Here is a 72,089-nt window from a genome sequence, read left to right as displayed (position 1 = left end):
AAGGCCGGATGAGGACCCACAAGGTTTTATTGATGAGATGCTGAGGACGCTAACACTTATGCATGCTTCTGAGACTGAATCTGTAGAGTTGGCCTCATATAGACTTCGCGACGTGGCGGTACTATGGTATAAAAATTGGATGATATCGAGAGGAGAGAACGCACCACCTCCTGTTTGGCAAGAATTCGTGGACGCCTTCAATCGTCATTACTTGCCACCCGAAGTCCGCCGAGCTAGAGCGGATAGGTTCTTGAATTTGAAACAAGGAAGCATGAGTGCTCGAGAGTACAGTATGCAATTCAACTCATTGGCCAGATATGCTCCGACTATGGTGGCTGATATGGGAGACCGAGTTTATAGATTTGTGAGTGGTTTGGGGCCACATCTGTATAGAGATTGTTTGACGGCCTCTTTGCAAGACGGGATGGATATTTCCCAGATACAAGCTCATGCCCAGAATCTTGAGGAACGACAACAGCAGCAGAGAAGTGAGCGTGATAGTAACAAGAGACAAGGTAAGAGGGCTAGATCTATGGGAGAGAGCAGTGAGTACCGAGGGGGACAGAGACAGATGCATTCTAGGCACTCAGGTCAGTCAGCGACTAGTGCACCTCCCAGATTCTCAGACAGAAGGTTCGACCGTTATTTTCGGTCAGGGCAGGGCCAGAGTTCGAGGGCCCCAGATTCTCAGTATCGGGGAGATTTTAGTCAGAGGAGACCTCCAGTACCGCGGTGCAGTCAGTGCGGTAGACTACATTCCGGACAGTGTCGTCAGGGTACGGATGCTTATTATACCTATGGGCAAGTTGGTCACATATTGAGAGATTGCCCCTCAGCGAGAGATAGAGCTGGGACTCAGCCTACAGGTTCAGCAGCGGGTTCTTCTTCAGTGCGCCCGACAGCACAGACTCCTCAGACTACAGCAGGCAGAGGCAGAGGTAGAGGGGGAGCATCCACTTCAGGTGCTGTTCAACCCCATGTGTATGCTTTAGCTGGGCGACAGGATCTTGAGTCTTCCCCAGATGTTGTCACAGGTACCTTGACTATATTTGCCCGTGATGTATATGCTCTGATTGATCCGGGTTCTACCTTCTCATATATTACTCCGTATATCGCTGATTGTGTTGGGGTGAGACCTGAGTCAATTAAACCTTTCGAGGTATTCACTCCGGTTGGTGATCCTGTAATAGCGAGGCAAGTATATAAGAACTGTGTAGTCATTAAATGTGATCGTCAGACAAGGGCTGATTTGATTGAACTTGAGATGATAGATTTTGACGTAATTATGGGTATGGACTGGTTGGCATCATGCTATGCTAATATTTGTTGCCGGACCAAGATAGTTCGATTCCAATTTCCGGGAGAGCCCATACTCGAGTGGAAGGGTAATACAGCTTCCCCAAAGAGTAGGTTTATTTCCTACCTTAAGGCGAGAAAGATGATAGCCAAAGGTTATATTTGTCATCTAGTTCGGGTTCATGACACAGAAGCGGAAGTGCCAACTTTCCAGTCTGTCCCGGTAGTGAATGAATTTCCAGATGTATTTCCCGAAGAGTTACCAGGCCTTCCTCCAGAAAGGGAGATTGATTTCGCCATCGATATGTTACCAGACACCAAGCCCATCTCTATTCCTCCTTATCGAATGGCTCCAGCAGAGTTGAAAGAGCTAAAGGCACAGCTGAAAGACTTGCTCGAGAAGGGTTTCATTAGACCCAGTTTATCGCCGTGGGGAGCGCCGGTCTTGTTCGTGAGAAAGAAAGATGGGTCACTACGAATATGTATTGATTACAGGCAGTTGAACAAGGTAACGGTAAAGAACAGATATCCCCTCCCCAGAATTGACGACTTGCTCGATCAATTGCAAGGTGCTAAGTGGTTTTCCAAGATAGACCTAAGATCGGGTTATCATCAGGTGAGAATTAGGGAAGCAGATATTCCCAAGACTGCCTTCAGGACAAGATATGGTCACTACGAGTTTCGAGTAATGTCGTTTGGGTTGACTAATGCCCCGGCAGTGTTCATGAATTTAATGAATAATGTGTTTAGGCCATGATGGGGACTTGCAGTTATCTAATGTGATTAAAACCATGTAACCTCATATTTTAAAATTCCACCCTTCTCATTTATAAAAGAAAAGAATGTGTGCCTAACTTATGTTTCAATTAGGCATGTAGCAATTCATTCTCTGTTTTTTTTTAAAAACTTAAAGATAGTACTTAATTCATCCACTTGAACGGAGTAATTCATTCTTTGATGCTTTGTTTGAAGGTATAGTTCATCATAGAAAAAAATTCCTTCACTTCACTTAATTCAAAAATCTTTTCATCTTTCTCAAATCTTTCCTAAATTTCTACACAATTCCATGGCTCCTAAGGCAGAAAAGAAGACGGCCGAGAAGAACAAATGGCTGGTGAAAAACAAACGCACTGAATTTAGAGCTTAGAAATTCTTACAAGAAGCTTGTACTGGTCAGAATTTGAAAAGCAAAAACAAAACAAAAAGATTAGTTCTTTTGTGTTGATGGAATTAGGACATGTTTTTTTTTCTTCCAATTTTATCTCATGCTTTTTGCAAGCTGGGGCTGTGTGATTTTCATGTTGTTCCATTTGTTTTTACTTCTTGAGAGGGCTAATAGTGGTATTCATGTTGTATCTCAAGAAATGGGCCCACAAAAAAATTAGCTAAGCATGTTGTTTCTGTTAGATTGGTGTTGCCTGGTGAATTTGCTAAGCATGTTGTTTTTGAGGGGACAAAAACAGTTACACATTACAAGCTCTTCAATTTGTTAGCGATTCTTGGGTTATTGTGAGAATTGGTAATTAGAGTTACTTTTTTTTATATCTTAGAGTATTTTGTTTTGTTGGGATATAATGTAAAGTATAATGTTGTTGCTAATCAATAAAATCTAACAAACAAACAAAAAACAGGTATAGTTCTACAAGAATAGCTCTTTCTTTTTTTCTCTATTATTTACATCAGCTTATTCTTCATATGGTGTTGCTTTGTTATGTTACATATTTAATATCACACTTTGTAATTATTGTATTATAGTCGGTATGAAATTATGTGTTGATATTTAGCAATAGAGCCAAAACAAGTTCATCTTGATCTGCTTTTAGTTATATCAGAATTGACTCTGATTTCGTTGAAAAAGTGAATAGAGTGTTGTCACCGTTACAAGAACTTCTAAAAAGGGAAGTCAACTTCTGATGTTCTAGGTAAGATATACTTACCGCTCATTTTTTTTTATGAATTTTTTATTGACATAGTGAGTTGAATTAAAAACAAAGATAATGTGAGTTCTTTATGCTTTGAACTAATTTATAAAAATAAAATAAATAAATAATACTTAAAGATATTATTCTCCATTGGATGTCGTACAGATGGATTGAGTTGAATATATTCATATAGAAGAGATTAAAGCAAACATGTTCAAGTGGCCTATTACTACTTTTAAGTGTAAGTTGCTTCTTTATTCCTCCTTTGCTCATACATGTTTAATCTGTTTATACATATTTAAAAATAGTGAAGGAAATCTTAGATTTCTCTTTATAAATGGTAAAGTTTCACTATGTTTTATTCTTTGATCTTTAACTTTTTTCTTACTTGCACCTCGATACAGATTTATCTATCATCTGCTCCTACTCAAATAGGAATTAAAGCATGTAGAATCATCCAAAGAATCACTAAAATTCTATAATTCAAGTTACATATTTTCTACGTCTTCGGCTTGACTTTGTCCCCTTTAGTTGCATTTAAAAAATGATAACTAAACTAATATTTTTCGCACATACCATATATGTGTGTTACTATTATTTCTCTCCGTTCTTTTTTTCTTTGAAACAATCCGCGCATCGCGCGGGTACGTATACTAGTTAAATTTAACCCCAAAAGTTCAATTATATAGGAATGGAGGGAGTATACTAACAACCAGGTACACAAAGGGCAAATCTCAAGTATTTTGGTGCGTAAAGTCTTTATTGAGTTATATAAAGGGAAAATGACCTAATAATACTACTTAAAACTCTATATTACAAACTATAAGGGTACTTTTCCTGATTTACAAAACATACCAATAAATTTACAAAGCATAACGGATTTGAGTTTTCAACATACCCACAATTTTGGGCTTAACTTAAGGAAGAGAAAAAATGATTTATGAGCTCCACGATTTTTGGAACATGATTTCGGTTTTCTTCTTCATCAAAATTTCTTTTTTTATTTCAAAAGTTTCTCTCTCTACACCACTGTTTCAAGGTGTGATTTTCATTAAAATTTCCATCCCTCACTTGACTTCAACCACAAATTCATCTTCATCAACCACACAAATGTAATTTTAGGTAATTTTGGTGTATGAATGATTTCATTCCGTTCTCATTTTAGGTAATTTTCAAGAAGTTGAAAACAGAAGAACTAAGTCTTAAAAAAAAAAAAAAAAAAACTTCACTAGTCTTAAAGAGCCTGTTTGGCCAAAAGTGCTTTTATTTTTGTGAAAAAACACTTTTTTTGGATTTATGAGGTGTTTGGCCAATTAGAAAAACTGCTTTTAAGTAGAAGCAAAAGCAGTTTTTCTGCAGTTGGGGAGAAGCAGAAAATTTCTGCTTCTTGAAAAATGCAGAAGTAGAAAATTACTTTTTTCAAGACAAAAATATCTCTACCATTAATACGTATTTACCAGGTATACCCCTCACTAATCCATTTATTTCTAATTCTTTATTCTATTTTACCTAGGATAACGTAGCTTTCGCGTAAGTTTGAACTTCAGTACCAATTTCTTTTACTGTTAACGTACTTCTTCAAAGATAAGGACTATACCAAAAAAAAAAAAAATAGGTAATTGATAAAGATTCTACCCCAAAAAGATAACAAATAATATCTACTTTTGAATAATTTTGAATGGATTATATAATTTACTTGAGTAACCAAGTTTTCTACATTTGGTATATAATTTTAAATGGATTATACAGTGAACTTGAGTACCCAAGTTCTTTTACTGTCAACGTACTTTTTCAAAAGATAAGGACTATACCAAAAAAAAAAAAAAAAAAAAAAAAAAAAGGTAATAGATAAAGATTCTACAAAAAAGGTAACAAATAATATCTGTTTTTGAATATTTTTCTAGATTACTCTCCAAGTCTTGTACTCATCAAAGGAGTTTGAATGTACTCATCAAAGGAGTCTGCATGTTACGACTACAACTCTCCACCTATATAATAGTTCTCTCATTTATCTATTCTACTCCTCATTGAAATATAAAGTTATCTCCATAAATTAACAAGCTCTTTGAATCAAGATAACTTCATCTTCTCAATGTATGATATATTTTTTTTATAATATAGCTCTGTTTCAAGAATATTAATTTTCAATAAATTGGGCGTGCAATGTAACCATAATTGTGTTCATGCGTGATTAAGCTTTGCATGTGTTGCGACTCATTAGTCTATAGTTTTATATTATATCAGTAAGTATGAAAGTTTGAGATGGAGTATAATGCTATAAAGTTGTTTTCTTTTTCCTTAAATAAATGTTGTGATTGTTGGACAGAGAAAGTTTACAGTGAATTAAACTTCATGGTAAAATTAGTAAACTAAAGGGGGCGATGAAAGTAGTCTGGCAGATGGTTCATATTATACCTCATTAATCAGGATATATATTTGAATATGAAAGTATTTGAATATAACAGTTTATTTGTACATATCCTCTATCACTAAGGAGATTCTTCCAACAGGCTGAACATGAAGTTAATACCACACATTGGATAGAATTTGCTTAGTAACAACTCAAGAGTAGATAAACTTGATCTTGAAATACCTCCACCTTGATATTCCTGTCAACAATGATCTGCAGCTTTCAGTGTTGCTGCATTTGAACTTATGAATTGCATGCTTTAATCTGGCTCCCTAGGAATTACTGTTTTAAATCTGAAGCTTGGCAAATGCATCTTATCCATGTTTAAAGTCTCCTAGCTACCGTTGGTAAATCAGTAAATAGCTCAAAGTTAAGAGTACCTGCAAAATCAAAAACATAGTTAGTTAAAAAATCAGCAAGCTGGTTGCCCTCTCTCAGCACATGTCTAACTTGTATCAGTCCCTTTTTCCTCCATTCTCTAATCTTCTGCACCTCCATACTAATACTCCATGGAACTTCCCAGTCCCCTTCTACTATCTTCATTAAACTAAGTGAATCAGTCTCCAATATCAGTGGTAGATGTTGTTGTGTTACACAAAATATAATGCCATCATGCATTGCTTTTGCCTCTGCACACAGACAAGTTGTATCTGCAATCCTGCTAGCAGTAGCATGAATGAACTGTCCTTCATGATTTCTCACAAAAAATGCAGATGCACTAGGACTAGGATTTCCCCTGGAGGCACTATCACTATTACATTTGAACCATGCTGCGGGAGGGCTAATCCATTGAACCAATATGTATTGTATCTGAGGCTTATATTGTTCCAAATGTTGTACCAGCCGAGGCCAAGAGTTTGGCAAATTTATCATCCATGGATATCTAGTTTTTGCCAGTTGAATGAGATTAAGATTAATCTCATATATGACCCTATGCCTAGTCATGTTACCACCATGCAAAAATGTGTTTCTTCTTTTCCAAAGTTGCCACAGTATGATTGCAGGAGCTGCTTGGTATAATGGTTTCAAAACACTTTGTGTCCCACCATTTCTTGATAGTTTGATTAACTTGAATGAAAGGGTCTTGCACACCTGCTGCTGCTGAGATCATCTTCCATATATCTGCAGCATATTGACCTGTCACAAACATATGGTTCATTGTTACTTGGTGGGACTGGGCACAACACCTGCATATAGACACAATAGATATCCCCATCTTTGCAAGTACATCATCAACAGGTAACTTCTGCTTCCACACTCTCCACAAGAAGAAAGCAATCTTGAAAGGCAAACCTTTTGTCCAGAATTGCTTATAACACCAGTTTGAGGCACCTCTTTGTCTTATTACTTCCCATGCACTACTAACAGTGTACTTACCACTACTAGTGAGCATCCACCAGGCCTTATCCATATTTTATGAGGGAGTGTCAATGTGCATCTCCTTTCTTATATGATCAATAATATCTTCTGGCACAGTTTGTTGCAACGTTTGATAATTCCAAGTCCCATTCTCCATCACATCTGCAACCTCCTGAATACTATCATCCATAGGGAAATTAGCTGGCATAAGTTGGGCAAGAGGACCAAGTTTAGTCCAGTTGTCAAACCAAAAGTTAGCAGAACCATTTCTTGGTTCCCACCAGATCTCCCCTTCTATAGCATCTCTTGATTCTAGCATCTTCTTCTATAATTGTGAGCCTCCTTTCCATTGAACCCTAGTTGGAATATATTTCTTAGAGTACTTATTCCACATGAATGTTGACCACAAGGTACCAGAAGTTCTGAATATCCACCATAGCTTAGTGAATAAAGCTTTTGATACATCAAAAAGGGACCGAAATCCCAATCCTCCCTCCTACTTAGGAACACACACTTTCAGCCAAGCTGAACAGTGTCTACTCTTGCCTTCTTCCTTATTACTCCAATAAAATCTTGCAAAGATTTTATGCAGTTCATTTAGTGTGTACTTAGTAGGTGCCATTGCAGATAGAAGGTACATTGGCATACTTTGTAAGACACTGTTGATAAGAACTGCCTTCCCTCCAAATTATAACAACCTTCCTTTCCAGTTCTGCAGCCTATCTTTCACCCTCTTAATTATATCATTATAATAAACTTTCTTTTTTCTAGAGTGGAAGATAGGACAGCCAATATATTTGAAGGGAAACATGCCTCTTGTAAAACAAGTTACCTGCTCAACTTCTTGACATAACTACACTACTGATTTCTGATGCATGTAAAAGAAACATTTCTCTTTATTTATCTATTGACCTGACAACTTTTCATAATCTCTCAAAAAATTCATAGTCAGTTCCAATGATAGTTTATCAGTTGATGCAAAGATGATGGTATCATCTGCATAAGCAAGATGGTTGAGGTTTGCACTCCATTTAGGCATACCAAAGCACTTATACTGATCATGCTCAAATAAAGAGTTAAGTGCTCTAGATAGCACTTCTGCTGAAAGTATAAATAGAGCAGGTGACAATGGATCACCTTGCTTCACACCCCTTGTAGAGTGGAAAAAACCATAAGATTGGCCATTCAACAAAACTGAATACCAGTTATTTGCCAACAACCTCCATATTTGGTCCACAAAAATTTCTCCAAATCCCATTCTTCTCAGCACCCTAGTTAAATATAGCCAGGACACTCTATCATATGCCTTATCCATATCTAACTTAATCACCACATTTGCAGGTTTACCTCTCTGTCTAATATCTGTGACAATTTCTTGAGTGAGAAACACATTCTCAATAATGCTTCTTCCCTTCACAAAACCAGACTGGTTGCTAGAGATCAAACCTGGTAGAATCTTATCCAGTCTTCCATGAACCACTCTTGAAATGACCTTGTTTATGAAGTTACTCAAGCTTATTGGTCTGAGATCCCTAAAAGTGTGAACTTCTGATTTCTTAGGGATCAACACCAAATTAGTATGAGTTACTGATTTTGGGAGAGTATGACCTTCATAGAAATCCTGAACCATTCTGAATACATCCATTCCTACAATGTCCCAACATGAATGAAAGAAAGTTCCTGATAATCCATCAGGACCACAAGCACTCTCTCCTTTAAGTTCAAAAATAGCATTATTTACTTCTTCTAGGGATGGAAGTGCACAAAGCAAATCATTGCTTTCCGAAGAGACCATCTGTGGAATATGCTTCAGCATGCCAAAATCTAGAGCCCCTCCTCTTGAGAGAATTGTTGTTGGAAGAAATTAACTACTTCTGCTGCAAGCTGCTCCTTATCTTCTATCCACTCACCATCAGATATTTGAATTCTATTCACCTGTAACCTTTTTCTCCTTCCATTTACTAAATTGTGAAAAAACCTGGTGTTTTTATCTCCTTCAGAGAACCAAGTGTATCTTGCTTTTTGTCTCCAAAACTCTTCCTCATAATGTAAATACTTCTTCAGTTCAGCCTGAGCAAGTTGCAAGACTATTCTATTTTCTACAGAAGGATCATCTTCAAACAGTTGTTCCTTAATCCTCACTATATCTTCCCTGATGATAAGTTGTTTGAAGATATTCCAAAATCCTGTCTACTCCAAGCAGATAGAGCCCCTTTTACTATCTTGACCTTATGTTTAAAAACCAAAAAAGGATTGCCAATACTCTCCTCAGACCAATTCAGCCTTACTATGTCCAAGAAATTTTTATGCTCAGTCCAAAATTTCAAAAACCTGAATGGTTTTATGAAAGTCTGAACTTCCTCACCCAAAGTGATAAGAAGTGGGGCATGATCATATCCAGTCTCGGATAAATGCTCCACTTCAATGTGACCAAACCATTGTTGAAACTGTGAGTTAAAGAAGATTCTGTCCAATCTTTCAAATATACAATCATCCCCAGCCCTGCCATTCCACCATGTAAAAGGACTGCCTTTAAAACCAGTTTTAAATAAATCACATGAGTTGTTACAAAAGGAAAAATCCTCATAGTCCTGAGGGACTATAGGGACTCAACCTATTTGCTCCTCTTCATTCATCACTACATTAAAATCTCCCCCTACTAGCCAAGGCATGTCATAAGAGCCAGCTAACTGATAAATACTGTCCCAAAAAGGCATTCTTTCGACTTCATCACATTTAGCATAGACCAAAGTTGTAATAAGAGATCTATTTTGCTCCTAAAGAAACAATTTCAAGGTGATCTGCTGTGCAGTATCAGATAAAATTTCCACATCTACATTCTCCTCTACAAAAAACCAAATCTTTCCACTACAGTTTGCACCAGCCTGATGCATCCCTAACCTCCTTTTGAATTTTTGTATCTGTCCAACATGTTGAAAAAGGCTCCATTAAGGCAACAAACATAAACCTATGATGTCTATGTAACATTTGAAGTCTGTGAAAAGCGTGTTGTGTCTGCACTGATCTAATATTCCAAATGAATGTTTTAATCATCATTTAAAACTTTGACTTAATACTGGCAGATCTCTTTGGTACAACCCTGGTAGGTTGTTGTGGCTCTGCACCTAATGGTTTCTTTCCTTCTATCTGTTTCTTGCCTTTCCTTCCACCTTTGACCTTTGATGTTGGACAAATATCTACTTGTTTGCATACCTGCTCAAGTTTCTTCTCAACAAACTCCTCCAGGTCATCCTCATTAATGTGACAATTCTCTTTATCCTCCAAATGACCTTCAACATTTTCAGCATTATGGGAAATAATATCATGTAATCTCTACATAGGGGAATCGGTCTTCAATAATTGTAAAGGCTCAGCAAATGGACTACTGAGAACAATAGCATTTTCAGCAGTTGGTTGAGGTGAATAGAGTCCACCTCCACCTGGATCACCTATGCCAACACTATCTCCATTCACCACATCTCCTCCTATAGCCTTTTCCTCATCCACCCTGTCCCCCATTTATTAGAAGGAGAACTAACTTCTAATAAACCATCATAATCTACTACCACCTCCTCTAGATTACTGTGAACTTTTCCAGTTTCCCTTTTGTTCTCAGCTTCCTCTCTATGTACTATGATCTCTTTCTCTTTGTCGAATCCTTCTTCTATATTAGATGTACCTATAGGTGGTACAACTTCTTGAACTTGGTCTGCTGCATTAAGTTGTTGCACTATATCAAACTTTTCAACCTTGTCCTCCTTCTCCTTGACTTCAGTTGCAACAGAACTATCTTCTACTATATTAGCATTCGACCCCACATTGTTAACTTCCACCTCCTCCACTTGCAGTGTTCATCCTTGTCACGACCCAACCCCGTAGGCCGTGACTAGTGCCCGATCTGGGCACCCGAACCCATCTATCAAATATTATCTCCAATTCTATCAACTCATTCTAGTATATGGCGGAAGCCGACAAGACTTTATTTCAAATTTAGGTAATTTCCAGAAAATTTCGGCAGAGTTTCCTTTGTTTTACGGACTATCCAATATACCCTGCACGCAGAAAATACCAACAAAAGCCACACAGGGCTAACCAAGCAATATATAAACATATGCGGACCGGCCGCCTCGGCGTATAGGATCGCCCAAACAACATATGCGGACCGGCCGCCTCGGCGTATGGGATCGCCCAAACGACATGTACATACATCCATACAGAAAGACCCTAACCCACAAACATGTCCACAGACCTCTAAACAGACCGACATAATCATATGACGGGACAGGGCCCCGCCGTACCCATGAGCGAATATATACAAATGCACTAATAAATATATATACCAAAAGTATAAGCTCCGGAAAGAGAGGAGCACTCCGAATAGCAGAAAGGGTGTCCTAAACAGGTGGATCACCAGGCTGTGCGTCTGTACCTGCGGGCATGAAACGCAGCCCCCGGAGAAGGGGGTCAGTACGAAATATGTACTGAGTATGCAAAGCAGAAGGTACAGAAATAAATCTGAATAATAATCGAATCAGATATATAGAAAATAATACATATCAAAATGTTTATTTCCAAAGTATAAATTATGCATAGGGCACTGGAAAATGTGGTCGCCCGCCTGTCGATGGCGCCACAACACAGCATAACACCAGAAAGTTTCAAATCTCCGAATCCCCGTCACACATCACAACACAGCATAACGCCAAACACAGCATAACGCCAAACATAAGTGGAACCCGGCCCTCGAGCGAGGAGCACGGTGAACCATAAACACAGCATAACACCGGAATGTATCAAAAAGCGCACGACAACAGAACCGGCCCGGGAACCGGCGAACGATATCATAGTAGGCACGAGCGGAGTAGTGAGGAATCATATGCATAAAATCATTATTATAAATCCGAAGGATAAGTAAAATAGTCATATTCGAAATCGGAATAATAATTATCACTTTTTGATTCAAAGTTGTCGAATTTACATAAAGGGCGTCGCGGGACCCACGGACGAGTATAGACCCGAACTGAGCCCGCCTATGAAAAACATACCCATTATACATCAAGAAAACTCCTATAAAAATTATTGGAGCGATCCGAGCCTCTATGCGAAAAATATGGCATTCAGAGATTACAAAATTCCTTAAAGTGAACATTTTCTATGCGAATTTCGGAAAGCGATTACTTCAAATACATCATGGTTCATATTTCATAAAAACATACATAAGAGTGCCAAAGAATATATATATGGATCATAACATGCTCGGATCTCGAATTTGGAATTCCCTTAAAGCTCTAATCTAGCCTATGTGAAACTAAGGCATGCCAAAAGAAGGAAGGTTGCTTTACATACCTCAAACGCTCTCCAATATGATCCAACTCAAGCTAAGTCCAAACTATGATTCGGGCTGCCCACGATCTAAAAATAAGCCATAAAATGCCAAACATTAGCTAAAAGACTCTTTGGGCATTAAATTGTTCTTCACCTTACAATGATCATAATCAACTAACTAGGCATTAATTCATAATTTCAATCACAACACAACAACACCCATTTACACGGCTCAAGCTCCACATACACAACTCACCTCCAACATTTCATATTTCATGATTTTCCTCCATTATAACATACTACAACATGGATATAACCTTCATAACGCAAAAACAAAATCAAATCTTACCTTTTCTTCTTCAACTTTACAATAGCCTAGGGTTTGCAATTGGATACAATGAATGGTTAGATGACCCAAACAACTCTTCCACGCTACTTAGGGACTTCAATATAGTGGGTTAGCACCAAGAAATTAATTTTTGAAGGCAAAGAAATGGGGGTTGGTTTTCTTGCTCCTAGCCGTGAGCTCCCCCTTGGTTCTTCCACTTTTTTTTTTTTTTTGCTAAGTATAGAATGGTGAGGAGATGACTTAAGGTCATCTTTTTAAGTCCCCATAATATCTCTTATGGTTTGTGGCCCACACAATGTGGTGGACCAATTAAAATTGAACACCATTTGTGTGGGCCAACCATGGAAATTGTGGATAATTTTTATCTTCCAATTTTTATCACTTTTGGTCCCAAATTTTCCTAATTGTTCCATACCAATAAATTCATGCACCACATATATCTCAAAATAAAATCGAAGGTCAAGAATCCCGACTTTGTATCCCGAAATAATTTTTTTGTCCTTAACTTATCATAATTAAATCCGGATTATTCCACTGTACAAAAATACGGGTTCTAACATCCTCCCCCCTTTAGAACATTCGTCCTCGAATGTCAGATTAACCTTACCGGTCATACAACAATTTGGGGAAGTTTCCTTACTAACTATCACAACAATACAATCATTGATCAACGATTCATTTATCAAACAACATAGTCAAATAGAGAATTGGATTACCTGTAGGCTCTGAAAATAAATGAGGATACTTCTTCTTCATATGCTCCTCAGCTTCCCAGGTCATTTCCTCTCGGTTATTGTTCCGCCACAACACTTTAACAGAAGCCATATCTTTGTTCCGCAACCTTTTTACCTAGCGATCCAATATGGCTATAGGCTGCTCCTCATAAGATAGCTCCTCTGTGACCTGAATGTCATCTACAGGAAAGACTCTGGAAGGGTCACCAATACACTTACGAAGCATAGAAACATGAAATACCGGGTGTACCGCTCCCAAGTCAGCTGGCAAATCCAATTCGTAGGCCACCTTGCCTATTTTGCGAATAATCAGATAGGGCCCAATATATCTCGGACTGAGCTTTCCTTTCTTGCCAAATCGCATAACACCTTTCATCGGTGACACTTTCAGGAACACCCAATCGCCAATCTGAAACTCTAACGGTCGACGTCGCTTATCGGCATAAGATTTCTGTCGGCTCTGGGCTGCCAACAATCTTTCTCGAATAAGTTTCACCTTATCCACGGCCTGCTGGACCACATCTGGGCCAATCAACTCAGTCTCCCCAACATCAAACCAACCGATCGGTGATCTACACTTCCTGCCATACAAAGCCTCATATGGTGCCATCTGAATACTGGAGTGGTAGCTGTTATTATACGCAAACTCAACAAGCGGTAAATGGTCGTCCCAGCTACCCCTGAAATCAATAACACAGGCACGCAATATATCTTCCAATGTCTGAATAGTGCGCTCGGCCTGTCCGTCGGACTGGGGATGGAAGGCTGTACTCAGGCTCACCTGGGTCCCCAATCCCTCCTGAAACGATCTCCAGAACTTAGCTGTAAACTGGGCACCTCTATCTGAAATAACATACACAGGAACTCCATGAAGTCGTACAATCTCCCTGACATAAAGCCTGACATAATCCTCAGCTGAATAGGTGGTCCGAACCGAAAGAAAATGGGCTGATTTCGTCAGCCGATCAACAATAACCCAAATAGAATCATACCTCCGTGGAGTGCGAGGTAGACCTGTAATAAAGTCCATATTAATAATCTCCCACTTCCACGTCGGTATCTCCATCTCCTGCAATAGCCCACCGGGCTTCTGGTGCTCAATCTTAACCTGCTGGCAATTTGGACACTGAGCAACGAACTCTGCTATATCTCTTTTCATACCGTCCCACCAATATAGGCATCTGATATCATGGTACATCTTCGTCGACCCTGGGTGAACAGAATATCGGGCGTAATGTGCCTCGCCCATAACCTGTCGCCGCAACCCTGCAACGTCAGGTACACACAATCTGCCTCTGTGAAATAACACTCCATTAGGTGACATCTCAAACGGAGTCTTCTCCTGTGCCAGCGCTGCGTCTCTATACTGTGCCAGAATAGGATCCTCATACTGATGCCGCTTAATATCTTATGTAATAGAGGACTCAGCAATACCTCGAACAGAAACCCCAACATCTCCAGAATCAGCCAAGCGAACTCCAAGACTAGCCAACTGATGAATATCGCGAACCATTTCTTTACTCTCTGATGGCACGTCTGCTAGGCTGCCCATAAACTTGCGGCTGAGTGCATCCGCCACAACATTAGCTTTCCCAGGATGGTAGAGAATGTCAACATCATAATCTTTCAGCAACTCTAACCACCTCCGCTGCCGCAAGTTCAGCTCCTTTTGCCTAAAGATGTACTGAAGGCTCTTATGATCTGTATAAATGTCAACGTGAACCCCATATAAATAATGTCTCCACATCTTCAAAGCATGAATGACCGCGGCCAGCTCCAAATCGTGAGTAGGATAATTCTTTTCATGTTTTCTGAGCTGCCGGGAAGCATAAGCTATCACCCTGCCGTGCTGCATCAACACACATCCCAAACCAATACCAGAGGCATCACAATAAATCACATACCCATCTGGACCCTCCGGAACAGTCAGGACTGGAGCCGTAGTTAACTTCTCTTTCAGCAACTGGAAGCTACGCTCGCAAGCATCTGACCACTGAAACTTAGCTCCCTTCTGAGACAGCCTTGTCAAAGGCGCTGAAATGGAAGCAAACTTCTCCACGAATCTCCGATAATAACCAGCCAATCCCAGAAAGCTACGCACCTCTGTCGGCGTCGTAGGTCTAGGCCAATTCTTTACGGCCTCGATCTTCTGGGTATCCACCCGGACGCCATCAGCCCCAATAATATGTCCCAGAAATGCCACTGAAGATAACCAGAATTCACACTTAGAAAATTTAGCATATAATTCCTGGTGCCGAAGTGTGCCAAGTACCGTCCTCAAATGGTCCGCATGCTCTGCCTCTGACCGAGAATAAACCAGAATATCATCGATAAATACGATCACAAACATATCCAAGAACGGTCTGAATACTCGATTCATCAGGTCCATAAATACTGCTGGGGCATTTGTCAGCCCAAAAGACATAACTCTGAACTCATAGTGCCCATATCGGGTCCTGAATGTTGTCTTGGGAATATCAGCCTCTCGTACCCGTACCTGATGGTAACCCGATCGCAGGTCTATCTTCGAGAAGTACCTGGCACCCTGCAGCTGATCAAACAAATCATCAATCCTGGGGAGGGGATATTTATTCTTGATGGTTACCTTATTCAACTGCCGATAATCAATGCACATCCGCAGCGAGCCGTCTTTCTTCCTGACAAATAATACCGGAGCTCCCCAGGGTGACGCACTAGGCCGAATGAAACCCTTCTCCAATAAATCTCTCAGCTGCTCTTTCAATTCTTTCAATTCTGCAGGTGCCATTCTGTACGGAGGAATAGAGATAGGCTGAGTGTCTGGCAACAGATCAATAGCAAACTCTATCTCCCGTTCGGGAGGAAGACCCGGAAGCTCATCTGGGAATACATCTACAAATTCATTAACCACTGGGACTGACTAAAGAGTCGGTGCCTCTGCCTCTAAATCATGAACACGGACCAGATGATAAATATACCCCTTTCTGATCATTTTCTCAGCCTTGAGGTATGAAATAAACTTACCCCTCGGCGATACTGTATTACCTGCCCACTCTATAACTGGCTCCCCTGGGAATTGGAATCGGACTATCTTCTTTTGACAATCAACATTAGCATAGCAAGAAGCTAGCCAATCCATACCCATAATCACGTCAAACTCGATCATATCTAACTCTACCAAATCCGCCTTAGTGCAGCGGCCACAGATAATCACGGAACAATCTCTATAAATCTGACTGGCTATAACAGAATACCCTACTGGTGTAGCTACCTCAAAAGGCTCTATCGGTTCGGATTCTATCCCAATTTTATCAGCAACGAGTGGAGATATAAATGATAATGTAGAACCAGGATCAATCAATGCATACACATCACGAGAGAAAACCAGTAATATACCTGTGACGACATTAGGCGAAGCCTCCTGGTCCTGTCTGCTGGCTAAGGCATAAATGCGGTTCGAAGGACCGCTAGAACCCGAAGCTCCGCCACGACCCCTGCCGCGGCCTGCTGGTGCTGGAGTACCTCGCCCCGCAGGGCGCATCGCCACCGAGGTTGAAGATGAACCACCGGCTGACCCAGTAGACTGAGCTGAACTGCCTGTACCACCTCTAGCCGGACAGTCTCTCATATGATGGCCCTGACGGCCGCACACAAAGCATGCACCCGTAGCTCGGAAACACTCTCCCGGGTGCTGTCTCCCACAATAGGAACACAAAGGTCTGGGTGGCCTCATCTGACTGCTGGAACCTCTGTCCAACTGTGAACCTGAAGCCCTAGAGCTCGGGCCTGCCCCTGAATATCCGGCACCCTCAGATCTCCTGCCGGTAAACTGTGGGGGTGTACCCCGGCCTGACGGAGGAGGATGTCTGCCTGACTGCTGCTGCTGAGGCTGTCCGCCTCGAGAATCTCCAGAATAACCTGCGAATCTGGCCCTCTTGGGCGGCCTCCTGTCCCGATCTCTGCTAGAATAATCAGCTCTATGTCGGTCCTCCATACCCAGGGCATAAGCCTGTAGTCGGGCAATATCCATGTCTGCCTACAATGCCACCGCCATACAGCCATCAATCAAATAGCGGTCTAACCCCATCACGTATCTGTGCATCCGATCGGCCATATCTGCTACTATGGCAGGTGCATACCGGGCCAAAGAATCAAACTCCATATTATACTCACGAACGCTCCGACCCCTCTGCTGCAGATGCAAAAATCGGTCAACCCGCGCCCGCCGTAACTCTGGGGGCAAAAAGTGGTGAGTGAAAGCAGTCACGAACTCGTCCCAAGTAGCTGGGGTAGCACCCTCACCCCTGGATAGCTCCCAGGACTCATACCAGTGAGCAACAACATCCCGTAGTCTATGCGAAGCCAACTCAACAGACTCAGTCTCTGAAGCCCTGACCAAATATAATAAGCGCCGCATCCCCCGAATAAAGTCATGGGGGTCCTCGTCGGGCTTAGACCCGTAAAACTCTAGAGGGCCACATAATAGAAACTCTCGAACCCTCAGGCTGTCACGCCTATCGTCATCATCATCATCTCTCCGCCCGCGTCTGCGAGCCTGTCCCGCTACCAGAGTGGTCAATAACTGCACAGCCTCTCTCAGTGTCCTGTCCTCCACCCCTGGCTGAGGAGCTGGAGGCGCGGGAGCTGAAGCCCCTGGACCTAATGGTGAAGCTGCTCCAGACTCCTCTGACGATGAAGACGTAGCAGAGTCGGCTGCCGGGACGTAATATCACGCATCATCTGAGCAAGGGTCCGAGTACCCTTCTGAGCCCGGCTGGTCTCTCCTACTACGCCCTTTTTCTTCTGGGCGGCCGTCGCCTTTTTCGAAGGCATCACTGAAAGAAAAACAACAACAGATCAAAACAGAATCATCCTAATAGCACAGTTCTATCGCACGATCTAAGATCAGAAGAAAAGACAACATCCTAAATGTCCTGTAGCCTCCTGTTTATAGATGTGGTGCACAACACACCGATAAACAAGACTCTACTAGACACGATCTGTGGACACTCCGAGGACAAACCGCTCTGATACCACTTTTGTCACGACCCAACCCCGTAGGCCGTGACTAGTGCCCGATCTGGGCACCCGAACCCATCTATCAAATATTATCTCCAATTCTATCAACTCATTCTAGTATATGGCGGAAGCCGACAAGACTTTATTTCAAATTTAGGTAATTTCCAGAAAATTTCGGCAGAGTTTCCTTTGTTTTACGGACTATCCAATATACCCTGCACGCAGAAAATACCAACAAAAGCCACACAGGGCTAACCAGCAATATATAAACATATGCGGACCGGCCGCCTCGGCGTATAGGATCGCCCAAACAACATATGCGGACCGGCCGCCTCGGCGTATGGGATCGCCCAAACGACATGTACATACATCCATACAGAAAGACCCTAACCCACAAACATGTCCACAGACCTCTAAACAGACCGACATAATCATATGACGGGACAGGGCCCCGCCGTACCCATGAGCGAATATATACAAATGCACTAATAAATATATATACCAAAAGTATAAGCTCCGGAAAGAGAGGAGCACTCCGAATAGCAGAAAGGGTGTCCTAAACAAGTGGATCACCAGGCTGTGCGTCTGTACCTGCGGGCATGAAACGCAGCCCCCGGAGAAGGGGGTCAGTACGAAATATGTACTGAGTATGCAAAGCAGAAGGTACAGAAATAAATCTGAATAATAATCGAATCAGATATATAGAAAATAATACATATCAAAATGTTTATTTCCAAAGTATAAATTATGCATAGGGCACTGGAAAATGTGGTCGCCCGCCTGTCGATGGCGCCACAACACAGCATAACACCAGAAAGTTTCAAATCTCCGAATCCCCGTCACACATCACAACACAGCATAACGCCAAACACAGCATAACGCCAAACATAAGTGGAACCCGGCCCTCGAGCGAGGAGCACGGTGAACCATAAACACAGCATAACACCGGAATGTATCAAAAAGCGCACGACAACAGAACCGGCCCGGGAACCGGCGAACGATATCATAGTAGGCACGAGCGGAGTAGTGAGGAATCATATGCATAAAATCATTATTATAAATCCGAAGGATAAGTAATTTTGTCATATTCGAAATCGGAATAATAATTATCACTTTTTGATTCAAAGTTGTCGAATTTACATAAAGGGCGTCGCGGGACCCACGGACGAGTATAGACCCGAACTGAGCCCGCCTATGAAAAACATACCCATTATACATCAAGCAAACTCCTATAAAAATTATTGGAGCGATCCGAGCCTCTATGCGAAAAATATGGCATTCAGAGATTACAAAATTCCTTAAAGTGAACATTTTCTATGCGAATTTCGGAAAGCGATTACTTCAAATACATCATGGTTCATATTTCATAAAAACATACATAAGAGTGCCAAAGAATATATATATGGATCATAACATGCTCGGATCTCGAATTTGGAATTCCCTTAAAGCTCTAATCTAGCCTATGTGAAACTAAGGCATGCCAAAAGAAGGAAGGTTGCTTTACATACCTCAAACGCTCTCCAATATGATCCAACTCAAGCTAAGTCCAAACTATGATTCGGGCTGCCCACGATCTAAAAATAAGCCATAAAATGCCAAACATTAGCTAAAAGACTCTTTGGGCATTAAATTGTTCTTCACCTTACAATGATCATAATCAACTAACTAGGCATTAATTCATAATTTCAATCACAACACAACAACACCCATTTACACGGCTCAAGCTCCACATACACAACTCACCTCCAACATTTCATATTTCATGATTTTCCTCCATTATAACATACTACAATATGGATATAACCTTCATAACGCAAAAACAAAATCAAATCTTACCTTTTCTTCTTCAACTTTACAATAGCCTAGGGTTTGCAATTGGATACAATGAATGGTTAGATGACCCAAACAACTCTTCCACGCTACTTAGGGACTTCAATATAGTGGGTTAGCACCAAGAAATTAATTTTTGAAGGCAAAGAAATGGGGGTTGGTTTTCTTGCTCCTAGCCGTGAGCTCCCCCTTGGTTCTTCCACTTTTTTTTTTTTTTTTTTGCTAAGTATAGAATGGTGAGGAGATGACTTAAGGTCATCTTTTTAAGTCCCCATAATATCTCTTATGGTTTGTGGCCCACACAATGTGGTGGACCAATTAAAATTGAACACCATTTGTGTGGGCCAACCATGGAAATTGTGGATAATTTTTATCTTCCAATTTTTATCACTTTTGGTCCCAAATTTTCCTAATTGTTCCATACCAATAAATTCATGCACCACATATATCTCAAAATAAAATCGAAGGTCAAGAATCCCGACTTTGTATCCCGAAATAATTTTTTTGTCCTTAACTTATCATAATTAAATCCGGATTATTCCACTGTACAAAAATACGGGTTCTGACAATCCTCCACAGTTTCTACTCCTTATTCCACAACCCCTTCATTCTGCAAAGCTTCAAAAGCATTTTGAGTTTGAACTTCTACTAAATTCCCATTTATAGGTCTCTTATCTATAAACTTGTCTGGATTCTTTTCTTTTGTAAACACCCTCTTATCTTTGACAGTATTCCAATCTTCAGGGCCTTCGCCATATCTCCCCCTGGTCTTCTAAAATTCCTATAATGCCCCTTATTTAGCTGAGCATCTTGAGGTTCTGCAGTCTTGCCCTTGTCTTCTTTTTCTACATGTACCACTCTCAGTTCTGGATGTAAGATCCTGCAACCTTCTTCATTATAACCCTACAAGTTACACCTTGTGCAGTATTTGGGTAATACATCATACTAAATTTGTACCTTGACAATCTTAGAAACACCAGGTTTCTCATCTATGATCTTCATGTTAACTACTTTTGGGAGATTAGCAGCAAGATCTACTATAACTTTAACTCTAGCACAGTTTGGTTGAGTTTTATTAATAGTGGCCATATCCAGATGCAATGGTTTACCAACTACTGATGCTAGAGAGAATAAGGAGTTCTTCACAAAAAAAGTTGGCAGTAAATTTGGAAAGGATATCCAAGCCATCGCCATTGTAGTTTCCTCATCAATTTTGAATCTAGTATCATATAACAAAGGCCTCATCTAGTACATTCCTCCATCTCTCGACTTAATGTAATGAACCGTCTTTGCCATCATCTGTAGGTAGTCTTCAAACCTTTCAAACCTCATAAGAATATGTCTATTTCTAAACAATCCAATACGACAGTCTCCTTTGATCCCACACTGCAATGGGATCTGAGTTCTCAATTCTTCAAGTTCCGGCCAACCGTGTGAGAACTTACCAATTACGGCATATTGGAGCTTCTCAATTATGTTCATACGTTCAACTTCTACTTCTGTCCATTCCACCACGTGTTCTTGTCACGACCCAACTGGAGGGCCATGACGAGTACCCGGTGCTAACCCACCCGGGCACCTCTCATCATACATTCACATTACATCTAGGTGAGCCACATAGCTAAATCATACTTTCTATCCATCATTCATACTATTTCCATTGGGCAACGATACATTTATATTACCATTAACAGCTATGCCCACAACAATGTACATAAGCCAACGAGGCTAACAAAATGATATCCAAAATATAAGCCGACAAGGCCAAATAGATCTAACCACATACACATGCCTACGAGCCTCTAAGGAGAGTATATCATATCATATAGGCGGGACAGGACCCTGCCATGCCCATAAGTATGTACACAAAAGAATACATACCAAAATTTATAGCTCCGAATGAAATGGAGCTCCGCTACGTAGTCCCTGAATAATAAAGCTATGGATCAATCCTGTATCCCTGGCCACCTGCGGGCATGACGCAGCGTCCACAAACAAAAGGACGTCAGTACGAAGAATGTACTGAGTATGTAAAGTATGATCAACATCATTCTAGAAGCATAACAATCAACATAAGCAATAGCATAATGATGCGAGGTACAAGAACCATCGTCATAAACACTTACTTGCTTTTCATAGGGACCTTCCATTTCTAATGGGTAATTATGTACATACATCCATATCCGTATTTGTATTCGTATTCGTACTCCTTTACATTCCATATCCATATTCATATTCGTATTCATTTACATATTCATATACATATTCATATTCATCGCATACCCGACCATGAAGGATTGGTGTTTCATACCTGGCCCTACCAAGGCTCAGGGTTATCCGTACCCAACTGCAGTGGTGTGTGTGCAATACATATCATACCCGGCCATATAAGCTCGGGGTTACATAATAGTCATACATAACATATATACGTAAGAGCTCATAAGCATCTTTGACATCATTACTATCCTCGTTTTATTATATTTATCCTTAGAGGATCACTCATCATATGAATTTCATAGAATCGTAACACAATGAGAACCATGCGCTTTAGTAGCTTTAGAGATAAAATCATTTGGAGGACATCATAGGCCCATGAAAAAATAGATACATGGCCAAAGAACCGTGCCTTATTGAAATAAGGGTTAGCCTTACATACCTTTTTGTTCAACTATTCTGTCGCTTGAACGTTCTCCTTCAATGCTCACGTTTCTACCTTCATTAGAGTTAGACTAACATTAGAAAATCGATAGCTTTGCATGCTTGACTAAATCTAGAGAAAATTGGACAGCATCTCCTTTATTTATACAACTTCCCCCATATCATATATCAACTCCCAAACATCTATAATAACATTCACAACATCATAACGATAGTCTTCATTCACCTACATTATCCATATTTCTCAATCCACTTCAAATCATCCATAATCATGGTCATGACACACTATTACATTCACTCATATACAATGTCTATCCCATGTTTTTAACGCCATTTATAACATAATCCTAATCACAACATATCAAGAATCATGACTCAATCCAAGCTACTACTCAAAAATATCACTATTCTCACATTCATGACCCATTTTCTATCTCCTTTTACAATCCAAGTCTTTCAACCTCTCAATACCTTAAACAACATGGAAAGACCATAAAACTTACCTTAGATGGTGTAGGAATGGAATTTGGGTGGAAACACTTCACTTGAGCAAAACCCTAATTCCACTTCCACTTGGATTTCTTGTCTTGGATGAACTTTAATGAGTTTCTTACACTTGATTCTATTGGTTTGATGAATTTGATCATTAATATCTCTTGAATTCTTGTAGGAGAGGTGTGGATAAATATTCTAGAGAGTTCTAGAGAGAAGGGGAGTGAAGAGGAAATGAAATGAAATGAACTTGATCCCCTATTAATAATACTCCATCTGTCCCAACCAATTTCTACGGACCAACATACGGTCCGTATAAATTTCACTAACCGTATGTCTGGCCGTAGATTTGGTCCCGTGAGACTGGCCATCTGGGCTGAATATACGGCCTAACATACGACCAGTATATTTTATACGGCCAGTATGTTGGGTCGTATAATGCCCAGTTCTTCCGAACCCGTTCTCGTCGACTCGTTTGATCTCCAATCCTTATGGAACCTTCTTGACACTTGTTTAGAACATCATTAACAATCTAAGGGATGTTATAACCCTTCTCCAAAACACCATTAAGTCATCATTAACTTGTTACTCGAAATTCTCTTCCGATACTTAACGTATACTTTGTCTTCTCTTGGCCAACTTCCTTCTCTTACCTCGAATGTCTTTGAAATCTCAATTAGGGTCATCAAATGTTATTTCTTACTTATTGAAATATCGTATACTTCGTGCCCTCCGTTAGTCTATTCACTGTGCATCAACGGAGAATTTTTCGAGGTGTAACAGTTCTCCTTCAACTATGTCGACTGATTTGATTGGAATAGGCTCAATGACATTTTCCATCATCTGCATGGTGTCATTACCATCTTTATTCACTATTTTTGCAAATTTCTTAGTAATTTTCATCGTTTCTACATGGTTTTCATGGCTGTTAGGGTTAGGGTTTTTAGGGTTTGGAGGAAGATGCTGCCATGTCAGGATTCGTGGATGAAGAAGGGATGGTCAAAGGAGGGAATTATAGTGTAGAGGAGATTGAAGGGTGGCCAGCCACCAAAGGTGGCTGACCAGTGGTCGGCGCCGCCATGAAGGTTTAGAATAAGGTTAGAGTTTGCATGGGAATAGGATGGAAGGATTATGGAAAATTATGGAGAGTTATTTTTCACTTAAACTTAATAAGTTACTATTTTGTTTTGGTGACTATAATTTCTTAATCTTCTTACATGATTGTAGGAGAATCCAAATGTAGAGAAATTTAGAGAGAGGGGTTTACGATATCAAGATCAAATGGAGATATGTTTTAAGGATGTTGTTGCGACCGGTGAACATGCTGGGCACCATCATCTGGAGTGCTACCAGATGGTATACAAGGAAGTAGATGGTTTCAATCTGAGCAACCATTTGAGTTTGTGAAGAGTTTGTGAACACTCTTGATGGTTTGGGAAATAATGTAGGAAAAGACATTAAACAAATTAATCTAGAAGAATCAAATGTAGTAGGAAAAAAAAAGTATCAGCGAGAGTGGCAATAGAAGGAAAAGAAAGGCATCGACATCTGTAGCAGAAAAGGAAAAAAAATCAATACTAGTGTGAAAATTAGCGCATCAACGGAGAGAATTGCTAAAGCCATGGAATTACGCACTCCCCTGAATGTGGCTAGTATTCAGAATGTGATGGTTGTTGTTCGTAATTTTCCTGGTATGTTTGTTGGTAATGATTTATGGTGGAAAGTGAGTGGCATACTGGTGAGACAATCAATGAGAGAAATGCTTTTAGCACAAGGAGATGCAAAGTTGCAACTTCAATGGTTTGAAAAGATGCTGGAGTTTCATTAGGATTAGATTTACGATGCTATTTATTATAATTTGCTTTTAGGAAATTTAATATTTTTTTATTAGTTGAAACTCTTATGTTCTTTCTCTTCATTAAAACTCTTATGTTTTTTCTATTAATTGAAAGTCTTATTTTTATTACAGAACATTGTTCTAGTTATTTTTCTATTTGCTAGCAGAACTTATATTTGTTTTTTAATCAAGTTATTAAATTTTTACTAGATGCTTATGAATTTTTTATTTGTATTTTTTCTTACAGATATGTCATTAACTAAAAATAACAATGATGTATTTGATGAGGAAGTTGTTATGGATGATGTTGATGAGGACGAAGTTTTAGTTGATATAGCAATTTTCAGAATCACTTTAACAACAGATTATTACTTAAAGTATTGTCTAAAGATTCCATGCAGAACTTCTCCTCATACAGGTTTTTATTTCATAAAAAAAGTACTTGAAGGGCATGATAAACGATGTTACGAGATGTTTAGAATGGAAAAACATATTTTTCTTGACTTGTGCAAAACCTTAAGTGAAGAATATGATTTGAAAGCAACAAGAAAAATGACAATAGAGGAGATGGTTGCTATGTTTTTAATGGTAGTAGGTCATGGTGTAGGAAATCGAATGATTCAAGAACGATTCCAACACTCAGGAGAGACTGTTAGTAGACACTTTCATCATGTTTTATTAGCGTGTTTGAAATTAGCTATGGACATTATTAAATCAAAAGATCCAGCCTTTTCCGATATTCATCCTAAGTTAAAAGAAGATACCAGGTATTGACCATATTTTAAAAATTGAATTGGAGCTATAGATGGCACACATGTATCTTGTATTGTCCCTTCTAAAGATCAAATTAAATACATTGGTTGAAAAGGCTTCACTTCCCAAAATGTAATGGTTGTATGTGATTGGGACATCTGCTTCACGTTTGTATGGCCTGGATGGGAAGGTACTGCACATGATGCTAGAATATTTGACCAAGCGCTTAGAAGGCAGAACCTTAATTTCCCTCATCGTCCATCAGGTATGTATATTAATATTATGTCTTGTATTATTTTAATACATAAGCATTATTTTTCTATGATTTATTTAATTCTTTTTTATATATAATTAGTGTAGGTAAATATTATTTAGTTGATTCAGGTTATCCAACAATGACGGGTTATTTAGGGCCATACAAGGGTGAACGTTATCATCTCACCGATTTCAAACGTAACTCTAGTTTCAGAAATCCAAATGAGACTTTCAATTTTTTTCACTCCAGTTTGAGATGTACAATTGAGAGAACATTTGGAGTTTGGAAAAATAGGTTTGCTCTCTTACGCTCCATGCCATCATTTAAGTTTGATACTCAGGTTAATCTTGTTACAACTACTATGGCTATACATAATTTCATACAACGACTGTTATATCCCGTATTTCGTACATTCGGGTATTTCAAGGCAGTCGTGGTGAGTTAAGGGTAAGACTATTTTCCAAAATTATTTTAATACACAAGTTGTTTATTAGTATGGAAATATTGAGAAAGGCTAAGGGTAAAAAGGGAAATTCACAAAGTGGTTCATGGTAATATTATGGAAGGCTAGGGGCAAAATGGAAATTTCACAAGAAACTCAAGAAAGTTCTTGAAGGGACCATTGTGGTCGTCCAAGTGGGGTGGGCTTTGGCCCACATGGATGAATTATGTATTTATATATATGACTTATTAGTCATCTTTTCTAACTCTAGAACCTTGGAAAAAAAAAAGGAAGAAGAAAGAAAGAGAAGGGTATTCGGCCATGGCTCCCAAAATTGAGCCCATGGAAATTGATCAAGAAAAATTGTTTTCTTCTAGTATTCCAACCAAATGGAACGTCCTCTTTAACATGGAGTGGTTGTTGGAGCAATAAAACCATTCATTTGTGCAAATATACACCCCTAGCCGAGTGAAGAGATGTGTGGAGAAAGGTATGTGTTCAATCCTCTTTTACATGTGTCATGGATGATTTATGTATGTTGAAGTATGTAGAAATGGATGAAATTCATGAAATATGTATGTGTATGGTTGTGGCCGAATAGGGGTGGTGTTGTGAAGATATGATGAATTGATTTTATTTAGTATTTTGATTGTTATAGTTGTGGATTCCATGATGAAAATGAAGGTTTGATAACTTGAAATGAAGTTGTGACTATTGTGGGATTATTGAAGAAATTAATATGACACTAGCATGGTTTCTTGTGTTTGTGAAGATAAAGTTGTCAACGTATGGTTGTAGATATAATGCATGGATTTGGAGGTGAGAAATGTGTTGATTTTATTGAGTTTGGAAGATTGTAAGTTGGTTGTTGTGATTGAATTGAATATAAGTAAAATGTTGTCGAATTATGTAAAAGAAGTTACTAACGTTAGAATGTATTTTGAATTGATTGATGAAGTTGTTAATGTGTAGATTGTTGATGTAGTTCATGAATTTGGAAGAAAGCAATGTGTTGTTGTTGTCCTTATTAAGTTTGGAAGATCTCGGATTATTGTTGATAAATTGGCCGAGTTGCATTCTCGGGTTTGTTGTTGATAATTTGGCCGAGTTGAATTCTCAGGGATGGTGTATTTACGGGGGAAATGCTGCCGAAATTTTGGTAGAATATAAATGAACTCATTTGAAATACTAAGACAAGGATATGACGATGAGTCTAATGATTTTGTCGATTCTCTTGAATGTAGACTAGCAAGCTTGGACAATTAAGCGTAGCTAATAGGGCGTGGAACAGGTATGTAAGGCTTACCCTTTCTTTCTTTTGGCATGATCTTTGTGAAACCAACATGACAAAGTATATGTATGATTTCAAAGAAACTCCTATTCTTAGAGCCACTAGGATGGCTAACGTTCTTGATTTCCATAAGCTGTTTCATATGGTTTTGATGCGTATCTACGATGTCCGAAGTTCTGTTTGATATGTTTCCGAATGGCATTCGAAAGATAATTGATATGACTAAAGTTTTGATCTTCAAATGCTAGCACGTTCGATTATTCCATTGAGTCTTTGATATATTTTGATATGTACATATGGTTCCAAAAGCTATATTTGATTTGATCCATAACGATATCCGAAAGGTACTTGATATGATTGTTGCTTTGATTTTCCAAAAATGGCTTCTGAAACGTTCGTAGAAGGTTCTGTACTAAAACGTCCATAACTTTGTCATACTAAACCGGATTGACCTGAAACATGTTTATGTTCCTTCAAATGTCGGTAAGTGTGCGTATCTATCGAGTCTTGATTTATGTGCATATGGTTTCACACTACTCTGCTCGTGCAAGCCTCAGTATGTCCTTCACTGCGACCCGGGCCAGGTTCTGTTATCGTGCGTCTTCCTCTGCATTGTTCACTGCGTTCCTCTCCCTTGCGGGTCGGGTTCTGTTATATGTACATCTGTATATGATGACATGATGATATGGGGATGGCGGCCAGGATGACATGTGATGATTCTGTTCACCGCGTCCCGCAATAGAGGGTCGGGATCTGTTATATGCATATATGATATAAGATTTTGACATGCATTGATGATTCTGTTCACCGCGTCCCTCACTAGAGGGCCGGGATCTGTTATATGTGTATATGATATTTAATGTCAGCATACATGATGACTCCATCCACCGCGTCCCTCACTACAGGGCTGGGATCTGTTATATGTATATGTATATAATGACATATGATGTCGGCACGCATGATCCGTGTTTGGAAAGTAAGTATTTTGGTACTCTGGATGATTTACCCATTTTCTGTACTTCTTCTGACATATGACATCGGTATGCAAGATTTGCGTTCGAAAAATAAGCACCTTGGTATTCTGGTTAATGTATTTACTTTTTGTACCGTTGTTCCGATTATGGTTCTGTTTTCTGTATTCCATGCCTTACATACTCAGTACATATTCCGTACTGACCCCCTCTCTTCGGGGGCTGCGTTTCATGCCACGCAGGTACGCCCAGATGAATAGAAGACTTTCTAGAAGGTGTTCCAGCGGAAGTGGCAAGCTCCATTTGCTCCTGGAGTGTTGCCGAGTCAGAGTATATGTGCTATGATTTCTGATTGATGTTAAAGACTTTGCAGACAGAGTCGTGGGTATGGGATGTCAGTTTTGTAAGCGGCTCCATCAGCCGACGTGTCATTCTGTATTATGTGATAAATTCCATATAATTACAGAATTTGTTTGATTTGAGAACAACGAAAAAGAGTATTTCTGAAAGCTTTACTATGTATTTCATTTTATTTGATTTAAGAGTTCAAAGAGACTATGTGTGTAATAAGAGTCAGCGGGTTCGCTCGGCTCCGAGTATGGGGTCGGGTGCCCATCACACCCTAGTAAGATTAGGGTGTGACAACGACACTCTTCCACCGGCAAATATTTCAACTATTATGCTAATGAAGACATTATCTCAGAGATCGAGCAAGGAGATGGGCCCTCTAGTATTCCTTCAGAAATACAAGTCGGATCTTCTACTATTATGGAGACATTGCGTGATAAAATTAGGGATGAAATCATTGAGAATCTTTGTGATGTATGAATGATTCTACTTATTTTTGTGTTGAATTTTAATTTATGGAATAATTTTGAATATTATTTTGGTTGTAATTTTTTAGTATATTTAAATCATCGTGTTGATATTATATCAATATTTAATATTTTTATTTATCTATGTGTTATTGAAAATTTTAATATGTATTTTTAAATTTTAATTAAATAAAAATAATAACTAAATTAAACTTTTTCATAATAGATGTTTAAAATAATTTCTCTCTGTAAAACAATTTTGATAGTAAAGTTCATTGATACATGTCCATTTTTGTAATTTGACACTCAAAAGCACTTTTTTGAAGGGAATAACCAAACACAATCTGCTTATTAAAAGTAGTTAAAAGCACTTTTCAAATGAATTAACCAAACACAAACTGCTTCTCACCAAAAGTGTATTTTTTTAAAAAGCACTTCTCAAAATAAGTAGTTTTCAACCGCTAGGCCAAACAGGTTAGAAATGTTAAAACTGATATGTGTATGAAATGTGTACGGAATCTGATTTGTATCAATTAAAGAATTTATTATACATATATACTTTCTCATAATCTATACATACTTTGATCAGATTTTATACAATTTATATGTACTTTATCATAATCAAAATATACATACAACTTTTATACATATTTCATACATAAAAATTATAAAAAAAATTATACAATTATACATACTGCATATAAATATTTATACATATTTATTTTCTAGTGTATGAACTTTGTATGGAATCTGATTTGTATCAATTATAGATTTATTATACATATTTTCTCATAATTTATACATACTTTGATCAGATTATATAGCTTATATGTACTTTATCATAATCAAAATATACATACCACTTTTATACATATTTCATACATAAAAAATATAACGAATTTATACAATTATACATATTACATACAAAATTTATACATATTTGTTTTCTGGTGTATGACAAAACAATGAGATAAAATCACATACAATTTCCAACCATCTACCATGCTTGAACTGTCTTCTTCGAGTTGCAAGAAATTCTAACTATATTTGCTAATCATTTTAATAGATGGACTCTCAACACGATCCTTTAATTTGTAATTTAATGAGAGAGCTACCAATTAAAATGGACTTTTTAAGCAAAAGTTGGAGAAAATTAGCGAACAATATATCTTAATTTTGAATGGGAGAGAAAAGTGGATGACATAAGGGAGAAAAGGTTGGAGAAAATCATGGAACAATATCTCTTAATTTTGAATGAGGAGAGAAAAGTGGATAAAATAAGGGAAGAAGTTTCCTTAAGTTATTTACTGTGTTTTATTTATTTCTTTTTTAATATACCTGATTCTTATAGATTTTGTAACAAATTTGTTGATATATTATATAAACTAAAAATTATCGTCGTAACGATCCGTCGGGCCGTTACCAACAGTTTCTCAAGATTCGTGTCCCAAAACATCTTTGATCAGTGCGAAGTTAGTCCCGCGGGAGAATTGTCCTATTAAAATTAGTCTGAAATCGAGTTAGAAAGAATTAAATCGTCTTGGGCCACCAGGGCCCAGTGATGCGCCGCAGCGGGAGGATGGACGGCCATAGCACGTCCGCTCCAGCCGTCTTCGCACCCGCTATTGCGAGTGAGCCAAATTCTCTAGAGTCCGCCACGGCGGGATTCCCTTCTGCCATAGCGTGTCTGCCACAGCGGACCTACAGTCTGCCGCAGTGGTCAACGCAGAACTGCCCTAGTATTTAAGTCCCATTTCGAGATTTGAGCTCATTTTTCTAAAACCCTAAATCCTAGCCGGCACCTGGGGCATTGGAGAGCTAATCTCATGGTTTCTTGGAGAAGGTAACCCCTCTACCTCATTTATTTCATCACCCTTTCATTTATTAATATTCACCTACTAGAACTAATAAAAATGGAAGCATCTAGATTGTTCATACCCTAGGATGATAAAAAGGAATTTCTAAGTTTAGAATCTAGGCTTTCTTGAAGAAATCTTTGAGATCCATACTCTAGGTAAACTAACCAACCTCTATTGCTAATCCTTCCTCTATTTTACAAATGGGTAACAAAGTGGGTTCTTGAAATAGGAATTTTATAAGGAAAAGAATATTATTTATGTTTTTTGGGGTAGAATTAGCAATGAAAACCAGTTTAGTATTCAAAAGGAACTTAGAAAAGTTAGTTGAGAATAGATTCCAATTTTACGCTCTCAAATCTGAAGCTTTGTATAAAATTCCTAGAACTTGACCCTTGTTCTTTTGGGAATCATTGACATTCCTAGACCCTCTATCGTGAGTCGCGGTTCGAAAATGCGAAGATGAAGATCAAGTGGATGTTCGTGGCACCTACTCAGAATCGAGCTAGGATACGGCTTACTTGAGTAGACTCCGATTAGCATTTCATAATTATGCAATAGGGAGTGATGGAGAAAGCATGCCTAGGTCTTCAGACAAGAAGTTGGGTTGGCTATTCTAGCTTGGTATTTGTTGTTCAAGTTTCCTGAGTGTAATATTTTGTCGAGTTTGCCTTGCTAGTTGTGGGTGTTGGTTGGTATTGTTTTGTTGAGTTCTTTCCATTGAATGTGTACTGTTAGTGTTGCTTGTTTACCTTTTTGGTTAGACTTTGGTTCGCGAATTATACGTAGAGTTAGCGATTGTTGGAGAAAGTATGTGAACCTTCGGGTGTGGAGTTGGAATAGAATACTTAGGTTGGTATTGTTGTTGGCTATCCTATTGAGTTGTTGGCTTGTCGCCGCGTGATTGATTCTAGAATAGATGCGTAGTGATTACCTTATGTTTTGGAGAGCATTTCTCATATTTAAGGCTGTTGATAAGCGAGAGTAAGATTATGATATTGATATTATGATTGAGACATATGTCCATATATGGAACCATTGATTCATGTACTCTTGTTGGCATTGTTATCATGCATTCACTCATTCATAATTATATTAGGATCGGGTTGCGCGCCGCAACACTGACTGGGATCGGGTTGCACGTTCCGCAATACTGACTATTGGATCGGGATGTATGTCATAGCAGGTACATGGACTTAGCGGCCCCCCATGGGTCATGACCGTCGGAGCTAGACATCGTCCGCTCGAAGCATGTGTGTATCATTGCATCGCATTTTGCATTCATTTCATATTCTCATATTGTTGGTTTGGCATTAACTTTGATATGTTTGTGACATTATGGACTTGATAGGGGTTCTCGTGATTATACTTCTGCTTCATGGTGGTTTTGGGAAGGTAATTTGGACTTGGTAATTGGCACTAGAAAGGGCATTCCGGGTTGTGTGGGAAGTGTGACCTTAAGCATGTTCTAGTTGGGAAATTCATTGGTTGGGTGAGTCGGTGGAACTAGGTTGGACTTAAGCGGAGTAGTAGTCGTACTGGAGCCTTAAGATGTGCATCATATTTGGGAGTGTTAGTGATTGTCTCTAGTGTTGGGCTAATGATAAGTAGGTTTGAGATAAGTGTTGGTGTGTGGTAGATTGTGAGAGAGCCTTATTTTGGTTTGGTCCAGTCATGTTGGAACTTATCCTACAATGGTAGTCTTTTCGGGTAGATTCTTCGTTGGTTAGTATTCGTGGAGTGGAATGATGTTGGAGATGGTTAAATGGGCTGTATTGTAGCCATGTAAATGGTAGGACCCCCCTTTCTTACAATTTCTTTATTTGACCAAATTGCTGCCTACCATGCTTATCCGTTATTAATTATTGTTATTATGATTTTCTAATCGTTGTCGGCCTATGATGCTTACTAGTACCAGTGTTGTATTGATACTACTCTTGCTACACCCTTTTTGGGGTGTAGGTTTGTTTCAGGTTGAGCTCGTGGTTTATTAGCTCCGAAGACTTGCCGGTGCTATCTAGAAGGCTCTATTACTTCATTCCAACAGAGTTGTCTTAATTTACTTTATTTCGTTTGGTTCCAATTACAACTTAGAAGCTCCTGTACTAGTCCAGATCAAATTTTGGGAAATGTTTTTGTAAAGACTTGTATACATTCTTACATATATAAATAGAAAATGATTTATCGATGAATTCTTTTATAGTGTTCCTTTAATGTGTGATTTTGGGAAGGAAAGGGTTCGCCTACTAGGTGGGAATAAGTAGGTGCTCTCACCGACTTGAATTTGGGTCGTGACAATCTTCATGTTCTGTATATATACCCTCTTACTATGTACATATACATTTTTTGCCCTTATATAAATAGGATGTATACTGACCACTTTCAAGTACATTAACTTTTTTCTTATTGTAATTTTATTCATATTGTTCAATAAATTTCACATGATTTTACTCTTCAACGCTAAAAAAAAATCATCAAAACTATCTGATTTATTAATATTATTATCAATCTTCAATATTGTTAAATATGTTTTCCGTTCAATAATTTTCACATGATTTTACTCTTTAACACTCAAAAAATCATCAAAACAGTCTGATTTATTAATATTATTATCAATCTTCAATAAATTAGTTTTCCTTATCAATCTTTAATAAATATGTTTTCCTGTTCAACAAATATTATACAATCACCAACCAAACGCCAAAGAAATATTTTTCAGAAAATAAATCATTTTCCCCAAAAAAAAAAAAAAAAAAAAAAAAAAAAAAAACGTATACCAAACATCATTGTGGCATATTGGAAACTTTATTTTTATCCGATGGTAGAGGCATCATCGCATATTTGATACTTCATTTTTCCCAAATGGTAGAGGCTTAAAGCATTTCTTTTTTAAACATTTGTTACAGGAGCTTGTCGTCGTCCACTGTGCTTCGGTCACAGTTATTGACGAGAGATCATCAGATTATCCTATCGAGATCAGAGATATGTATAGAACAGATAAAATTATCCACACTGCACAAGAAACAATGATTACTAAGGTAGTTTTACCAATCTAGTTAAAATTGCAGAAGATATCTATTACAAAAGTTAAACAGTACATGAATTATCCCATCTTAGTGAGTCGAGTATTCCCTCCTAGTGAGGTCCAAATTCAGAGCCTAATACAGAAGAGGTGACAAGATAATCAATCAGCAGCGCTATACCTTGCATTCCTTCATTTGCCAAGAATTTTGTGCAATGGTTGGAGAGACTTCCATGCTTATGCATGTTCTTTCAGATTCAACAAAGATCAAGTCAACAGGAGGAACCATCTGAAGAAATAAGACCTGTGGCACTCGCAAAGCAAACAAGCAACTAGAACATAGCATGTCTTAGCCCTGAGCCATAGTAGCAGAAGGGAAAAATCTCATGATGAAGCTAGAAAGGGACCAAATACAAATCACCCCAAGAAATTGAAGGACATTTAGAAGTGTGCTCAATGAGCCATTTATTGCCAAGTTCTGTGCGGTCATCTCTGCTACTCTTACTGTCAAAGAAAGGGCTGTTACCAGTTGTGCTGCCCTATTCAGCTGATGCAGCCTGTAAACCTGCCAAAGAGGAGTAAAATAGCCTCATAAAACTTGCTTTGGCAAGTGTTTAACATATTCAATCAGAGAGGGGGAGAGAGCATAAGATTCTTTCAAGACAAGTGGGAAGCAGTGTAAAGTCATCTTAATATTGGATAATCTATCCATGCTTTTGGCGAGACATATTATGAAGTTATTTCGCAAAAAAAACAGAATGGTTATCAGAAACAGCCTAAACAGAAAAAATACAAGTGTTGCGTCCAAGTAAAGATAAAAGTCTTTACTTGGATTTTCCATTAGAACAACAAAAGTGTATATTGTAACAAAAGTTTAACGAGTCAACTTAGTTAAGTTTGAAAAATGAAAACTGTTATTCACGGATCTGGTGGAGTGTTTAAAGGAATTAAAAAAAAGATAGTTTATATAGGTAATTTGAAATATCTGGAAGGATTTAAACGTCCAGACTATAAAAAATTAAGTTTGAAGAGCTGCAATTCTTTTCTATGAAAAACAATGGAGGGTTTTGGGGGAGGGTGGCCTTATTCCTGATGACATTTCAAGTTAAACGTAATGAGGCCACAATACAACAAAAATCACAGTGTCCAGTGTTCAATGTTTCCTCTCTGCAAGTGAAATTACCAAGTCGATTTAGTCCATACCTGAAAAACAATAGGGATAACAGACCATGAAGGGGAGTCAATATATCTTGCATACTGCTCAAAAGCAAATTGCACTACAATACCAACAAGGTAGGGGGCAAGAGTAGCAGAAGCTGCAGGACCGGTCCATGGCCAGACAAACCCCATGGTCACCATTGGAATTATTAGACTAAGTGCTAGTATAGAAATTGAACATATTCTATATCCGAGTGGTGGGGTAATTTTCCTGTCACAAGATACTAGCTCAAGCGGTCTCCTTAAATGATCTATTAGGAGAAGAAACACTGCTACTCCACAGTAAAAGAAAGCCTCTGTGAAGAACAAGATGAGGAAATCTGCAGGTAGAGAGCACAGTTTATTTAGAAAAAGTGCAATGAAATGACTACTTTTGTATTACTTAAGAAAGGAAAACCTTAGCCTGAACATTGAATAACAACAATGCAAAGGAGGATCAACATTTCAGCCACATAACAGACACCTGATTTAGACACAGATAGTCTCGCGTACAAATCATTGGGTTGGTGGACACAAGATATCCTCCTAACACAATTTTCCTAAGCCGATCCATTTAGTGCAGATAAGGCTAGTTTCTTGAAGTTGCAGGTACTCTCCACAGTCCATAAATCAATATATTGCAGTAAGCTCTGAGGCCCTGATGATTGAAAATTGCCACCTATTTGTGGTGATTTTGTTTGGAGAAAGAAAGAATAATAATAAAAAAGAGACGAGAATGAGCTGATGGGATACCTAGACAATTGACCCTTGATAGAAAAAATTACAAAAAATTGCTTGTACAAGTTTCAGAAGAGTTCCGTTTCCCAAAATATATGCAAGCTTCAATAGAAAGGATAATAAAATAATAAGATTATATCAACAAACATATTTTGGATGTATGTTTATTTAATTTGCTACGCTACTGGCAATAAAAATTTGATGCTGCAATCAGAAGGATCATCATAGCTTGATCTTCGTTTTTTCCTTTTTCTTGGGGATTGGGGGAGGGGGGTTCTTCTTTGTGGGGTTTAAGCAGGTTGGCTGATAAACTAAATGAAAGAAACATAACTATGTCAGAAACATGTTATGGCATAAGTTTTGCCTACCAGTTAACAAAGAGTCCTCAAATATAGTTGATAATATCCTGCGCAAGTAAAGCGAGGGAAAGATGAAAGAGGCTACAAGGACAGCTGGACCAACAAACCACAGTAGACTGTTCTGGTTCTTTGCAGCAGCGGACACAGGAATTTCCTCCTCCCTTCTGTAAGGACGACTGTAGAATGATAGTACCCCGGGCTTACCACGACCACCTTCAATTTGGACATTTGAACCACTGGCAGATGCAATGTATTCAACACTTTCTTGCTCAGAACCATCTTCCTCAAGCTCACTGTCAGGAAACTGGTCCTCCGCAGTGGCAAAGAAACTGAATTGTCTCCTACTCGAACTTCTCAGCACCTTTAGCTTTTCAAGCTTGAAATGGCGTGACCTAACAACTTGCGATGGCAGAAGATAGCCAAAGCAACGGGAGAAAAGAAAAAGAGAAGAGAACAAAGTTACAGAAAGTCATCCTACAGAAGTTTAGCACTCACTTTGAGGACTTGCTATCAGTAAGACGACAAGAAGTGACTTAAAGTTTCAAATAACAATTTATTCCCACAAGAAGCGAACCAAATACTATCAATTGCAACATTGGCTAGTTCTACTGTTACTCCATCTTACAAAGAGAATAAGAGATTTAGGGGAGGAAATGAAACTTAAACTTTTTCCGTTTGGATAAAGGAAATGCAACTTAAAAACTTATATCAGATAATAGAGGAAACCATTGTTCAATTGCATCATAACAAGAACTTTAATCTAGAAAAGAACTTTCCAATTTGACTAACTACCTTTATCATTTTTTAGACGTTCTGCCACAAATCTCTGCATGCAGAACACTCTTGGTCTTGCACTCACCTGGATGGTAAAGCATGGAATCAAACAAGCACTCTAGAAAAGATTGCATACATCACCACACAATGGTACTAGAGGAAAAAAATAAAGAAAATACATTTTAACTTAAGTATGCTAATCTTAAAGAGTCCTTCAAGAATAACCCAAAAGGAAAAGAAGATACATCTAATCAATTGGCTGAGAATAATTCAGCGTATTGCTCCCAGTAATATGGGTACGCATCAGACTCAAGGTATTAACTACAGTTGCATGCCAAAAGACCCTGTCCACCATCTCAAACCAATGAATTTCAGGTCACTATGAAGCCACTTAGTATGCACCCAGCAAGTCAAGAAACATGCTAGTAAGATTATAGGTAACCTAGGACGAACAATTCCGTTCCGTATCCAAGAGGGAAGAAAGAGTGTTCCATATAATATACACATAAATTTATACATATAACATACATAGATACAAACATATATATATATATATATAGAGAGAGAGAGAGAGAGAGAGATCAGTTATTCCATGTAGAAGTAGCACATTTTCATCCAGCCTTTTAATTCCAAAGTCTTTATCAAATTATCAAACTACTCAAAAAGATCTAGTGAATCCTTCTCCCTTTAAATTTCTCATGATTCAAACTCTTCCAGAGTAAGCCCTATTGGTAGAGTTACCCGAGACATGTGCTGGTGAGAGCTAGCAAAATCTGGTCGAATAATAGAGGTGCGCGCAAGCTGACCTGCACCAGCGTCATTAAAAAAATAGAAAAAAGAAACTCTTCCAGAGTACAACATGCCATTAGTCAAACCAATCTTGGAAAATAATGTATGAGTTTAGGTGTTGCAAGCCTGCACCTGAATTAAAACCCATATTATATCATTCTTGCCTGTTTCTGCAGAGCGATCATACTAAAGTATCTATTACACAAACTGAATCCCTTTTTTGTAAATTATATTAGGTCGAGCAAGCTTCATAAGCAGCAACCTGCCCAAAACATGCAACTTTGGTTGCGGCCTTAATTTTCCACAATAGATTCCAGGGCCAGAATGTCTCTGAAACAAGATAATGATCTTGTAACCGTTCAAAAAAAAAAATTCACCATATTATCTTCCCATATTATTCGCAAGCCAAACCTGAGTGTCTTCCTTGTTTTCATCAATAATTGTTGTCTGAATTTTCTTCAAAAAAAAAAAAAAAAAACACTAACTTCATCCTGTTCTCAATCACTAAAGTTTCTCCTAACCTGAAAATCCCACTAGTTTTCCATAAGGCAGTCAACCATCTAACAATCTTGATTCTTCACCAGGCTATAAATAAAAGGAAAATGATCATTTAACAATCCTTCTTCATACCATCTATCAGTCCACAGTTTAATTTTCCTTCTATTTCCCAACCTTTAATTTAATGTTATTTTTAAACTCTCCCCAAAACCAGCTCACATCGCCGCTCCAAAAGAGTTGTTCACATGCTCAGGCTACCAGAATCCCTCCCTTTCATACTTGCAATTAATCACTATCTTCCATATAGCATCATTGTTACCATTCATCTCCATAACCACTTATAGAGGAGGCAGATTTAAGTCCCTCACACAAAGCCTCCCTTCTTTTTGTTCCTTATGATCTTTGACATCTTATCATATGGATATTTCTACTATCTGCATTAGCTTCCCAAATAAAGTTCCTTCTCAGCTTACTGATGCATTCTCCACTTCTGTTAGGATTGGTACTAGAGACATTAAATAATTGGGGATTCCATCCAAAACACAATTCACTGGTTCAATCTTCCATGAGAAGAGATATACTGCTTTTCCATAAAACCAATTTTTTCTCACACTTGTCCATAACACCTTGGCAAATCCAAGGTATGTAGTGGGGAACTTCTTGGTGTTACAACCCAAAATTTCAGCAAAGTCATCGATAAGATTGTCCACATTTACAGAGAAAAGACTACTTTTGATAAGGTTCATCTTAAACCCGAGAAACTGCTTCAAATGCTAAAAGTAAAATTTTCGAATGCAAAAGTTGCATTCTATCAGCTTTACATTACACCAGTGTCATAAGCATATAGAATATGATTAATTTCCACAATATTTCCATGAGCACCTTCAATCTCAAAACCTTTGCAAGAAGGGTTATGCAACATCTTACTAAACACTTCCATGGCTAGAACAAGCAACTAAGGAGGCAGCGGATCTCCTTGCCGCCTAAGGTCCCTTTGAGATTTTAAAAAATTCTTTCGGACTCCCGTTGATCAAGACTGAAAATTTGACTATGGAAATGCAAGTTTTAATCTAATGTATCCATTTGTCTCCACCATTTGGTATTGTTAAAGGAATTGCCAACTAATAGGGTCATATGCCTTCACCGAATCCAGCTTGCAGAGAACTCCTTCTTTCGCCATCTTCAAATAGTAATCAGAAACCTCATTGGCCTCCAATGATGCATCTGCAATTTGCCTTCCTTAAATGAAGCATTCTGAGTGACAGATACCAATTTATCCATAAACCATTTTAACCTTTCAGTCAAAGCTTTGACAATAATTTTATATATACTCCCCCCAAAAGACTGGTAGACCAGTAGTCTTTTATATTCATTGCTCCTTTTTTTTTTTTTTTTTTTTTTGAGATCTAGAGTGTTCCACTGAATTTCTTCTCATAAGTTCCTTTCTGATAAAAGAACTCCAGTCTTCAAGATGTCGTCTTTACAATCTTTCAACATTTATGGAAGAATGTCGTATCAAATCCATCCAGTTCCAGTGCTTTATCACCTTCAAACTTGTTAATAACTTCACTAATTTCCGCCACAGTAAACTGCTTCGGTAGCCAAATGTTCTTTTCATCTGTTCATTTCGCCAACTTATCACCTATTCATTGTGATCTGTACATTTCAGTATCAGGGAATAAATTCTGGTAGAAGTCACAATATGATCCCTGATTTCCTTCTTATTTACTGTAATTCTGCTGTCAATCTCCATAAAAAAGGGCAGCCCGGTGCACTAAGCTCCCGCTATGCGCGGGGTCCGGGGAAGGGCCCTGCTGTCAATCTCCATAAGATCAATATTGTTAAATCTTTTGTGGGAGTTGGTCAGCTTATGAAATATTTTGTATTCCTATCTCCTTGCTTAAGCCACAATCTCCTTGACTTTTTCCTCTAAGACACGTCTCTGCATTGACAATCTCTTCAAATTCTTTCATGAGAGTGGTATGTTCAAATCTGTATTTGACGAGATCTGTGATCAATCTCTTCCAATCTATTTAAGACTGCGTCTTTCTTTTCCCAAGGTTTCCAAATATCTCTTGTCCCATTTTTATGTCTTCCTTCAGTCTTTTCAGCTTTTTTGCAAGCACCAGATCTGGTCTCCCATGAAATTCATATTGCTCCCACCATTGTTCCACTAACTTCAGGAAAAAATCATGCTCTAACCACATATTTTCAAATTTAAAATATCCTTTCTCTTTTTCAAGTTTCCACAAACAAGTATAATAGGGAAATGATCTGACAAAATTCTTGGTATTACCTTCTGTTTAATGTCCTTAAATGATTCATCCCAATCTTAAAACATCAGAAATCTACATATATTCTAGATGTGACACCTTCATTGCTACCTTTAAACCAAGTAAAACGACCCCCATGTAATGGAAGGTCTATACAACAACAACCCAGTGAAATCCCACATCGTGGGGTCTGGGGAGGGTAGAGTGTACGCAGACCTTACTCCTACCAAGGTAGGACGGCTGTTTCCGAAAGACCCTCGGCTCAAGAAAAGCATAAAAGCATAAAAAAGTCAGATAAGGCTAAGAAATTCAAAGCGACATGGAAAAGCAATAATATAAAATAAAATAATGCAGTCGACACAGATACCACAGGATAATCAAAGCACACGAAATAACAGATAATAGCATAAATCGGAGCACAAGAAATTATATTGCGATACTGCGACTACTAGTAAGAACGGATAACGAGACTATCTACTAGCCTTCTACCCTAATTTGGGTCCTCCAAACCCTCCTATCTAAGGTCATGTCCTCGGTAAGCTGTAATTGCGCCATGTCGTGTCTAATTACCTCTCCCCAATACTTCTTCGGCCTACCCCTACCTCGTCTGAAACCATCCATGGCCAACCTCTCACACCTCCGCACTGGGGCATCTGTGTCTCTCCTCTTCACATGCCCAAACCATCTCAATCTCGCTTCTCGCATCTTGTCTTCCACCGAGGCCACCCCCACCTTAACCCGAATATCCTCATTCCTCATCCTGTCGCTCCTGGTGTGGCCACACATCCATCTCAACATTCTCATCTCGGCAACTTTCATCTTTTGAACGTGAGAGATCTTAACTGGCCAGCACTCCGCCCCATACAACATAGTCGGTCTAACCACCGCTTTGTAGAACTTACCCTTAAGTTTTGGTGGCACTTTCTTGTCACATAGCACTCCGGAAGCAAGCCTCCATTTCATCCACCCTGCCCCAATACGATGTGTGACATCATCGTCAATCTCCCCGCTGCCTTGCACAATAGACCCAAGGTACTTAAAACTATTTTTCTTCTGGATGGCCTGGGTACCAAGCCTCACTTCCACGCCAGCCTCCTGAGGTGCTTCACTGAACTTACACTCCAAGTACTCTGTCTTGGTCTTACTCAGCTTAAACCCTTTAGCCTCCAGAGTATGTCTCCAACCCTCCAGCTTAGCGTTAACTCCGCTACGAGTCTCGTCAATCAGGACTATGTCGTCCGCGAAAAGCATACACCATGGCACCTCACCTTGAATTTGCCGTGTCAATCCATCCATCACTAAGGCAAATAGAAACGGACTAAGAGCTGATCCCTGATGCAACCCCATCACAACTGGAAAGTGCTCTGAGTCTCCTCCTACTGTCCTTACTTTAGTTTTGGCTCCCTCATACATGTCCTTGATCACCCTAATGTACGCCACAGGTACACTTTTAGCCTCCAAGCATTTCCATAGGATCTCTCTTGGAACTTTGTCATAAGCCTTTTGTAGGTCGATGAATACCATATGTAGGTCTCTCTTCCTCTCCCTATACTGCTCCACCAATCTTCTCACAACATGGATGGCTTCTGTAGTTGAGCGTCCCGGCATGAATCCGAACTGGTTCTCTGAAATAGACACACCTCTCCTCACCCTCATCTCCACCACCCTTTCCCACACTTTCATAGTATGGCTTAGCAGTTTGATACCTCTATAGTTGTTACAACTCTGAATATCTCCCTTATTCTTGTACAGAGGGATCATTACACTCGTCCTCCATTCTTCGGGCATCAATGCCGTCTTAAAGATGACATTAAACAACCTAGTCAGCCACTCCAAACCTGCCAGCCCCGCGCTCTTTCAAAATTCCCCAGGAATCCCGTCAGGTCCGATCGCTCTTCCCCTGCGCATCCTACGAACAGCACCCCTAACCTCCTCAACCTTGATACTCCTGCAATACCCAAAATCACGCCGCCTTCCTGTATGTTCTAAATCTCCCAGCACAATGTCTCTGTCCCCTTCTTCATTCAAGAGTTTGTAGAAGTATGACTGCCATCTCCGTCTAATGAGAGTCTCCTCTACCAATACTTTGTCATGCTCGTCCTTGATGCACTTTACTTGATCCACATCACGTGCCTTTCTCTCCCTCGCCTTGGCTAGCCTGAACAATTTCTAGTCCCCTCCGTTCTCTTCTAGTTCAGCATACATGCGTTCAAAAGCTGTCGCTTTTGCCGTTGAAACCGCCAACTTCGCCTCCTTCCTCGCCATCTTATAAAGCTCCGTGTTTGTCCACTTCTCCACCTCATCCTTGCTTTCTATCAACTTCGCATACGCCACCTTCTTTGCTTCCACTTTCCCTTGAACTTCTCCATTCCACCACCAGTCTCCTTTATGCTGGCCACGACTACCTGTCGAGACCCCCAACACTTCCCTTGCTACCACCCTAATGCAACTAGCCGTCTTATCCCACATACTGGTCGCATCCCCACTACAATCCCAAGCCCCCATATCCTTCAATTTCTCTCCCATCTCCACTGCACTAATCGTGGTCAAACTACCCCATCTGATCCTAGGTCGGTCATCCACGACCCTCTTCTTCCTCGTCCTCTTGATCCCTAAATCCATCACCAAGAGCTTATGTCGGGTTGTAAGATAGTCGCTCGGAATGACCTTACAATCTTTGCACAGACCTTTATCATCCTTCCGAAGGAGTAAAAAGTCTATCTGAGTTTTAGCCACCGAACTACGGAAGGTTACCAAGTGCTCCTCCTCCTTTGGGAAACTCGAATTGGCTATCACCAACCCAAAAACTCTTGCAAAATCCAAAAGTGAGACTCCTCCTCCATTTCTGTCCCCGAAGCCAAAGCCTCCATGCACATCATCATAACCTCCGGAAATAGGCCTGATGTGTCCATTGAAATCACCTCCCACGAATAGCTTCTCAGTAGGCGGTATGCCTCCCACTAACTCGTCCAAATCCTCCCAAAAGCGCCTCTTCTCCTCCTCGCCTAAGCCCGCTTGCGGCGCATATGCACTAATAATGTTCAAAGTGAGTCCTTCAACGACCACCTTAATCGACATCATCCTATCAGTGACCCTCCTAACCTCTACCACCTGATCCCTTAATTCACTATCCACTAAAATGCCCACCCCATTTCTATACTTCGACCTACCAGAGAACCACAGCTTATACCCGTCTACCTCCTTAGCTTTAGGACCTACCCATTTGGTCTCTTGGTTACAAGCTATATTAATCTTCCTCTTCTTAAGAATCTTAACTAGCTCTATGGACTTCCCCGTTAACGTCCCAATGTTCCAAGAACCTACTCTTAACCTAGACGCTCCTTTAACCCACTTACCCCTCCTAACCCTCGCCCCCGTCCCCGAACGAGAACATGACCCTAGTCTACCATCACTAAGCAAAGCCACAAGAAAGAGTATGAACTAATAAATTCAAAAGTCTAAAGTTAGCAAAATGTTACTACAAATGTATGGACAAATAATGGATATAGCAACCGGAGGTACCAACTCCAGTTGAACTGAACCTGATCGTCGCCGGAAAACACTGTTCAACGTCCGAGTTACTGTTCACTGTGGAATTACTGTTCACTGTTGAAATTCTGTTCCCAAATACCTGAAACAGGAGAAGAGGAGAGGGGGGGGGGGGGGGGGGGGGGGGGGGAAGAAAAAAGGAACAGGGAAAGAAGAAGGAAAAAAAGAAAACAGTAGGGAAAAGGATGGGGCTGCCGGAAAATGTTGCCGGAAAATTCTCCGGCGATGGCGCGACTGAGTTCTTGCAGTGCCAACAGCAGCTAGAAAAAAAGGAGAGAAAAGGGGAAAAAAAGGAGAAGAGAAGAAGAATAGGAGATGAAGAAAAGGGAAGGAGAAAAAGTAAATCTGGCCGGAAAAGTGGCCGGCGTTACCTGATCGCCGGAGTTACCTGGTCGTCGGACGCGGTCTGGTCGCCGGACGTGGTGGCAGGTGGGGTGGGGGGGGGGGGGGAGATGGGATGTTACCGTTGGGGGTATAGGAGAGAGAAGAGAGAGAAGGGGTATACGTGAAGGCTATGTAATGGAAGGTCTATTTGGCTCTATTTGAAGGTCTATGAGAGCCAAATATTCGATGCATTTTGAAAATTCTCATAGACCTGGAATTTTTTTTTGTTTATCTTCCTAGTCTTCATCATTGAACCTTGTGACATTAAAGTCGGTGAAAATGTATTTAAAGCCCTGTGTTAATTTCTTCCGGCCAGAAATTGTAAGAACAACCATCAACTTGTTGAAACAGTTCCATCTTCTTTTATCACATAAAATAAGAGTGATCCCACTGTTGCCCTGTGACTCCACCAGATTTGTTTTATGATTGATGAATTATATATTTTCATCTTTGTTTCAGTAAAGCAAACAAGAAGATTTTTCACTTCCGCAACACCATCCTAACCATCTTTCTTTTCTAATAAAAAATATTCCAACAAAATATTTTCATCTTGATCTTCTGTTATTCATAGCAACCTCTTCCTTTACTCTTAGTGTCAACCCCAAAATTCATATTGATCTACACCAGCTTCACCTCTCTATTACTCTTCTTCCTCGGAGATGGGCATTTTGTTACCTGCGTAATTCTTTCAAATCTGTTCCTTTCAATTCGTAAGAGAAAACTAAATATATTTCTTTTTACCACCACCTTGAATTGCTTGTCCTTTGTGCTGAGGGTCTACCGGAAACAACCTCTCTACCTCCCAAGGTAGGGGTAAGGTCTGCGTACACTCTACCCTCTCCAGACCCCACTTTGTGGGATTTCACTGTGTATGTTGTTGTTGTACCCACCTTGACACCTCTTCTTGATTCATCCTCTCTTGGTAGCTTAATTCATTACTTTCATATCAGGGAAGCATAAGTATATCCACAACACTTGCATGCTCGAGTTCTCCATTAAACCAATGTGCAATGATGTCACCAGCATTTACCGAGTCTTCATCACTTCCATAGACCTCACCCGCTCTCAGACTGCTAGTGTAAGGTCATCTTCCTTTGCTTGTTCATTCTTTCATATTACCCAAACCCATTGAATCTTCCTCAATCTTTTCACCAATCTAATTGCATAGCATATTGCAATATCTCAGCACAATCATTTCTTTAATAATTCTTTTTTGCTCTAAGAAACCTGATGTTATGCTTAGGCCTCATCTTTTAAAGCTTGGCGCAGAAAGGACAATGAAGAGTCGTTGGGTAGTTCAAAGATATAAATAACTCCAAATAGAATTTACAAGTATCTAACCCATAATTCTGGTATTCATGTCCTGTAGGACAAACTAGAAGTTTTAAGGGATTGAATCACCTGAAAACAAATTTTGATGTTCCATTCAGACAAGAGGGCACAAATCTACCGAATAGAAACACCATATATCGCACAAAAAATCAGAAAACCAAAAAGCAAAAAATAAAAATGAGAAGAAAAAGGATATAAGTAGCAGAAAATATAAGTTAATTTTAAGCATTTCAGAGTGGACCATTATTCTTTTTGAAATCCCTCTGCAGTTAACAACAATTGGGAAAGTAAATATTTTGTACTCATTTAACAACAAGCTCTCTGAACATCCTTAAATTGAATGGGCAATCTAATAACGTAGGCATTCAGGGAAAAGCAGCAAGATTATTGCAAGTAAAACATACAAAAACACTTCAAATAAACAGAAAAGAGTAGGGTACCGTGCTCGTGTTGTTGGACTGAAAGGGTGAAGAAAGAGAGGTCAAAACACAGGAAAACGAACAACCAGTTTTCCCAACTGTCATTCTTTATTCTTGATTTCAGGTACCAGTAGAGGAATTATGGAGAGGAGTGAACAAAGAAATGGTTGAGACTTGGGAGTCAGGTATGGGGTTTTAGCAAGAAAGGCGCTACTATGCTTCTCTCTTCTGCTTCTCTATTTGTCAACTTGTGGCCTTGTGGGGTTAAGTCACAAAATTAGACAAGCTTACCCTTTTTATGTGCCCTCCTAACCTTTCTTTCTAGCCGGGCGAGTTCATCATTTGATTAAAAATCGATCCAAACTGATTAAATAAATTAATATTTATTTGGGTTGGGCTTGATTTAATTTTAAATTTTTAAAATCGATAATATTTAGTTTGATTTTATTAAAAGAAAATCGAAGAATCGAAGAAAAAAACGAATCGAACCGACAATTTTATACATAATTTTTAATAATTATATATATACAATATACAATATATTAACTTTTATAAATACTTTTATATAATTTCTACATTTTTTAAGTAAAATTTTATTTATCTCTAATAGGTTAATGAACTTTATACCTTAAGCTCATTTTTAAAAAGAAATTCATGAATTCAAACTCATTTATTCAAAAAAAAAAAACTATGAGATTTACGTAGATTTATTTTTTGTATTTATTATAAACTTTATGTTATACCGCGTATTTTTATACGTCGAATTATTCGTAAGCTAATCGACGTAAGCTTAAGGACGAGATTAATTTTTGGGATATGTGACAAGGGCTTTTAATCCCCGATCTTTAACGAGTGCACGATTGCTTGTAAATTTAATTGGTGTAGAAATATTAATGGAGATTAGAGATTAATTAATTATGATTAGATTATTAAGTGGGCCCCACTACAATACATGGATAAATATAATTGGATCATGGAGGATGACATGTCATAGTGGGACACATGTCATTTGGTTGGACATGTGTCAAATGGAGGGGCTACATATATATGTATTGTGATGACTAGTGGATCACATTTTGCCTTCACAAACTTCATCTTCATTCTTGAAACAAAGCTGCACTGTTCATGGCCGCTACTGTTCACGGCCAGCCTTGGCATTTAAAAAAAAAATCTAGATTAAATCTCCAAGGTGATTTAAACGTCCCAAAGGAAGCAGCGAGTTAGGATTTAAATTGAAGAAAGAAGAAGCGGTGCAATTGGTGCAAGCGAGTGTAGAATTTGCTCCGATTAAATTAAGGTAAGATCTTCTCACTTCATGGTATAGTTGGATTAATGGTGTTGTAATGGAAAGATTAAAATTGTATTAGATGAAATTGGAAGTAAGAAATTGCATGAATTCGTTGGTATTAGGAGTTGTAGTTGTTATATGGAATTGTTGAGTTGAAAGATTGAAAGTGTGGTTTATGTTCATATGTTGTTGTTCGTGTTGTCGTTGATATGGCTTTTAAATTCGGAAGAAAGAAGTGTATAACATATCATATACAAAGCGTATGTTGGTCTGTTTGGTGTATAATCTTAAATGTTAATGATTTGGATTGGAAAAGGGTTAAGAAAGATTATTGGGTTGTTTGAGTTGTTATGGGCTGGATTGTAAGGATTTGATATGAATATTTCTATTATTTTTGTTGTTGGTATTGTTGTGATAATAGGAGATTAATTGGAAGTGTTATATCCCGTATTTTTGAACCTCGGAGCATCTGCTGGGGTGGGGCCCACATACCGAGATTTTTTTTTGGAACATCTGAAAAGTCATATGAATCACATAGGTAAAGTTAAACACAACTCATGAAGTACCTTTGGACCAAATCAAAGTGGAAACCCTCCAAACGAATATTTTTAAGAAAACGTTTTCGGGTGACCTGACTTTGGGGGGGAAAACACTGTATTGTAAGTTTGGAATTTCGAAAATACCTTGAAATAGAAGTTGTAGATAATTGAATTAGCTTTCCATCCATAGGTCGTGGGTTCCCAGGTGACGTCGGTACAAGGAGATATGAACGTTTTAAGGTCGAAAGGTCAGTGGGCTAGGCCCAACTCGGGACCAACCGAGTTGGCCCAAAACAATGAAAAAAAAAATTCAGGCCCAAGTGAGGAGCCATTCGGCCATGGTCCATAAAAAGGATCCAAGCCCATGGAATTAAGTCATGTGGTCAATGAATAAAAGACCACTTAATCATCCAAATTCCATAGAACTTTCAAGAGAAAGAATAGGAGGAAAAACAAGAGAAAAACAAGAACAAAAAGAGGGCATTTCGGGTTTGGCCATAGAAAAATCACCCTTCAAAATCTTGCCTCTAAAATTATTTTCTTGTTGAATTCCTACTAAATTAAGTGTCCTCTACAACTTGGTGTAATTGTTTTGGAAGAAGGAGCACTTATTTCTTCAAGTTGACAACTTGTTCAAGTGAAGAAGTTTGTAGAAAAAGGTAAGAATCAATTCTTTTTTCTTATGTTATGAAGGTTTGTTTATGTTGTGGTATGTGGAAATGAGTAGAAATTATGGAAATAAGGAAGTTTGCAAAGTGGGTATGTATGTATATATGTAGCCATGGGTGTATATATGTTGTATACATATATGAGTTGAATTTTATGTTGCATTCTAGTTGTGGTTATGATGGAAATCATATTGGGAATGAAAGTTGAATGAATTTTGGTTGAAGTTGGAATGTAGATGATTATGTCACTTTAGAATAATTTTGTGATATTATGGAAATGAAGTTGTTAAGATGTGAATTATGATTATGGTTGATGAATTTGGAAGTTGGAAACTTGTTATGAAGTTGTATGCCAAAGATTTGATGTTTTGCATAAGTTATGATTTTGGCGGAAGATTGTATATCATGTATATCGAGTGTATATCTTAAGGAAAACGATATGAAATGTTTCTAGAACTATATGGTGATGATCATGATGGTTGTTGAATATGAAATTATTGATCTTAGTTGAAAGTTGGGTTGAATTGAAGATTATGTCAACTTGTAAGAAAAATGACTAGTTGAAGGATATTTGTGTTTTTAATGTTCATTGTTGATATTGTTGTTGTCGTTTGGGTTGTTGTTGATGATTTATAGCCGAGTTGAATTCTCGGGGTGTCATATGTATAGGGGAAGTGCTGCCGAAATTTCGGTAGCCAAATATGCTTAAAGTTGAAATAATGGCATTAATAATTCACAATTGGTAAACTTGACCAATTGCAGTTTTTCGACGAAACGGGAAGTGAGTTTGGAAAGGCTTAAGGAGCGCGAAAGGTATGTAAAGCAACCCCAATTCTTCCCTTGGCATGCCCCTAGTGTGTTAGGGTCGGATCCGGGCCTCGAAGGACCTCTTGACCCTCGGAATCCGCAAGACAAAATTTCAGTTTTTCCTTCAGTAGAATTGAACCATTTTGATACGCTTTTTTTCTGAAATTATGCAATTTTGCTCTAAATTATTCAGAAAATCATAGAATGTTTGTATAACCTTTTTAGGTGATACTATATGCTTAGAGGGCACAATTTGAGCCCGCCGCCTTGTTTGTCCCAAGGCGGGCCCGCTATTTACGGTTTTGCCCCTAATGTGTTAAAGCTTCCTTTTTAAGCGATTTTTGAAAGAAATGTTTTAATTACCCTACTAATCGCTTAACGAATATTATTTTAAATATTCTGTTAAATATTATAAATTATTTTGACACTCGGAATGACTTCGGGAAAGTTATACTTCTGTAATTTATTATGATATCCGAAATACATTTATTACGATTCCGTCCGACCCCATTGGATTTGTTTGTCTTCGATACGCTTCATCGAGTCTTTGAAAACATTTATTATATTTTTAAATTGCATTAGTCTCTCACTACTCCACTCGTGGATGTCCCAATGTTTCCCACACTGAGCCCGGGCCAGGATATGTTGTCAAGCGTAATTCTCTGCATTGTTCGCCGCGTCCCGATGTGAGGGGGCAGGTATACGCGTACATGGGTCTGTGGAGTATGATGTGCCATGTCCGCCTATTCTGATCTGATCTGTTATGGCCATTTTGACATGACATTATATGATACGGGGCCACGCCCCTTTTTCTGATTCCTCTGTATAGTGGCACCAGCGTCGGGAGGGTGGCCACATTCTGTCTGCCGAGTCCCGTGGCAGGGACCGGATATGATATGATATGACATATGTTTCTGTACGCATTCTGTCTGTTTTGGAAATATGCATTTGACACTCTGGATTCTGTACTCATTTTCTGTAACCATTATGATTTGAATTCTGTGATTCCGCTTTACATATTCAGTACATATTTCGTACTGACCCCCTTTCTTCGGGGGCTGCGTTTTCATGCCGCGCAGGTACAGACGACAGGTTCGCTGATCCATCTGTTTAGGATCCCACTTCTGCTATTTTGGGGCGCTCTCTTCTTCAGAGCCCATCTTTTGGTACAGTCTGTCACTGCTATCTGGATATGTACTTTGTTCTGGGTATGACGGGGCCCTGTCCCGTCTTATGATTATGATATGTTCTGTAGAGGTCTGTGGATACACCTGTGTGGGTTCTGTACATATGTTTGGGATGTTTTGTTTTATGATAGCCTTATCGGCTTCTGTGTGCCAAGTCTGCTCTTCTGCTAAATTCTGTAGCATCCACTAATGTTATTATTATATTATTATTCTGATAATATGCTAATTTGGGTATCGGGTACGTATAGGTGCCCAGCTAGGGCACTGGTCGCGGCCCACGGGGTTGGGTCGTGACAAAAGTGGTATCAGAGCAGTTCGTCCTCGAAATGTCCACAGACCGTGTCTAGTAGAGTCTTGTTTATCGGTGTGTTGTGCACCACGCCTATAAACAGGAGGCTACAGGGCATTTAGGATACTACCCTTCTTTCTGTCTTAGATCGTGCGATAGAGCTGTGTTATCAGGATGACCCCTCCCTAACGAGTGGCTATGTTTGCAGATATGCCTCCAAAAAAGGCAACAGCGGCCCAAAAGGCCAAGTCAGCAGCCTTGGGAGAGACTAGCCGGGTCCAGAGGATTACCAGGGCCCAGACACATATTGCTCCGGGGACTTTGCCCCAGACAGAGGGTTCGTCTACACCGCCACTCGTGGAGGAGATTGGGGCGGCCGCAGCCGCAGATCGGGGGGCGGCTCCACCGCCAGCTCCCGCAGTTCCAGTACCTGAGCCTCCAGCTCCACGGCCAGGCACTGAGGATCAGTCTATGAGGGAGGCAGTCCAGTTGCTGACGAGACTTGTGGCAGGGCAGGTTCAGGGGCATGGACTGGGAGGTGACCGGGCAGTCAGGCGTGATAGTTCGAGAGCCCGTGAGTTTTTGACTTGTAACCCTCCAGAGTTCTTCGGGACAAAGCCCGAGGAGGATCCTGAGGAGTTTATCAGGAAGATGCGACGCACTCTAGATTTGATTAATGCTTCCGAGACAGAGTCAGTCGCGTTAGCTTCGTACCGGTTATATGATGTGGCGGCAAACTGGTACGAGTCATGGTGGCTATCCAGGGGGGACGGCGCTCCTCCAGCAGTTTGGGGCGATTTTTCTCAGGCATTTCTTGGACATTTTCTGCCCCCAGAGTTGCGACGAGCCAGATCTGATAGATTCTTATTATTGAGGCAGAAGGGCCGCAGTATCCGGGACTATAGTTTGGAGTTTGATTCCTTGGCCCGATATGCACCTACTGTGGTGGCTACTATGGCGGACCGGATGCACAGATATATTATGGGGCTGGATCGGTATTTTGTTGATAGCTGCTTAGTATTGGCTGCTCAGCCCGGTATGGACATTGCCCGTATCCAGGCCCATGCCCAGGGCATGGAGGATCGGGGCAGAGGAGGACACCAGCCTGACAGGGGCCAGGATCGGAGACAGCCCAAGAGGGCCAGGTCATCTGGAGATTTTCGGGGCAGACAGCCCCAACAGCCGCAGCAGCCTAGCAGATTTTCATCTCAGCCGGCGCAGAGCACGCCTCCCCAGTCTACAGGTCGCAGATTTGATAGCCCAGGGTATTCAGGAGCAGGCCAGAGCTCCAGGGCTTCAGGTTCGCGGACAGATAGGGGTTCTGGTCAGATGAGGCCACCCAGGGTTCAGTGTTCTTTTTGCGGCAGATACCATACGGGAGAGTGCTACAGAGCCACCGGTGCGTGCTTTTCTTGTGGCCGTCAGGGCCATTCTGTGAGAGATTGCCCGTATAAGGGTAGTTCGGGTGGTGCAGCGCAGCCTACCGGATCAGCCGCTGGGTCTTCATCTTCGTCAGTGGCTATGCGCCCTACGGGGCAGGGTTTTCCAGCACCAGCGGGTCGCGGCAGAGGCCGTGGTGGAGCTTCTGGTATTAGCGGTCCTTCGAACCGCATTTATGCTTTGGCTAGTCGCCAGGATCAGGAGGCATCTCCTAATGTCGTTACAGGTACTTTATTGGTCTTCTCTCGGTCTGTGTATGCATTAATTGATCCAGGTTCGACTTTATCATATATTTCACCTCTTGTTGCCGGTAAAATTGGTATTATGTCTGAACCTATAGAGCCATTTGAGGTAGCCACACCGATAGGGGACTTTATTGTAGCGAAACAGGTTTATAAAGACTGTTCTGTGATTGTATGTGGCCGTGATACTAAGGCAGATCTGGTAGAGTTAGATATGACTGAATTTGATGTTATTATGGGTATGGACTGGCTAGCTTCCTGTTATGCTAATGTTGACTGCCCGAATAAGGTGGTTCGCTTCCAGTTTCCCGGGGAGCCAGTTATAAATTGGGCTGGTAATACAGCATCGCCGAAAGGTAAGTTTATTTCATACCTTAAGGCAAAGAAAATGATTAGAAAGGGTTATATCTATCATCTGGTACGGGTGCAAGACTTGGACGCAGAGACGCCGACACTTCAGTCAGTCCCCGTGGTTAATGAGTTTCCAGATGTTTTCGCCGACGAGCTTCCAGGTCTTCCTCCAGAGCGGGAGATAGATTTCTCTATTGATTTACTCCCAGACACTCAGCCTATCTCTATTCCTCCGTATAGAATGGCGCCTGCAGAATTAAAGGAGTTGAAGGAGCAGCTGAAAGATTTGTTGGATAAGGGCTTCATCAGACCCAGTACTTCGCCTTGGGGAGCCCCGGTATTATTTGTGCGTAAGAAGGACGGGTCGCTGCGTATGTGTATTGATTATCGGTAGCTGAATAAGGTAACTATAAAGAATAAATACCCCCTCCCCAGGATTGATGATTTGTTTGATCAGCTGCAGGGCGCTAAGTGTTTTTCGAAGATATATCTTCGATCCGGTTACCACCAGGTGCGAGTACGAGAGGCCGATATCCCTAAGACAGCTTTTCGGACCCGATATGGGCATTACGAGTTCAGGGTTATGTCTTTTGGGCTTACTAATGCCCCCGCAGTATTCATGGATTTGATGAACCGGGTATTCAGGCCATTCTTGGATATGTTTGTAATTGTATTCATTGATGATATCCTGGTTTATTCCCGGTCTGAGGCGGAGCACGCAGATCATCTGAGATCGGTATTAGGGGTACTCCGGCATCAGAAATTATATGCGAAATTTTCTAAGTGTGAATTTTGGCTGTCTTCAGTGGCTTTCTTGGGGCATGTTATTGCAGCTAATGGTGTCCGGGTGGACACACAGAAGATTGAGGCCGTGAAGAATTGGCCCAGACCTACGACGCCCACAGAGGTACGCAGTTTCCTGGGGTTAGCAGGCTATTACAGGAGATTTGTGGAGAAGTTTGCTTCTATTTCAGCGCCTTTGACAAGGCTGACTCAGAAGGGAGCTAAGTTCCTGTGGTCTGACGCTTGTGAACGGAGCTTCCAGTTGCTGAAGGAGAAGCTGACTACAGCCCCAGTTCTGACTCTTCCAGAGGGGCCGGACGGGTATGTTATTTATTGTGACGCTTCTGGCATGGGGTTGGGCTGTGTATTGATGCAGCATGGCAGAGTTATAGCGTATGCTTCTCGGCAGCTCAAGCAGCATGAGAAGAATTATCCTACCCACGATCTGGAGCTCGCAGCGGTAATTCATGCTCTGAAGATATGGAGACACTATTTATATGGCGTTCATGTAGATATCTATACTGATCATAAGAGTCTCCAGTATATTTTCAGGCAGAGAGAGCTTAATTTGCGACAGCGGAGGTGGCTGGAGCTTCTGAAAGATTATGACGTGGATATTCTGTATCATCCGGGTAAGGCTAATGTTGTTGCCGATGCGCTCAGTCGGAAGTCTATGGGCAGTTTGGCCGATTTACAGCCAGACAGGAGAGAGATAGCCCGTGATATTCAGCAGTTGGCTAGTCTCGGGGTTCGTCTGGCCGATTCTGGAGATACACGGATTTCTGTTCGAGGGGTTTCTGAGTCATCCCTCAGGGACGATATTAAGCGGCGTCAATACGAAGATCCTGTCTTAGCTCAGTACAGGGACACAACCTATGATAAGGAGAGGACTCCGTTCGAGTTTTCACCGGACGATACTTTGTTATACAGAGGCAGATTGTGTGTACCTGATATTGCAGGCCTTCGGCAGCAGGTTATGAGCGAGGCACATTATGCTCGCTATTCGGTCCATCCTGGGTCTACGAAGATGTACCATGATCTCCGATGCTTATACTGGTGGGACGGCATGAAGCGGGATATTGCAGAGTTCGTCGCCCAGTGCCCTAATTGTCAGCAGGTCAAGATTGAGCATCAGAAGCCGGGTGGACTGTTGCAGGAGATGGAAATCCCGACTTGGAAGTGGGAGGTTATTAATATGGACTTCATTACACGTTTGCCTCGCACTCCACGGAAGTATGATTCCATCTGGGTCGTTGTTGATAGGCTGACGAAATCAGCCCATTTTCTTCCCGTCAGGACTACTTATTCCGCCGAGGATTATGCCAGGCTCTATATTAGAGAGATTGTGAAGCTTCACGGAGTTCCGATATCTATTATTTCTGACAGAGGCGCCCAGTTTACGGCGCGTTTCTGGAGGTCGTTTCAGGAGGGTCTAGGGACTCAGGTGAGTCTGAGCACAGCCTTTCATCCTCAGAGCGACGGACAGGCCGAGCGCACTATACAGACGCTGGGGGATATGTTGCGGGCCTGCGTTATTGATTTCAGAGGCAGCTGGGATGATCACTTGCCATTGATTGAGTTTGCATATAATAACAGTTACCATTCCAGCATCCAGATGGCTCCGTACGAGGCTCTATATGGCAGGAAATGCAGATCGCCGATTGGCTGGTTTGATATTGGCGAGTCAGAGTTGATTGGCCCAGATATGGTCCAGCAGGTCGTGGACAAGGTAAAACTTATTCGGGAGCGACTGTTGGCAGCCCAGAGCCGACAGAAGTCATACGCGGATAAACGGCGTCGACCGTTGGAGTTTCAGGTAGGCGATTGGGTATTTCTGAAGGTATCGCCTAGGAAAGGCGTGATGCGGTTCGGCAGAAAGGGTAAGCTCAGTCCGCGTTATATTGGGCCTTATCAGATTGTTCGAAAAACTGGAAATGTCGCCTATGAGCTAGATTTGCCATCTGATTTGAAAGCGGTACATCCGGTATTTCATGTCTCTATGCTTCGTAAATGCGTCGGTGACCCTTCTAGAATATTTTCTGCTGATGATATTCAGGTGACGGAGCAACTATCGTACGAGGAGCAGCCCGTATCTATTTTGGATCGTCAGGTAAGGAGGCTTCGGAATAAAGATGTAGCCTCTGTTAAGGTACTGTGGCAGAACGATAATAGGGAGGAAATGACATGGGAGGCCGAAGAGGAAATGAAGAAGAAATATCCTAATTTGTTCTCTATACCCACAGGTAACCTTAAATCCCTGCTTTAATTTATTCCAATATCAATCGTGTGTCATATGTGATGTCTGTAAACATGAACTCCCCCAAAGTATTTTCAAACCCTATGAGATTAATTTAACATTCGAGGACGAATGTTCTAAAGGGGGGGAGGATGTTATATCCCGTATTTTTGAACCTCGGAGCATCTGCTGGGGTGGGGCCCACATACCGAGATTTTTTTTGGAACATCTGAAAAGTCATATGAATCACATATGTAAAGTTAAACACAACTCATGAAGTACCTTTGGACCAAATCAAAGTGGAAACCCTCCAAACGAATATTTTTAAGAAAACGTTTTCGGGTGACCTGACTTTGGGGGGGAAAACACTGTATTGTAAGTTTGGAATTTCGAAAATACCTTGAAATAGAAGTTGTAGATAATTGAATTAGCTTTCCATCCATAGGTCGTGGGTTCCCAGGTGACGTCGGTACAAGGAGATATGAACGTTTTAAGGTCGAAAGGTCAGTGGGCTAGGCCCAACTCGGGACCAACCGAGTTGGCCCAAAACAATGAAAAAAAAAATTCAGGCCCAAGTGAGGAGCCATTCGGCCATGGTCCATAAAAAGGATCCAAGCCCATGGAATTAAGTCATGTGGTCAATGAATAAAAGACCACTTAATCATCCAAATTCCATAGAACTTTCAAGAGAAAGAATAGGAGGAAAAACAAGAGAAAAACAAGAACAAAAAGAGGGTATTTCGGGTTTGGCCATAGAAAAATCACCCCTCAAAATCTTGCCTCTAAAATTATTTTCTTGTTGAATTCCTACTAAATTAAGTGTCCTCTACAACTTGGTGTAATTGTTTTGGAAGAAGGAGCACTTATTTCTTCAAGTTGACAACTTGTTCAAGTGAAGAAGTTTGTAGAAAAAGGTAAGAATCAATTCCTTTTTCTTATGTTATGAAGGTTTGTTTATGTTGTGGTATGTGGAAATGAGTAGAAATTATGGAAATAAGGAAGTTTGCAAAGTGGGTATGTATGTATATATGTAGCCATGGGTGTATATATGTTGTATACATATATGAGTTGAATTTTATGTTGCATTCTAGTTGTGGTTATGATGGAAATCATATTGGGAATGAAAGTTGAATGAATTTTGGTTGAAGTTGGAATGTAGATGATTATGTCACTTTAGAATAATTTTGTGATATTATGGAAATGAAGTTGTTAAGATGTGAATTATGATTATGGTTGATGAATTTGGAAGTTGGAAACTTGTTATGAAGTTGTATGCCAAAGATTTGATGTTTTGCATAAGTTATGATTTTGGCGGAAGATTGTATATCATGTATATCGAGTGTATATCTTAAGGAAAACGATATGAAATGTTTCTAGAACTATATGGTGATGATCATGATGGTTGTTGAATATGAAATTATTGATCTTAGTTGAAAGTTGGGTTGAATTGAAGATTATGTCAACTTGTAAGAAAAATGACTAGTTGAAGGATATTTGTGTTTTTAATGTTCATTGTTGATATTGTTGTTGTCGTTTGGGTTGTTGTTGATGATTTATAGCCGAGTTGAATTCTCGGGGTGTCATATGTATAGGGGAAGTGCTGCCGAAATTTCGGTAGCCAAATATGCTTAAAGTTGAAATAATGGCATTAATAATTCACAATTGGTAAACTTGACCAATTGCAGTTTTTCGACGAAACGGGAAGTGAGTTTGGAAAGGCTTAAGGAGCGCGAAAGGTATGTAAAGCAACCCCAATTCTTCCCTTGGCATGCCCCTAGTGTGTTAGGGTCGGATACGAGCCTCGAAGGACCTCTTGACCCTCGGAATCCGCAAGACAAAATTTCAGTTTTTCCTTCAGTAGAATTGAACCATTTTGATACGCTTTTTTTCTGAAATTATGCAATTTTGCTCTAAATTATTCAGAAAATCATAGAATGTTTGTATAACCTTTTTAGGTGATACTATATGCTTAGAGGGCACAATTTGAGCCCGCCGCCTTGTTTGTCCCAAGGCGGGCCCGCTATTTACGGTTTTGCCCCTAATGTGTTAAAGCTTCCTTTTTAAGCGATTTTTGAAAGAAATGTTTTAATTACCCTACTAATCGCTTAACGAATATTATTTTAAATATTCTGTTAAATATTATAAATTATTTTGACACTCGGAATGACTTCGGGAAAGTTATACTTCTGTAATTTATTATGATATCCGAAATACATTTATTACGATTCCGTCCGACCCCATTGGATTTGTTTGTCTTCGATACGCTTCATCGAGTCTTTGAAAACATTTATTATATTTTTAAATTGCATTAGTCTCTCACTACTCCACTCGTGGATGTCCCAATGTTTCCCACACTGAGCCCGGGCCAGGATATGTTGTCAAGCGTAATTCTCTGCATTGTTCGCCGCGTCCCGATGTGAGGGGGCAGGTATACGCGTACATGGGTCTGTGGAGTATGATGTGCCATGTCCGCCTATTCTGATCTGATCTGTTATGGCCATTTTGACATGACATTATATGATACGGGGCCACGCCCCTTTTTCTGATTCCTCTGTATAGTGGCACCAGCGTCGGGAGGGTGGCCACATTCTGTCTGCCGAGTCCCGTGGCAGGGACCGGATATGATATGATATGACATATGTTTCTGTACGCATTCTGTCTGTTTTGGAAATATGCATTTGACACTCTGGATTCTGTACTCATTTTCTGTAACCATTATGATTTGAATTCTGTGATTCCGCTTTACATATTCAGTACATATTTCGTACTGACCCCCTTTCTTCGGGGGCTGCGTTTTCATGCCGCGCAGGTACAGACGACAGGTTCGCTGATCCATCTGTTTAGGATCCCACTTCTGCTATTTTGGGGCGCTCTCTTCTTCAGAGCCCATCTTTTGGTACAGTCTGTCACTGCTATCTGGATATGTACTTTGTTCTGGGTATGACGGGGCCCTGTCCCGTCTTATGATTATGATATGTTCTGTAGAGGTCTGTGGATACACCTGTGTGGGTTCTGTACATATGTTTGGGATGTTTTGTTTTATGATAGCCTTATCGGCTTCTGTGTGCCAAGTCTGCTCTTCTGCTAAATTCTGTAGCATCCACTAATGTTATTATTATATTATTATTCTGATAATATGCTAATTTGGGTATCGGGTACGTATAGGTGCCCAACTAGGGCACTGGTCGCGGCCCACGGGGTTGGGTCGTGACAGGAAGTTCGGGTTAGGCGAGTTATATAGGGGAAATGCTGCCCGATTTCCGTTAAGTCCGTAACTAATCAAAATAGTAGCCGAGAAGTGTGGGCTAAGAAATAATCCCTATAAGTGCTTGGTTGTAGAGTTATGAGCTGGAAAGTCGTAGTTGATTAACAATAGTGTTACTTTCATATTAAATAGGCTAAAGGAGCGACGAAGTAAGCTTGGTTACAGTTGATCTACGACAGGTATGTAAAGCTGCCCCTTCTTTCTTTTGGCATGTCTTAGATTTAAGTGATGAATGATATGAGCTTTGGGGTAATTCTATTCGTAAGTCTTGAGTGTGATTCATGTTTCTTATTCACTTCTTGATGCTAGAACTCTTAAGTGATTGAGTTTCCCCTCGAGTCCTCTATACGTTGGATAGTAGTTGGTGTGTAAGAGCTCTTATTCTTAAGGACTATGTAATGATTAACGTCCTTGACTTCCAATAGCTGTTTTGCATTATCTTGGCATATGACGTATGATTCCTGAGGCTCTATTTGATATAGTTCTTATTGACATCCATACTTACCATGACTATTGTCTTGATATTCGAGTGTTAGTTAGTCCATTTATTCTATTGAGTCTCAGATGATGATGTAGTTGCATATGGTTGCTCATGATATTCTACTCGTGCATACTGTTACTGTATCATTCACTGAGTCCCGGGCCGGGTATGTATTCGTGCACAGTTTCACTACATTATTCACCGAGTCCCATGATGGGCCGGGTATGGTATACGTGTACACGACTTATTCACCGAGTCCCATAATGGGCCGGGTACGGTATATGTATATGATGATATTATGATATGATTATGGCACCGAGTCCCATGATGGGCCGGGTATGGTATACGTGTACACAACTTTATTCACCGATTCCCATAATGGGCCGGGTACGGTATATGATGATATGATGATATAATAATATGATAATATGATTTTATTCACCGAGTCCCATAATGGGCCGGGTACGGTATATGATAATGATATGCATGATTTTGTTTCGTAAGGTACAGGCACAGTGATTTCTTGGTTATTATACTTATCTCGTGGAATCTCTACTTCAGTTATGATCTTCCTTATTGTATTTCATGCTTTATATACTCAGTACATATCTCATACTGACCCCCTTTCTTCGGGGGGGCTGCGTTTCATGCCCGCAGGTACAGACGCTCGATTCGGTGATCCCCCAACTTAGGATTTTCACTCAGCTGTCTTGGAGTGCTCCATTGTCCCGGAGACTAGACTTTTGGTATAGATCCTTTTTGATGTATATATATATGTTTATCCAGGGGTACGGTGGGGCCCTGTCCCGTCATATGACACTGTTGATACTCTTAGAGGTCTGTAGACTTATGTGTGGGTTGTGTACAGATGTTGTTTGGCTGTGTTAGCATGACTTATACTTGGGACGTTCCCATACGTAGTGGCAGCCTTGTTTGCTTGCATATATATATTTTGGGATGTTGTATGTAATAGCAGCCTAGTCGGCGTGCATATGTGTTTAGGATGTTCCCGTATGTAGTGGCAGCCTTGTCGGCTTGCGTATTATGTCATGCTTGATTGATTGTGACTCCCTAGGAGACAGGTTACTATGATGTATATATATATGTGACAGCTCTGAGACGACGTTTTGCTTTACAAGTTTCTCTATTATGTTAGTTTTGGGTTGATTATAGCTAACAGGTACGTATACGAGTGTCCAGCTCGGGCACTAGTCACGGCCTACGGGGTTGGGTCGTGACAAAAGTGGTATCAGAGCAGTTCATCCTCGGAGTGTCTACAGACCGTGTCTAGTAGAGTTTTGTTTATCGGTGTGTTGTGCACCACATCTATAAACAGGAAGCTACAGGACATTTAGGATGTTACCTTTCTTTCATATCTAAGATCGTGCGATAGAGCCCAGCCATAGGAAATGAAATTCCTTATACTAACCTTTGATTTCAGCTGAAGAACGACATCGACAGAAGAAAAAAAAAAAGGCGACTGATGATATTGTAAGCTACACAGTACACAGGTAAGCAATGGTGCGAAAGGGGCATGTCGGATAAGGTAAGAATATTGGAATATGATTGAAATGTAAAGTTGAAGGATGAAAGGGGAGGTAGATAGGAAGGTATAACAGGACAAATCGTTAAAGGATCAGGTACGTCTCGAGGTGCGATATGTGAGGTCAGTTCCGACACCTTTATACTTTTCACTGGAAATTAGGAGCCCTGTGTGGCTAAGATACGATATGATATATACGTATATGTGTTGGCCCTGTGAGGCATTGTTGGTATTTCCTGCGTGCAGGTTTTGGGATAAGTAAGAAATACAGGGGAAACTCTGTCAAAAAATTTCAAAAAAAAAGAAAAAGAAAATGAGGTATAAGTTTGTAATATTCTTGAAAGGTCCTATCAATAGTAATGATAAGATTTGACTAAGTGGTGAGTACAGCAGACTTTGAAGAGTTAGTTGACTGTTGAATTGATGGTAATAGTAATTATGAGGCCGACATCGATATGGTAAACTTATCATGTTGGATTAAAGCTTTAAGAGATACCCTCCATGTCATCCGTAAGAGGCACCATTCTTATTTGGGAAATTTTATTTGGAAGAAGCATATATGAGCAGCAAAGTTTGGAATTCATTTGAACGGACCAGAATACTTTCCAGCCACATTTTTACCTTAGGAAAAGCTCATGTTGAAGGGCAAAAATGTCCGGCAATTAAGTTTCACTATTGGAAAAGTACAAAGCATACAACAAGTAGTTTATGAACTAAATAATTCGTTCACGACTCAAGAATAAATCTGGAGGTAAACCAGGTGAATCAAGCACTAGAAGTCCTGTGGTGCTTGTCGGATTCTAGTTTTTCTTCTGGTGGTGGTTGGAGAATGCTTCATGGTGACATTTTATTAGTTCTTAATCAACTAGTTGAAGATGGAATTTGTGGAAGGAAAACTCAAACTTGTGGGCTGTCTAGGATCATGTGTTTCATGTGTTGTTGATGAAATGCTAGGATGATTTGGAAGGGCGTGTGACACTAAGGGATGATTTAGAAAAAGGTGACAAATCTTAACGGAACGCTTATTTGAGGTATCGAGTGAACTGATAAGTAGGGATAGATTACGATGAGTTTATAGTTAAAAGGAGTAATAGTATGATTGAGACAAGAGTACGGAAAAGGAAGAATTGTGACGGTTATGAATGCATTGATAAGACAGCCTGTAAGGTATTAAGGCTAAGATTGAGCAGAAAGGGTAAAAGGTTAAGTACGCCTGCCCCACAGAGTGTAATTAAACCATAGTAAGAATCGTGAATAAGGTTAAGAAATGTTACATTATAGAATTGATTACGAACAGGATATTATGTGAATGTAATAGGGATGGTTATAAAAATGAGTAAAGCCTAGGAAAGAAGTGACTACAAGATATGTTGTGACCTATGCGACTAAAGCATAAAGGCAAATGTGAAATGGGAAGGCAAGGTATAGAACGAATAAGAAAGACTTATAATGTTCTATAGGGAAAGTTCAGAATTGAGATTATATGAAAATGAAAGTGAGCACAAGAAAAGAAGGGGTTAATTGAAGGAAAGAAAATAAGAAGAAAGCGAGCGGGATAACAGTCTAGTAATAGGTTATGACATGTATAGTCAAGAGAACGAGTAATATAAGTGACGGAACTGTGAAAGACCAACCTAAAGGAAGATGAGCAACGAGACAGAATGAATGCCAGAAATGACTGGTATGATAAGAACAAATAGAGATGAACAGAATATGTTTCGAAAGTGAGAAAGGGGTTATGTAAAAGTAGTGTTTTCCGAAGGATACAGGAGTAGCATGAGATTCCTCATGCACAAAATAAAAGATGGACATAGACTGGAGAAATGAAAGGAATACTAAAGGAAGCACTCAAGACGGACGTAATTAATTGAGTATGAGTATAGGATAAAAGGGAAATATATATAGCTACGAACTTAAGGTGTAGTACGACAAGAAGGTGATAAGACAAGACCACTATTAAGACGAATTTGATATGATTTTGAGTAATTTAGAAGTTAGCGTTGGGTATACAACAAGAATGAAAGAGCATGAGGCATAAAGGAGTACTGCGTGTATGTGACTTCACCTCGGAAAATAGTGAAATCCTTAAAGGATAAGGATTGTAGATTCGCGAAACAACTGATGTATTGTGAGTTTATTAGAGGAAACAGGTGATATTCGTTGGGATAAAGATAGTGTTACAAGAAATCTTGGGACGTTATCATTAGAATATAAGTGCTACCGTGAAACGACTATAAGCACTAGCTAATTACTGATCGGAATAAATGGAATGTGGCTTTGGATAAATTGCTACATTAATTATATTACTCGAGTACCAATCATCAGATAAGATTTTGTACTATATGTCGAGAGTTCTCATCGCCTCGTGATTGTGTTGGGGTTTCATACATGGGTAATCTAAATTATAGACGATATAAAGGAAGACATGGGTATGGTGCAGTATACCAAATGTATTGGAAAAGAATCATATGAATTTGAAAATTTGAAAGTGGGTACACCCTAAAGGGGGGAAGCGGATGAGAAAAATGCAAGTGTAAGATGAAATCAACTGACACTGCAACACGTTTAATGTAAATACTTGAACTTTAAGTGAGATCCCTTGCTGAAACAAGTTAGTGAGATTTGAAAGCCAGCAATAAACGGATAGAAGCCAAGATGGTATTTGAGATAGTGTTGAGAATTATTGGTAAAGACCTTGGATAATATGACATCGGAAGGTGGATGCTTATAAAAAGGAAGAATACGACAAGAGAATGGTAACGAGTAACTTAAGGGATAGCAAGGCTATACTGGATTAGAGGTTAAGATGTTGGCACCGGAGTTATTGGCTAATGATATTGTGAAACATAAGTAGTAAAGGAAGGGAAAGGAGTATGACAAAATAGACAGCAAGTGAGTTTTAGTACAATAAGATACGTAGAGCAGAATAAACCAGGAGAAGGAAAGACTATGACTAAAACTGGATGTACTTTGTACAAGTTATACAAGAATAGTTATTGTCACGACCCAACCCCGTAGGCCGTGACCAGTGCCCGAACTGGGCATCCGAACACACTTATCAAATCCAAATCACATACAGATAGCGTATACGGGCACAAATATCACACGCTGCCTCAAATTATATCAAACTGTCTCAGACACATTTCAAACACAACCATATATGTACATATATATCAGAAGCCGACAAGGCTATCAAATGGCGCAACGGCCCAAAACATATACAAACGCACGCCGACAAGGCTGCCATGGCAAATGGGATCATACAAACACACCCGTACAGAAGTAGGCACAAAACCCACATATACGTCTACAGACCGAATCATATGGCGGGACAGGGCCCCGCCGTACCCCTGAACAAATACATACATATGCAACGAACGAAGATATATACCAAAATGTAGGCTCCGGAATAAGAGGAGCACTCCAAACAGCAGAAGAGGGTATCCTAAACGGCTGGATTACCAAACTGTGCGTCTGCACCTGCGGGCATGAAACGCAGCCCCCCGAAGAAAGGGGGTCAGTACGAAATATGTACTGAGTATGCAAAGCAGAAGATACAGAAAACAAATCTGAGGCATAAACGAAATAGAAGTACAGAACATAAGTGCAAACCCAAAATATCAAAATGTTTACTCTCAAAATATAAGTCATGCATAGGGCACAGAGAATATGGTCGCCCGCCCGTCGATGGCACCATAACACAGCATAACACCAGAAGGTTTCAAATCTTCGTATCCCCGTCACACATCATCACAACATATCATAAGCCATATCACAACATAACTCCATAAACGGAACCCGGCCCTATGGCGAGGTCTCGGGAACCGTAACACAGCATACTGCCGAATATATCATAGTGCGCACGATCACAAAACCGGCCCGGGAACCGGCGAACGATATCATAATAATGGGCACAAGCAGAGTAGTGCAGAAACTAATGCAATTTACATATCAAAACATTTATGAGACTGGACATAATCATATGACAACCCGTTAGGCAAACTAGTCCGGACAACTGATCAATACGGAGTTTATCTCACAAAAGTACTTCTGAAATCGTATTCATAGTTCAAAATGTAAATCAGAATATCATGGAGTAATCAAAACATTATTCTTTAATAGCTAAAGTCATAAGCAAAAGTCTCTTTTCGATATCGAACAAAGTTAAGTCAATTAGGGCAACGAAGGAGACTCGGGGCTAGAGGGCCCACCTCGGTCCAAGTCGAGGCAGCGTACAAATTTTACAGACATTTGACCTTATGGAATCAACCATGAAAGCTTAGGGGTGATTCGATCATGTTTACCAAAGTTACGAATGTTTGAACGTTTCTTTTCAACAAAGCATAAGTTTCTAACTCAATCCCACTGAATGGAATAGTGCTAAAAGTAAACTCGGATTTCTATGAATAGAATGATCCCCGAGGTTCAAACTCAAACCTAGTACTTCTAGGACATGCCAAGAGAAGAAAAGGGATAGCTTTACATACCTCACTTGCGCCTTACGCTCGTCCAAACTCAATCCCCGCTTCGCCCAAAATCTACAATTGGTCATAGTTGCCCAATATGAGTTTAAGCTTCTAGAATTTAAATCTTAAATTCATATTGTCTACCGAAATTTCGGCAGCATTTCCCCTATAAATTCAACATCCCCGAGACTTAGCTCGGCCATAATATCAACAACAACAACCACAACAATAGCAACAATCATCAAAATCACAACAAAACGCATTCTAACATAATTTTCCCTTCCTTTCCACATAATGTAACTCTTCCATTCTTACTTCACACTTCCAACCCAACATCAACGTTCTCATATTCATTTACTAATTCAAAGTTGCCCAATCATAATTCAATAACATTTCAAGCAATACTCTAGGATTCAAACAATCCCGACAATTCCATATTCTATCCAAAACTTCTATAAATATAAAAGTTGCATTAATTGCACATAATTCTCCAAATCAGTCCGCAACAGTTACCATATCAACTTGCGACATTAAACTCTTATTTCCAACATAAAAGTCATCACAACAACCACTAAAACATTAAGCGACATTAATGCGTTCTTTGGCATATAGTATGACCGACATTCGGCTATCACCACACATGCATATATTAGTGATTCTTAGCCATCCTACACACTACAACAATCAAACATGCTACATAAGATCAATTCATCACCTCCACACCACACAACATACACACACCTCACACGGCTAACACACCAAGCACACGACCCACTTCCAACATACCCTATCTCATGATTTTCATCCATTTTAGCATACTACAACATGCATACAACATTTATGACACATAAAACAAGATCAAATCTTACCTTTCTTCTTCAACTCCACACTTTGCCTAGGGTTTGCGATCTACTAAACGGATGGCTTGATCGCTCCAACAACACTTCCACGTTACTTAGGGACCTCCAATTAGTGGATTTGCACCAAAGAAATATTTTTGGAATGGCTCAAATTGGATTTGGTTTTTCTTGCTCTTGGCCGAAAGTTTGGTGTTGTTCTTCAACTTTTTTTTGTTTCTTGAAAGTTCTATGGATGAACATGAGTAATTATCCCCTTATATTAAATAATCACATGGACCATTTAATTGTGGGCTTGGGCCAAAGGCCTCTTGGCCGGCCACCCCTTGTACTTGGGCCTCAATTTCACCTTATTTTTCTTTGAGCCCAATTCATTGAAGATCTTATAATATAATTCACGGAACTAATTTCCGGAAATTCCAATTTTTGCCCTTGGCCTTATTCCGCACTTTCGCTTCGATAATTTTCATGAATATCACACATATGTTAAATAAAATAAGAACATAGTCTTATTCCCTACAAGACAAGATTGCTCCAAATTTTTCAAGTGCGCAAAAACACGGGATATAACAGTTATGCGATCTACGCATATTTGTATGTTAAGAATGAGACCAAGTGAGTACTTAATAATAAGAGTAAGAATTCAGTAACAACAATGCGGTTGCAATATTTTGGGTACATCAAATAAAGGTGTAGGATGGTTTGAGGTAAAACTACAGAGATGAAATTAGTACTGAGGGAAAAAGCCATAGTTGGGCCTTGATATCAATTGAAAGAGATAAGAGAAGAATATAGGGTCTGCATAAAGACTAGCGTGGCGACGCTAAGGTATTTTCCGGGCTGATTTGAGCACCTACACATACTCGTGTAAAGATTGCAATAGGATGCGTGATAGGGGAACTAAGAGCAAATTTGAGTAAAGGGGCAATAGAAGAGTTTGAGTCAAAAATCGAGAAACGACACGAGAAAATATGCCTAAAGTATTGCTAGTTAGGGTAAAAGAAATTATGAAGTGATTTAACCGAGACAATCAGAACAAGCGGGTTACTGGATGACAGTAAAGTTATAGTATAAGGGAACCCTAGCGCTATTTGATAGCCAACCCTAAAGATCGAGATCAAGGAGTAATAGTGTTACACCTCGGAAATTTTTCCGTACTTGTGTGATGAGTAGAACAACGAAAGGCTTGGGTGCATGATGTTTTGTTAAGTCAAGAATGGCAAATTATGAATTTTTGGAAATAAGGAAGTGGCGGAGAATTTTCAGCTCAGTGGTCGTAAAGGGCACTATACGGCCCGTAAAGTGATTTACGGCGTATAGTGCAATCGTCCTCCAGCTGTCCAAAAATTTCAAGTTCTGTCAAAGTGTTGAAATGGCTAAAAATGACTTGGAGGACGACTCGTAAACTGGTTTACGGACCGTAAACCTCGGTCGTAAACTGCTATGTCCCTTAGCCAAACTTTCTGTTTTTGAAATGCTTAAAAACGATCGCGGAGGACGGACCGTAAACCACAATACGGTCTGTAAACTGTGGTTTACGACCACTGTTCATCCCGACAATGTTTCATTAAAGATCAGTTTTGTGATTATTAAAAGGAACTTAGGCTTCATTTCATTTCATTTTTCTTCCATACAACTCAAGAATGCTCTAGAACTCTCCAAATATTTCCTCCATAAGAATTCAAAAGAATCAAAGGGAACATCAAGATCAACACTACTAAATTCTTGAAAACAAGTGTAAGAACACATCAAAGGATCATCTAAGTCAAGAAATCCTTAAAGGGGTGGGACTAGGGTTTTGGCTAAGTGAAGTATTTCAACTCAAGGCCTGTTCAATCATCAGTTAAGGTATGTTTCATGAATATACCACGTGATTCAAGGTATTGGAAGGCTTAGATACTTAAAATGTAGAAGAACATAGGAATGGGTCATTATTGAGTGAATAGTGACATAAATGAAGGGTAGTGGAATTGAATCATGAATGTTGAAGTGTTGTGAATACAAATACGATATAAATGATGTTTATAACGTGAAACAAGTAGTAAATGCACGAAAGCACTAAGGTGAGCTATAGGGAGAAATATGGGAAAATTGGAGGAAAATGACGGATTTTACTAATGGTGCATAAATGATGATTTTGATTGCGATATTGTGAATAGCATTGTGAATGTTGGGGGTAGAGATAGAACATGGGAAAAGTAGTATAAACGAAGGAAGTACTGCCCAAAGTTTCCTAGAACTAGCGATCCGTTCTTGTAGTCAATTAACTAATGAAGTACAAATTCTCTCATGAAGGTGACGACGTGGTATCGAAGAAGAATAAGTGGACAACTACTTAGCTAAACGGCAAGGTATGTGAGGCTAGTCCTTTCTTTCCAATGGCATTAATCTTATAGCCCAAATTTCCATCTTTCCATGAGCTCTTACATTCCAAAAAGTTAAATGCCTATATGAGATTAGTTATACGATATGATGATGCTAGGATGATGATGATGTTAGTCCTTGCCTACACACACCTTATGTACTAGTACTTTCAAGGTGAGGCAGAATGTCCGTAATTGCTCCATAAAGTAATCGCAGGGGTCACGACCTTACGTCACCCCGATAGAGTAAAGTTGTTCTCAAACCTTTCGCATGTGCTATGATAAGATAAGTATTTTACAATGAGTACATTATTATGATTATTTTATGATAAGCATGGCATGAGCATTGCATACCGGGCCTAGTTGGCCGGCCAGACACCGCTTCGGCGGGTGGCGATACGGATACACCACGACCTTCGGGCGTGGGCAGACACCACTAGTGGGCGGCATGAGATGGTACCCCGGACGCGGGAGGCCTGGACGCGGGCTTATTTTATTGATTATCACACCGTTCCGACATGGGCGGGCAGCTTGCATATGATGCATACATGTTACGATGATAAGTATGAGTAAGACAACATGCATTATTCCATTTATGATTATCGGTCAGATCCATATGCTTTATATTGATGCTCTCATTATATTATTGATGCCTTTATTCATTGTTCATGCCTCTCATACTCAGTACAATACTCGTACTGACGTCCCTTCTTTGGACGCTGTGTTCATGCCCACAAGTAGACAGGGAGGCGAACTTGATCCAGATACGTAGGAGCTGTCAGCTGTTGGGAGCACTTCATTGTTCGGAGGTGCTTATGATTTTTCTTTGGTATATATGTATATATATTTTGGGCACGCCGGAGTCTTGTTCCGTCTATGTATTCATTCTGATAGTATAGGCTCGTAGATACGTAGTGTGGGTTAGGTGGTCTCAAAAGATGCTATTATTATGTATATATTATTTTGATGGCCGAGAGAGATATGTATATAAAGTACTTGCGTTTTGATACAAATTATGTTTCCTATACTTTCATGTGTAAAACTGGCAAAAGATCATTTAATGAGTAAAATGAGTAGTAGAGTGAGCGGTGCTCGGTATCTAGCTCCGGGTACCCGTCGCGGCCCTAGTTGGGTCGTGACAGAAGTGGTATCAGAGCAGTTCGTCCTAGGAAGTGTCTACGAGCCGTGTCTAGTAAAGTATTGTTTATGGTGCGTTGCACGCCACATCAATAAACAAGAGGCTACAGGGTATTTAGGAAAATGACCATCTTTCTTTTTACTAGATCGTGAGATAGAGCCATGCATAGGATTTTATCCTTCCCTAAAAGTGCGTTGTGATTTCAGAATGCCGCCGAAAGGAAAAGCTACAGCTGCCCAGAAAGACAAAGCTACGACGAAGAAGCGGGGAGAAAGGGAGCCTCCGGCGAATGTAGAGGAAAGTGAATCACAGAATGAGGCCTCGCCTAATGTGGGAGAGCAGGGAGGAGCCTCAGTCCCAATTCCTCCGCCAGTTGCTTCGGGTCAACAAGTGACCGAGGCCATACATCTACTGACACAATTGGTTGCCGCCCAGGCACAGCAGCCGAATGCGGGCCCGAGTGACCATTCCGCCAGTACGAGAGCCCGTGATTTCTTGACTTTAAATCCTCCGGAATTGTTCGGGTCGAAGCCGGATGAGGACCCCCAAGGCTTTGTTGATGAGATGTTGAGGACGCTGAAACTTATGCATGCTTCTGAGACCGAATCGGTAGAGTTGGCCTCTTATATACTCCGCGATGTGGCGGTGCTATGGTACAAAAATTGGATGATATCAAGAGGAGAGAATGCACCACCTCCCGTTTGGCAAGAATTTGTGGATGCCTTTATTCATCATTACTTGCCGCCTGAGGTCCGCCGAGCTAGAGCGGACAGGTTCTTGAATTTAAAGCAAGGAAGCATGAGTACTCGAGAGTATAGTATGCAGAATTCGTTGGCCAGATACGCTCCAACTATGGTGGCCGACATGGGAGATAGAGTCTACAGATTTGTGAGTGGTTTAGGACCCCACTTGTTTAGAGATTCTTTGACGGCCTCTTTGCAAGATGGGATGGATATTTCCCGGATACAGGCTCACGCCCAAAATCTTGAGGAACGACAACAACAGCAAAGGAGTGAGCGTGACGATGATAGGAAACAAGGTAAGAGGGCTAGATCGATGGGAGTGAGTAGCGAGTATAGAGGGGGACCGAGGCAGACGCACTCTAGGCACTCAGGTCAGTCAGCGACCAGTGTGCCTCTCAGGTTCTCAAACAGGAGCTCCGATCGTTCTTTTCAGTCGGGACAAGGCCATATTTCGAGGGCCTCCGATTTTCAGTTC

General features: G+C 40.0%; 1 protein-coding gene across 2 annotated transcripts; it reads right to left on the bottom strand.

Moving 5' to 3' along the window:
- Positions 1 to 34,621: 34,621 nt before the first annotated feature.
- Positions 34,622 to 47,203, bottom strand: LOC132603468 (uncharacterized). 2 transcript variants are annotated; one of them, XM_060316553.1, is made up of 5 exons: positions 46,950 to 47,203; positions 37,703 to 37,769; positions 36,920 to 37,309; positions 35,820 to 36,154; positions 34,622 to 35,181 (listed from the first exon to the last, which is right to left on the bottom strand). In XM_060316553.1, the coding sequence occupies exons 1-5, from the start codon at positions 47,031 to 47,033 to the stop codon at positions 34,966 to 34,968; spliced, it is 1,092 nt and encodes a 363-aa protein (XP_060172536.1). In that variant the 5' UTR covers positions 47,034 to 47,203; the 3' UTR covers positions 34,622 to 34,965. The 2 variants fall into 2 exon arrangements, with proteins under 2 accessions (XP_060172536.1, XP_060172535.1); XM_060316552.1 differs by lacking the exon at positions 46,950 to 47,203 and adding an exon at positions 38,426 to 44,873.
- Positions 47,204 to 72,089: the final 24,886 nt, after the last annotated feature.

This window comes from Lycium barbarum, chromosome 7, assembly GCF_019175385.1.
Source record: "Lycium barbarum isolate Lr01 chromosome 7, ASM1917538v2, whole genome shotgun sequence".
NCBI classification, from domain to species: Eukaryota; Viridiplantae; Streptophyta; class Magnoliopsida; order Solanales; family Solanaceae; genus Lycium; species Lycium barbarum.
Note: the sequence above shows the minus strand (reverse complement) of the source record. Positions and strands in the feature narration are given on the sequence as shown.

What these genes read in the sequence shown, in the direction of transcription:
- LOC132603468 (XM_060316552.1), bottom strand. Translation starts at nt 38,545, where the DNA reads ATGTTGTACTCTGGAAGAGTTTCTTTTTTCTATTTTTTTAATGACGCT. An exon ending in ACGTCTAAAAAATGATAAAG is followed by an intron (nt 37,310 to 37,702) that starts GTAGTTAGTCAA and finishes TGCCATCGCAAG; the next exon opens with TTGTTAGGTCACGCCATTTC. An exon ending in TGAGGACTCTTTGTTAACTG is followed by an intron (nt 36,155 to 36,919) that starts GTAGGCAAAACT and finishes CTCTACCTGCAG; the next exon opens with ATTTCCTCATCTTGTTCTTC.